The sequence below is a fragment of the Lynx rufus genome, unplaced genomic scaffold, assembly GCF_022079265.1.
Source record: "Lynx rufus isolate CCGP_SWC_20201006 ecotype Redwood Valley unplaced genomic scaffold, mLynRuf1.p SCAF_19, whole genome shotgun sequence".
NCBI classification, from domain to species: domain Eukaryota; kingdom Metazoa; phylum Chordata; class Mammalia; order Carnivora; family Felidae; genus Lynx; species Lynx rufus.
Window position 1 is genome coordinate 15,298,492 of NW_025814833.1, and position 69,527 is coordinate 15,368,018.

Genomic DNA, 69,527 nt, shown 5'->3' on the forward strand with positions numbered 1-69,527 from the left:
CCCTCTCTCTCTGCCCCTCCCCTGCTCATGCTCTGTATCTCAAAAATAAACATTAAAAAAAAACACACACAGCAGTTTCTTCTCGGCCTTCTTAGTAAGGCAAACTCAGCACTGATTTGTAGCCTAGAATGCAAAGGGGAAGCGGGGTGGGGGGGGGTGCGACGCTAGCATCCCTCCTTTAGAGACCCTAAGTGGCTGGTTGGTGATCATAGCGACTTCATTTGAGGGATGCCTCGGGTCGCTTTAACACCTCAGTAACTTCTGACATATCCTGCACGTGGGACACCACCCAGGAGTCAGGGAGATTCTCCTGGTAATGGACCTTCTCTACTTCTCTCTCTCTCTCTCTAGGAGAATGGGAGCTTCTCTTTGGTCCCCAAGGACTCTCCCCTGGGATGCCTTGTTAACCCACGAAACAATTTGGATTGCAAATTTAGGAAAGGACTGTTCTCCTGTAACACTGCACGGCCTTCAACAGGGCAAATGGACGGAGGTACCCTAGGTCCAGGCCTTCATGGCTCTAAATTGGGACCCGGACCAAAAGGCCTCTTCCAGAATGTGTTTGCCCAAAGGTGTTTGGCTAGTAAACTCCCTCCTCACATACTGGATGTTTTAATAGGCCTCCTCCTGATAAAACTCGGTCGCTGGAGGAAACACAGGCCATCCCTGACAAAGGGAACACTGACTCTTTCTCTATTCCTTCTTCTAATAGATGTGGGGGCCTCTCCCTCATTCATTTCCCAGGTTAATGCCTATGATAATTGGAGCCAACTCTGGTTAGTCTACCTCAGGACGGGGACTTTAAGGACTATTCCCAAGCAGCTGCCAAAACTCCATTTGTTTCCGGGAAATTCCCTGTCTACTCCGGCCTAACATGGACTCCGTATTTCCACGTTGGTGGGAAAAACATGGCGTCTGCTCCTCTGTCCGAGTGGACAAGGTTTAGAACCGGGAATTCTGTCTGCCTTCCGGGGGCATCTCATCTCTCCTGCCTTCCCCTCCCCCTCTTCCTGTTTCTGCACCACCTTGGGCGTGGCCTACATTACTGGTTCCTATACCATCCTCAGCCAGCACCACTGGCTCCTCCCCCCACCCTCAAGGTCAAGGAGTGAAGAGCATCCACTTGGACCACCCACCTCAGGTTCCCACACTGGTGTCCCAGGTAAAAACTGACAATGGGGAAAAATTGATTGACTTTTAAGTGGGTGCAGGTGAAACACATTTGGTGTTTAAGCTAATTTGTTTGTTGGTTTGAGATAGACCTGTTTATCAGTATTAAATAAACTTTTCTATTTAGGTTTGCTAAAGGTTAAATAAGCTCATTATCTCTGTTGCAATTTGTTAGCAAAAAGATGATTTAAAATAATGGTTAATTTTGTCTATCTCAAAGTTTTCGTGGGTAATTAAGATAGCTTTCAGTCTTTGGTAACCTGAAACTTAAAAGTTTTGCTTGCACGATAAATGGGATTGAATTCATTGGATATCTAATGATAAAATGCTAAAGCACTGATTACAAACTGTAGGTTTGTGCTTTTGATTTATTGCAGAAAAACTAAGGATATTTGGGTCTCGTGGAAAACATGCTTTGTGCTTAATAGATTCATAAATTTGCCACCAAAACTTCTGGTGTAACAGTTCACAATTGGTAACTACTTAGCTTTCACTGGAGACTAAGTCCTAAGAGTTAAAATTCTGCTAAATGTAATTAAGACTTATGGAAAGAAAAACAATTCTGTATGTAAAAAAGTAGGAGATATGTAAGAAAGACCTAAGGAATGAAAATGCATTTTTTGTTGGAGGTAAAAGAAAGTAATTTTGTCTTAAATGAGATCGGTTGTTTGAAGAGAAATGGCTTGGGACAAAATTTGAAGGCAAAGGAAAGTTGTAGAAGGTTCATGAAGGTAAATCTTTGCAAAGGAATGTTATGTGTGGTTAGGATGGAATAAATTTGCAATGAATGGATTTTAAAAGTACACTAGTATAAGGTAAAAATTCTGCTTTTCTCTGTTCAAAAGACAAAGTTTTCTTGGATTGTTCTGCTCCTGATTTAAAAAAATAATATGCAAAGGTTTTTTTCTCTTTTCTGCTGGGAAAATCAAAGCTTATGTTTTGCCTTTATCAGGTCTTTGATTACTTAGTTAAAACTTCTCAATGTTAAAGGAGCTAGGTCTTGCTTAACTACATAACCCTACATATCTGCCTTTGGAATCTCTTATTGCTATCTTGGTTAAATAAATAAGATTTGTAATGATCTGTAGCCCTATGAAGTCTTTTTGACTAATTAGTCCTTTTTATTTGGTATGTTAAGTTACTCTGGAAACACTGTCAAATAATGGTACACCTTAGGTTGTATTGCTTGGGTAAATGCTGTAACTGAGCAAATTGTGTGTGTGTGTGTGTGTGTGTGTGTGTGGCACATATATATATATATATATATATATATATATATATATATATTGCATACATGCAATTCCTAAAGTTTTAATGTTTTGGTAATAAGGTTATCACTTGATATTCTGATTGCTGAAGTGTTATGTGTCACAGAAATAACTAGTTTACCTTGCCAATTCCATCATAATGAACTCTCATCAGATTAACCATGTCTACTTTTGAGTCTTTTGTCATTTATAGTTATTGTACTTTTCCTCTTACAAAACATGTTTCATCTTCAACGAGATTTCTAAGGTCATTTAGGACAAATAGGTATTTGGCATCTTTAAGATTAATACTAAAATGGGGGATTTCCAGAACTAAAAAGCTGCATTCAAACTGAACAAAAATTAGTAACATGAGACTAAATAAACTGAAAAAGATGGTTATAGTTTTGTGACTCTTGTTTTGAAGTATTGCTAGTTCTCTGATGTTTCCTCTTCCAGATTAAGGAAACATTCTCTTAAGAATGTAATATTCATTTGTAAACAAACTGAAGCATTTAACTTTTCTACCTGAACCCTCTAAAATTCAAAGTCTCAGTAAGTATTCTTCCAGCAATCCTACTTATTTGCCTAAGTTCAGTAAGAGTCTACTTATAACAGGACACCACTGGAAATACTGGTTGCTTTCCCAAGGCTTTGACTGGAATGTCATATTTGTGAGGCATGCATAGACTCAGATATGACCCCACAGCTCTAAGGAACTAAGGTTGACTTTATGAAACCTGGAGCCATAAAACCCCTTGGAAATGTTGGCCTGATACCTTGCTTACAGCGTTCCCAGCAGCCTTACCAGGTAAAGAATGTCACTTCCTGGCAGTGCAGGAACCTAAGGACACTTTGGGGACCTCGTGAAGAGGAATTCAGCCAAACAGGTATTGCAGGCATGTCTGATGGCAAGTACTTGGCTTGGCTTCTGGCCTGGAGAGGCTATTAAAAGGTTCAAGCTAGAGATTCCTTATAAATCACTGTTCTTGCTGAACTTATGTAAATATTAGGCTAAGTTTGTTAAAACTGGACTTGTATTACAAGTGAATTAGTCTTCATTTGGCTGTCTCTGGAAATGAGGGTTTTTAGAGAGAAAAACTGTGTTTCAATAATGTACCTTTATGGATGTTAAGTTCTAGTTCTGGTTGTCTTTAAGTGTTGTTTGCCTAAACTAGACAACTTGAGGTAAACTTCAGAAAAATTGTCACAAGAGGACAGATATGGACAACCTTCATGCTTATTATTCTATGGGGATAGTAACAGGACCCCATGGGGATTATGTTTATTTTAACTAGAAAATGGGATGGAGTCCCCCAATAATTGTATATAAAGACTTTTCTTACTGTAGACCTATCAATAGATAAAGACTGTAGTGCTTTATTAAACTATTCACTTGAGGCTGGGTTTCTTCACAAATCTGTAAGTGAATATGCAAACCACATCCTCCCTAAATTTTACGTGGCAGTTACTAGAAACCCACCCCATATAAACCCAGGAGACCTGCTTTATTTAGAAGACTGAAAGTCTAATACACCAAGGGATCTAACTCCAAAATAAGAGGGCCCCCTACTGGGTCATATTATGTACTCCCACTGCAGTCAAGTTAGAGGAGCAGTCTTCATGGGCTCCTGTATCTGAATAAAACCTGTACCCCCTTTATAGGAAATCAAGGAGCAAACTAATGTGTCTTCTTATTCCTGTAAACCTGTTAAAGACCTCAAACTTCTCTTATGATTGTTGTAGCTTTTTCATTCTTTCTCCAGTCTATACTGACCACTCTTTTTACAATGGGCCATTCAAAAGAATCACCAGAGACATTTGAATTACAAACCAGAAAGACCATCTGATTCATGCAGCCTTTTCCCATTCTATCTGAGGCTTCAGGCCTGACATCTAAAAATCTTGAGGTGGCGTAGGGCAAGCTGATGGCAAAATACATGCTAACAGCACCCCCACCCCCCCAAAGTGGAATATGTATGATATTCCTTGGACACTCCTGGCTACCCAAGAACAAGGAAAGGGGTTTAAGTGTTTGCCATGGTAATGTGGAGAACTAAGGCAAGTCAAAAATTAAATTCCCTTACTGCCTGCAGCCCATTGACAAGTCCTTGAAACCAGCAGTGACTCCCTCAGGGAGCCTCCATGAGGACACTTTGCTAGGGGCAAAAGGGAATCTTAGCTTAACATTATCCCAACCTCAAGGATCCTTTAAATCTACTTTAACATATAAAAATTCCTTTGGAAACTTCTTTTATCTTCCTGTTAACTCCCCCAAGATATATGCTGGCAATCATACTCCAAGCTTATGGCCCCTGATATACATCTGAAGGGTCCCATGACTGAGGTTTTACTATACGGTAATAAATGGCATTTCCCTAGCAACAGCTAACCACTCAAGGTCCTGGAAACCTTGCTTCCAAAATACCTTAAAGACTTATTCTATCCCTGACCCCCTCCCAACCTGAGTGCATATAATCAGTTACCTGTGAAGACTCCAGTGCAGCTCTTCCTGCCCACGGGTCCTATCCCCATGCTTTAATAAAATCACCTTTTTCCAATGACATCTTCAAGAATTCTTTCTTGGCCGTCAGCTTCGGACCACCCCACCATCAGCCCAAAATTTCATCATTATCACTAGTAGACACTGGGTTTGTAATTTGCTCTTAACAATTAACGTATATTTTTCTTGTTTGTATAAAAGTACCCGGTAATTACCCGATTGCTTACTAAGCAAAACAGTCTATATGATGGCTAAGTACCACCTGCTAATAGTTAAGGCCTTAAGTGACTCTCAAAATAATACGCTATTAAATACTCAAATGCATAAAACAATTCTATAAAATAGAATGGCATTTTTCGCTGCTGTACAAGGTAGAACTTGAGCTCTTATAAAAACAAAATACTGTGTATACATTCCACATTACCACAAAAAAATCTTTGGATTTCTGCCATTTACTCAAATTGGTGCTTTTAAACAATCCCTCTCTTCCCTTTAGTGATTGGTTAAACTCATAGACTAGAGGATTTTTGTCAACTACCAAGGGACTTTTATTTGGGCTAATCTTTCTAGTTATTCTAATTATCTTTGGCTCTTTTCTCCCATGTCTCTGTCTCTGCCTGGTGCCAAGACTCCATCACTGCAGGAACTTCAAGCCAACAGACGATCCTTTCTACTCAAGAAGGTTCATCCACGTTGTCCGCCTTGGATTCTGCTGCCTCCACCTTAACTCCCCTGTATGTTCCCTGACTGATCACTATTGACCTATACAGGTAGAGACATCTCTACGCCCTTACTCAGCAGAAAGAAGCTACAGAATATGAGACCTTCCACCTTCAGCAACCTTAAAGGTTTAAGGGTCAAAATTGTTCAGGGAGGATATGATGAGGGAGCATAAGACAGGGTGAAGGCAAAGCACAAGTTAGCACACCCGCCCCCCAGGTGGGACATGTGTGATATTCCTTGGACACTGGGCTACCTCAAAACAGGAAAAGGACAAAAAACAAATGGTTAAACTGGTAAGAGTCTCTACCAGTTTGCAAGAAAAAGAAAATCCCATCAATAGCCTGAAGTCCAGGAGCTCCCTACTATATTGTTAATGCTTCGCTAAAGGGAAAAACCTTAGCTTGACAATACCCGGGCCTCCAGTAATCTAGGAGTCTTTAGCATATGAAAATCTCTTCGGAAACTTCCCTTTTGACTTTACCTACCCCAGCCACATACTATATAACCAGTCACTCTTCACAAACCCAGTGCAGCTCTTCCTGCCCATGGGGTTTTACACCAGAAAACAACAAAATGAAAGAAAAAGAATTGCATGCTCTACTAAGACAGCCAGGCACCCCAATAGTTTGATCCTTTAAATTGCTGAGTAGTTGTAGTATTCCACTGCATGTATGTACCAAATAATTGTTTTTTTCACCAGCTGAAGGGAAGTGTGGTTGTTTCAAGTTTTTGGCAATTATAAATAAAACTACTGCATTTACCTACAGGCATTTGTGTGAATGTAAGTTTTCATTCATCTTGGGTAGATTAGGAATGGGATTTCTAGGTATTCTTAATTTTAAGCATACTAAAGAGTCCAAGGTTAGTATCTTTATCCTTCTTCTGAACAGGGACCCAAATACACTTATATTCCAAACTCCTTCCATCTTCCATGTTAGCTTGTTTAGCAGTTTAGTGCCAATCTTATTTTTACCTTACCCAACAAAATTAGTTATTTTTACTTTTAGTCCATGCTTAAATATATGAACATTTCAACAATTAATTGGGTCACCATTCCTTCTTGCATCCCACTCATTTCTTCTAAAAAGAACATTTTAATGGTCTGCTTTGGAATGATAAATTGGAAACTAAGTGCACAGAATGTTCTAGTATGATAATAGAACCTGATATACCCAAAATACATATTCTTGGATGACAGAACCTGACGATCTATTTTATGTAGGATATTACACATTGGTTCGGAACTATCAACTTTTCTAGTTCACTTTAATTATAAGGAAATGACCCTCTACTTATTACTGCCTACATAAGAGTAGAGTGAGAAGGCTAACATGGGGCCCGTGGGGGCCTCATTTCAAGAGACTTGAAACTTTCATGCTATTCTGGTCTTTTGTTAAAATATCTGGCCCATGTAGATCTAATTTCCTTTTAATCAAATACATGTTAAACACAATACTTAATATTCCTAAACATATATTTTAAGTTTATGAAAGTCAGACAAAAGGGAAAAATGTTTGTATAATACCTATGTCATAATCAAAGCTCAACTCAAAGAGTAATTAGACCCAAATCTTTGAAAAATGCCCACTCCAGGACTGAATTCCAACTAGTGCTTTAGAATATCATGTAGATCTGATACTAGGAAAATTTGCTTTTGCTTTTTTGGTGTGTTATCTTTTTAAAATCTAGCAAATTCCATATTGCCCTTTTAGGTATGTTAACCACCGTGAAGAATTTCCAATTATCTTTTAAAAATGTTTTCACAAGGGGCACCTGGGTGGCTCAGCTGGTTAAACATCCAACTTTGGCTCAGGTAATTATCTCATGGTTCAAGAGTTTGAGCCCAGCATCGGTTCTGTGTGGACAGCTCAGAGCCTGGAGCCTGCTTCAGATTCTGTGTCTCCCTCTCTCTGACCCTCCCCCGTTCATGCTCTGTCTCTGTCTCAAAAAATGAATAAACGTTAAAAAAAAAAAAATTTTAGGGGCGCCTGGGTGGCTCGGTCGGTTAAGCGTCCGACTTCGGCTCAGGTCATGATCCCACGGTCCGTGAGTTCAAGCCCGGCGTCAGGCTCTGTGCTGGCCACTCAGAGCCTGGAGCCTGTTTCAGATTCTGTGTCTCCCTCTCTCTCTGCCCCTCCCCTGTTCATGCTCTGTCTCTCTGTGTCTCAAAAATAAATAAATGTTAAAAAAAATTAAAAAAATTTTTAAATGCTTTTAGTTAAAAAATAAAAATCTTTGGGGCACCTGGGTGGCTCAGTTGGTTAAGCGTCTGACTTTGGCTCAGGTCATGATCTCGCTGTGCCTGAGTTTGACCGCCACATTGGACTCTGAGCTCAGAGCCTGGACCCTGCTTTGGATTGTGTCTCCCTCTCTCACTGCTCCTCCCCCACTCGTGCTCTCTCTCAAAAAATAAACATTAAAAAAATAAAAAATAAAAATCCTTTCACAAGATGTTAATACACCAGTGATTTAAATAAATCAACAATGAGGAGGAATTAAGATGGCAGAGAAGTAGGGGGACCAGGATTTCCCTTGTCCCTCAAACACAGCTGTATTGAGGCCAGAACACTTGGAATACCCAGGAAATCAATCAGCAGGATGACAGAAAAGTCTCCACAGGTGGAGGGAGACAGCTTGGTGGGACAGAGGTGCATGTGTATGATTTGGGGGACATAAAACAGTGTGGCCATGGAGGTGATGGAACCCTTTCTGTGGAGAGACAAAAGGGAAAGAAAGAGAGGCTGTAGACTGCAGAACTGTATTAGTGACGAGGGAAACAAAGGCAAGAGAAATGTAGCTTAAATTAAATCTCCTTATAGCTTGCAGCCCAATGATAGACACCTGAAACACAGAGTGTGACCTTACTCAAGGAACTCATGGCTACCTCACTTCCTTGTTTTGTTTTTTTTTTTTTGTTTTATTAAAGACTAAAAGTAACCTTATCTTAGTGTTAGCTAGCCCCAAGATCCTGAAAACCTTACTTTCAAATTCCTTGGACTTACACTCTCCCTAACCTGCACTAACTTAAAAGTATATAGTTACTCCTCACAACTCCAGTGCAGCTCTTTTTGCCCATGGGTCCTGTCTCAGCGCTTTAGTAAAATCATTTTCTACCAAAGATGTCTCAAGAATGCTTTCTTAGCTGTTTGCTCACAAACCCCATCATTAAGAGAAAAACTTCTGGGGCGCCTGGGTGGCGCAGTCGGTTAAGCGTCCGACTTCAGCCAGGTCACGATCTCGCGGTCCGGGAGTTCGAGCCCCGCGTCGGGCTCTGGGCTGATGGCTCAGAGCCTGGAGCCTGTTTCCGATTCTGTGTCTCCCTCTCTCTGCCCCTCCCCCGTTCATGCTCTGTCTCTCTCTGTCCCAAAAATAAATAAATGTTGAAAAAAAAAAAAAAAAAGAGAAAAACTTCTCTGGACCACGGACTGAGGAATGAGAAATAGGAACTGTTCATTTCTTCTTTGTAAACAGCCTTAGGAGCCGAAGATCGGTTTTCAAAAGTGTACAACTTTCTCTTGATGGAAGCGGCCCCTGTGTGCATGTGCCTTGGGGGAGGGAAGCTGGCCCCAGGGCACTGTAGGCATCTCAGGGCTGCACTGAGAGAGAATAGTCCCCGCTCTTGAGTACTGTGTGAAGAGGGTAGAGCGTTTATCGCCCTCCACCCAAGGAAAAAGACCCTGCAGGCACCAGCCAGAGGCCCTCTGTCGCTGGGCGGAGTGACACCACCCCAGAACCAGGTGGGCGCGGGCAGGATCCTTAAGACGTCAGGTTTTGAATCCCAGCCGAGGAGCAGGAGACTGACTGTGGAGCAGGACAAGCTGACCGCCCGCGCTGCTCTGTGAGGGCTGCCTGAACAGCGTGGTTCGAGACACTTTTCTCCCCGACACCAACACGGTGGGGCTTCAGGGAGCAGCACAACGGCCCCCAGGGGAAGCGAGACCCGCTTACACCAAACCCCACCCCTCTGTGTCTGGTGACTGCTTATCTACTGGAGGAACACTGACACTGGGTGAACCAGAGCGCCTCTCTTCCAGGCCATCATAGCCACTGGTCCCAGGCACCAACAGACAACTGTCCTGTGGTTTTGTAGGTTAGTATGTTTTTTTTCTTTCTACCCTCTTCTTTTTTTCCTTTTAGAGTCAGGATAATTTCTGATTTTTTATATATAAAAAATTACACACACACACACTTTTTTCTTCTGTTTTGTTTGGTTAGCCATTTTTATTCTATTCTTTTTACACCTTTCCTGTATCTCCTTCTTTATTTCCATTCTCTCTGGAGTAAGCCTTATAGTTTCTTTGATTCTCTGCTTGGTCTTTTTTTTTTTTTTTTTTTTTGCCCCTTTCAACTTTCTCTTTGTATGGGATTAGCTTCCCTACCCTATCCCTTTTTCCAGGGTTACTTAAATCAAAGCACACCTGGTGGAAGGTCCAAACATTCCACCACTACAAGCAAGGAGGATTTTTGCAGAGGACTGACCAGTGGGACAGAGTAGCCAAATACACAACAACAGAGTGCATACAACACTTTCTGAAATGCCAGGCCCTGGACAGTGTATGAACCACCCCCCCTTTTTTTAATGTTTATTTATTTTTGAGACAGAGAGAGACACAGCATGTACAGGGAAGGGGCACAGAGTGAGGGAGACACAGAATCCGAAGCAGGCTCCAGGCTCTGAGCTGTCAGCAGAGAGCCTGATGCAGGGCTCGAACTTATCAACCACGAGATGATGACCTGAGCCGAAGTTGGATGCTCAACTGACTCAGCTACCCAGTGCCCCAGTATGACTCCTTTTTAATATAGTAGTTCTCGCAGGTGTAGTACACATAACAAGCTATTAAAACATGTAAAACACAGAAACCTAGCCAAAATGACAAAACAGAAGAATTCTCAAAAGAAATTCTAGGAAGAAATGACAGCCAGATAATTGCTCAAATAGATATAAACAATATATGTGAACAAAACAATATATCTGAAGAAGAATTTAGAATAACAGTCATGAGACTAATAGCTGGGCTTGAAAAAAGCATAGAAAACAGAGAATCTTTTGCTGCAGAGACCAGACCTAAGAAATAGTCACATTGAACTAAGAAATGCTATATATGAAATGTAAAATAAACCAGATACAGTGACAGCCAGGATGGAAGAAACAGAGGAGAGAATAGGTGAAATAGAAGATAAAATTATGGAAAATGACGAAGTTGGAAATAAGAGGGAAAGGAAATGAAATTACTGGACCACAAACGGAGAATTAGAAACCTAAGTGATTCAATGAACTCAAAATAATATCCATATGATAGGAGTTCCAGAAGAAGAGCAAGAGAAGGGGGCAGAAGGTCTACTGAACAAATTACAGCTGAGAACTTCCCTAATCTGGAGAGGGAAACAGGCATCCAAGTCCAAGAGGCACAGAGAACTCCCTTCAAAATCAACAAAAACAAGTCAACACCATGGCATCATAGTTAAACTGGCAATAAAAAGATAATTATGAAAGCAGCTAGAGACAAATGGGCCTTGACCTACAAGGGTAGATGCATTAAGGGTAGTAGCAGACCTATGCACTGAAACTTGGCAGGCCAGAAGGGAGTGTAGTAGGGTCCCCTCCCTATAAAGAAAGAAAAAAAAACCTTCAAGGCAACCTGGCTATACGTGTGTGACAACATCCCTCACGACCTTGTAACAGGAGACCACTTAGACTACATGTTTGTATGTTACCATATATGGGAGACAAAGAAGTAAAAAAATATATAAAAAACTACCCTAGTTGGTGTTCAGGGGTCAGTTCTTCAGGTACGAACCCAACTGAGCAGTGCCGGCATGAATAAAGTTGCTTCCTGGAAAGAAAAGCCTTGGTGTCAAAACTCTGTGCAAGAATCTTGCTACAAGAGTGGCAGGAGATATTAAATGTGCTGAACAGGAAAAATATGCAGCCAAGAATCCTTTATCCAGCAAGCCTCTCATTCAGAATAGAAGGAGAGACAAAGGCTTTCCCAGACAAAAACTAAAGGAGTTCATGACCACTAAACCAGCCCTGCAGGAGATTGTAAGGGGGACTCTGTGAGTGGAAAGCAGCAAAGACCACAGAGGACCACAGGCATCACCATAAGCATGAAACCTACAGATAACACAAAAGATAACAAATCCATCTTTTTTCTTTGAAAGTTTTTTTGTTAACGTTTATTGATTTTTGAGAGAGCGTGAGCAGGGGAGGGGCAGAAAGAGAGGGAGACAGAACCCAAAGCAAGCTCCAGGCTCAGCACAGAGCCTCACGTGGGGCTCAAACCCACAAAACTGTGAGATCATGACCTGGGCTGAAGTCAGATGCTTAACCAACTGAGCTACCCAGGTGCTCCTCTAGAGCCATCTTTCAATAATCACTCTGAATGTAAATGGACTATATGCCCCAATCAAAAGACCCAGGCTATCAGAATGCATAAAAAAACAAGATCCATCTAGATGCTGTTTATGAGGGAGGGATTCATTTTAGATCTGAGGATACCTGCAGATTCAAAGTGAGAGGCTAGAGAACCATCTATCATGCTATTGGACTTCTCAGAAAGCTGGAGTAGACATTCTTATATCAGACAAAGTAGATTTTAAAACAAAGACTGTTAACAAACAACAGATGAAGAAGGGCACTGTATCATAATGAAGGGGTCTATTCATCAAGAAGAGCTAACACTTGTAAATGTTTATGCCCCCAACGTGCAAGCACCCAAATATATAAATCAATCACAAATATAAATTAAATGTATAGATAATAATACTGTGATTGTAAGGTACTTTAACACTCCACTTACAACAACGGACAGATCATCTAGGCAGAAAACCAATAAGGAAACAATGGTTCTGAATGACACATTGGACCAGATGGACTTACCAAATATATTCAGAACTTTTCAAAGCAGAATACACATTCTTCTCGAGCGCACATGGAACATTCTCCAGGATAAATCACATACTGGGTCACAGAACAGCCCTCAATAAATATAAAAGAACTGAGATCATGCCATCACATTTTCATATCACAATGCTATGAAACTTGAAGTCGACCACAGAAAAAATATGGAAAGCCCCCAAATACGTGGAGGTTAAAGAACATCCTACTAAAGAATGAATGGGTCGACCAGGAAATTACAGAAGCTGTTAAAAAATATACTGAAGCAAATGAAACTGAAAACACAACAATCCAAACTCTCTGGGATGCAGCAATGGTGGTATCAAGAGGAAAATACATTGCAATTCAGGTCTATCTCAAGAAGCAAGAAAGGTCCCAAATTCATAACCTAACCTCACACCTAAAGGAACTAAAAGGCAACAGCAAAGAAATCCCAAAGCTAGCAGAAAAAGAAATAATAGAGTAGAAATAAGCAATATACAATAAAAAACCGGAACAGATCAAGGAGTCTAAGAGCTATTTTTTGAAAGAATAAACAAAATTGATCAACTCCCAGCCAGACTTCTCAAAAAGAGAGGACCCAAAAAGATAAGATCATGAATGAAAGAGGAGAGATCACAACCAACACCACAGAAATACAATTAGAGAATGCTATGAAAAATTATATGCCACAAACTGGACAATCTGGAAGAAATGGACAAATTCCTGGACACATACTACCAAAACTCAAACAGGAAGAAATAGAAAATTTGGACAGACCTATAAACTGTGAAGAAATTGAATCCGTTATCAAAAATCTCCCAACAAGTAAAAGTCATGAGCCAGATGGCTTCCCAGGGGAATTCTATCATATAAGCAGAGTTAATACCTACTCTGAAGCTGTTCCTAAAAACAGAAGGAAAGCTCCCAGACTCATTCTGTGAAGCCAGCATTACCTTGATTCCCAAACAACACAGAGACCCCATTAAAAGGAGAATTCAGGCCAATATCCCTGATGATTATGGATGCAAAAATCCTCAACAAGATACTAGCAAATCAAATTCAACAGTATATTAAAAGAATTTTTCACTATGCTCAATTGGGATTCATTCCTGGGCTGCAGGGCTAGTTCAACATTCTCAAATCAATCAATGTGATACATCACGTTAATAAAAAAAAAAAGGGTAAGAATCATATGATCTTGTCAACAGATACAGAAAAAGCATCTGACAAAATACAGCATCCTTTCTTAATACAAACCCTCAAGAAAGCCAGGATAGAAGGAACATACTTTAACATCATAAAAGCCATATATGAAAGGCCCATGGCTAATATCCTCCTGAATGGGGAAAAACTGAGAGCATTCCCCCCGAGATCAGGAACATGACAGGGATGTCTGCTCTCACCACTGTTGTTTAACATAGTGTTAGAAGTCCTGGCATCAGCAATCAGACAACAAAATGAAATAAAAGGCATCAAAATTGGCAAACAAGTAGTCAAACTTTCACTCTTCGCAGATGACGTGATACTCTACATGCAGAACCCAAAAGACTCCACCAAAAAACTGCCAGAGCTGATACATGAATTCAGCAATGTCGCAGGATATAAAATCAAAGTACAGAAATCGGCTGCATTTCTATATACCAATAATGAAGCAATACAAAGAGATAGAAAGGAATTGATCCCATTTACAATTTCCCCAAGAACCATAAAATACCTAAGAATATACCTTACCAAAAAGGTAAAACATCTGTATGCTGAAAACTATAGAAAGCTTAAGAACGTGAAGACAACCCAAAGAAATGGAGAAACATCCCATGCTCATGGATTGGAAGAACAAATATTGTTAAAATGTCAATACTACACAAAGCAATCTACATATTCAGTGCAACCCCAATCAACATAACACCAGCATTCTTCACAGAGCTAGAACAAACAATCCTAAAATTTTTATGGAACCACAGAAGACCATGAATAGCTGAAGTAACGTTGAAGAAAACCAAAGCGAGAGTCATCACAATCCCAGACTTTAGCCTCTACCAGGAAGCCGTAATCGTCAAGACAGTATGGTATTGGCACAAAAACAGACACATAGACCAATGGAATAGAATAGAGATTCCAGAAATGGACTCACAAATGTATGGCCAACTAATCTTCAACAAACCATGGAAGAGTATCCAATGAAAAAAGACAGTCTCTAGCAAATGGTGCTGGGAGAACTGGACAGCAACATGCAGAAGTATGAACTGGACCACTTTCTTACACCACACAAAAATAAATCCAAAATGGATTAAAGACCTCAATGTGAGATAGGAAACCATCAAATCCTACAGGAGAAAACAGGTAGCAACCTCTTTAACCTTGCTGCAGCAGCTTCTTACTTGACATGTCACCAAAGGCAAGGGAAATAAAAGCAAAAATGAACTATTGGGACCTCATCAAGATAAAAAGCTTCTGCACAATGAAGGAAACAGTCAACAAAATTAAAAGGCAATCAATGGAATGGGAGAAGATATTTGCAAATGACATATCACATAAAGGGTTAGTATCCAAAATCTATAAAGAACTTACTAAACTTCTTCTAAAAAAGGTATCCAGATGGCTAACAGACACATGAAAAAATGCCCAACATTGCTCATCATCAGGGAAATACAAATCAAAACCACATGGAGATACCACCTCACACCAGTCAGAGCAGCTAAAATTAACAACTCAGGAAACAACAGATGCTGGCGTGGATGTGGAGAAATGGGAACCCTCTTGCACTGTTGGTGGAATGCAAACTGGTGCAGTCATTCTGGAAAACAGTGTGGAGGTTCCTCAAAAAATTAGAAATAGAATAACCCTATGACCCAGCCATCGCACTACTAGGAATTTATCCAAAGCATAACAGGAGTGCTGATTCCAAGGGACACGTGCACCCCAATGTTTATAGCAGCGTTATCAACAATAGCCAAATTAGGAAGGGGCCAAATGTCCATCAACTGATGAATGGATAAAGATGTGCTACATATACACAATGGAAAACTTAGCGACAATAAAGAATGAAATCTTTATCTAACAATGTGGATAGAACTGGAGGGTTATTATGCTAAGCGAAATAAGTCAGGCGGAGAAAGACAGGTATCATATAATTTCACTCAATGTGGAATTTGAGAAACTTAACAGATGACCACAAGGGAAGCGAAGGAAAAATAAGATACAAAGAGGGAGGCAAACCATACTAGATTCTTAAATACAGAGAACTGAGGGTTGATGGGAGTGGGGGTTGGGGGGATGGGGAAAATGGGTGATGGGCATTGAGGAGGACACTTGTTGGGATGAGCACTGGGTAGCATACGTAAGGGATGAATCATGGTAATCTACTCCTGAAGCCAAGACTACACTCATTAGTTAGCTTGACAATAAATAAAAAATAAACAATGAAATAGATATACATAATATTAAAAATTGTCTGGAAAATGTCTTAAAAAATAACTTCTGATACATAGTAATTAACAGCAAGAAAATACTTTTATGTACAGCAGGGACTTTTAATTATCACAAAATACTTAAATACGTGAAACAACTCACTCCTTGATAATTATTTTCAACTTCATGCCTAACTGGCTACTTAAGACTGATTTAAGAAACATGAAAGGATTTTACCTCTATGTTAGTGGACGTACAACATATAAAGATATAATTTGTGACAATAACTACACAAAGGAGGAGGGCAGAGTTGTATACAAACAGTTTTTGTATACTATTGCAGCTAAGTTTGTATTAATTCACACTAGACTGTCGTAAATTTAAGATGTCGATTGCAAACCCCTAACCACCAAGAAAATAACTAGAATGACGGAGAAAAGGAATGAGAAGGGAATCGATCCAGTATACTACAAAAAAAAATCAAACACAAAAAACAGTAATAAAGGTGTTGACAGAAGTATAAGATATATAGCAAACAGCAAAATGGCAGTTTTATCAGTCATGTAAAAAAATTTAAAAAAAATTTTTTAATGTTTATTTTTGAGAGAGGGAGAGCGTGATCAGGAGAGAGGAAGAAGAGTAAGTGAGTGGAGAGAGAGAGAGAGAGAGAGAGAGAGAGAGAGAATCCAAAGCGGGCTCTGCGCTGACAGCAGAGACCCCTATGGGGGCTGGAACTCACAAACTGTGAGATTATGACCTGAGCTGAAGTTGGAAGCTTAACTGACCGAGCCACCCAGGCACCCCTAAAAAAATTTTTAATGTTTTATTTACTTTTGAAAGAAACAGACAAGAGTGTGAACATGGGAGTAGCAGAGAGAGACACACATAATCCAAATCAGGCTCCAGGCTGTCAGCAGAGCTTGGTGCAGGGCTCAAACTCAGGAACCATGAGATCATGACCTGAGCTGAGTCAGATGTTTAATGATTGAGCCACCCAGGTGTCCTATCAGTCATTATTTTAAGTATAAATGGCTTAAAGTCTCCAATTTAAAAAGGCAGAGACTGGAAGAATGGATTAAAAACACATTAACTACAGGCTGTCTACAAGAGACTCACTTTAGACCCCAAACACAAAAAAGGTTGTGAGAAAGAATGGAAAAGGATATTGTATGCAAACAGTAACCAAGAGAGAGCTAGAGTGGCTCTATTACTATCAGACAAAATGAACTCTTAAGTAAAAAACTGTACAAGAGACAAGGAACGATAATATATATTAAGGGTCGATATATCAAAAAGAATAATCAGGGGTGCCTGGGTGGCTCAGTGGGTTAAGCACCAACTTCGGCTCAGGTCACAATCTCACAGTATGTGAGTTCAAGCCCCGTGCTGGGCTCTGTGCTGACAGCTCAGAGCCTGGAAGCTGCTTCAGATTCATCTCCCTCTCTCTCTGCCCCTTCCCTGCTCACACTCTACCTCTCAAAAATAAATGAATGTTAAAAAAAAGTTTTTAAAAACCACTGTGAACAACTGTACACCAACAAATTGGATAACCAAAATGAAATCAACAAACTCCTAGAGACAAAACACTGTATCTGACTCAAGAAGAAACAGAAAACCTGAACAGATCTATGAGCAAAGAGACTGAATGAATTAAAAATTTCTCCACAGAGAAAAGCCCAGGACCAGATGTCTCCACTGGTGCAAATATTTAAAGAATTAACACCAACCCTTCTCAAAGTTGTCAAAAAACAGAAGAGGAAATAACACTGTGTAACTATTTCAACTGATAGCAAAGTCAAAGACACAAGATTACTACAGACCAATCAATATCCCTTATGAATATATAACGCAAAAATCCTCATCAAAATACTAGCAACCCAAAATGACAACATATTAAAAAGATTATACACCATGATGAAGTGGGATTTATGTCAGGCATGCAAAGGTGGTTCAACATATGAAAACCAATAGACGTAATACACCAATTTAATAGAACAAAGGAAAAAAGTCACAATTGTCTGAGTTGATGCAGAAAAAGCATTGGACAAATCTCAACAGTCTTTAATGATAGGAACTCAGAAACCTAAGAATAAAAGACGATAAAGAGCATTTGTGGAGCACCCACAGCTAACATCATACTTAACAGCAAAAGACTGAAAGCTTTCCCCCTAAGATGATGAACAAGACAAGGATGCCTGCTTTAGCCACTTCTATTCAACATCATATTGGGAGCTCCAGACAGAGATAGTAGGTAGGCAAGTAAAAGAAATAAAACACACCCACATTGGAAAGGAAAAAGCAAAAACTTAACTCTATTCACAGACAATAGAAAATCCTTAAAAATCCACAAAAATATATTAGACCCAATAATCAAATTCAGCAAAGTTATAGGGTGTAAGATAAACACACAAAAAAATTGTGTATGGGTCACCTGGCTGGCTCAGTCAGTAGAGCATGCAACTTTTGATCTCAGGGTTGTGAGTTTGAGTCCCATGTTGGGTGTAGAAATTACTTAAAAATAAGATTTAAAAAAATTGTATGTGCTAGCAATGAACAATCCGAAAAATAAAGAAAACAATTCAATTTGCAAGAGCATCAAAAAAAGAACAAAATACATAGAAATACGTTTTAATGTTCATTTATCCTGATAGAGAGCATGCTAGCGCAAGCGTGAGGGAAGGGCAGAGAGAAGTGGGGGGAGAGAATCCCAAGCAGGTTTCACGCTGCCACCATAGAGGCCAATAAGGGGTTTGACCTCACGAACCGTGAGATCATGACCTGAGCCAAAATCAAGAGTCAGACACAACCAAATGACCCACCCAGGCACCCCTGCTCTTTTCTTTTTAATGGGCAATTTACTTTGGCAATTTTATGTAGATGATGGAACAGAACACATTTATAACACGTCCTGCCATTCACAGCATAAATCAGAATGGTCACTAAAATAAAAAAAAAAAAACAGCTAATGTAAAAAAAGATGTATGGATACTAAGATTAAAAAACAAGCTTTTGAAAATCTTGAGACACAGTTGCCTAAACAGCATCAACTAGTTTCCTGAACTGTACACACATGTACAAAGATAAGAATTTTCAAGAGTATGGCAAGACCTCATGTTAAGACTGTTCAGCAGACTCACAAACTGGGTTCAAAAAAGCTTCCTGATTCCTGGCTTGGTAAGGTTCTTGAGGAGCATCTTAACAGTGAGAGTATATGACCTAGAATTCATATGAATAGAAAAGGAAGATCAAGTGCCGTTACTAAAAACGAAAGTATTTTATCTTTTATTCTTCCCTCAATGTAAATCTAGTTTCATGGTGACTTTATGAAACTATTAAACTTTTGAGAATTTGAATGAAACCGTGTTTATACTTGCACTTGATTTTTCTACAATACTGACACTTAAGAATAAATACTCACCTTGAGAATTCCTGAGAATTTGACTCACCCTCCTTCACATTCCTATAGCATTATCACCAAACCACCACAAACATAAAAAAGAGAAAATTTTAAATAACAAAATTGACAAATATGAATGCATGAAGTCATTAGGAAGATGCAAAGTTCTGTGGTTTCATAAATTTCTTACAATACTTCAGTTTTAAAGATCTTCTCCAGAAACTTTTTTTAAATAAAAGTTTTATTGGAGAAAAATAGAACCACCACGTACACAGGGAAAAGAGCACAAAAATTTAACTGATACAGAACAACTGAAAGTCACAATTACCCAATGTTTTTTGCAATTACTTGTCAATTTCTTAAACAGCTCCCTTCAACTTTTTTTTAATAGTCTTGCCAATTTTTCAGTTGAAACAGCATCAAGTTTTCAAAAAATTAAGAGCCTCAGGGAAGGGACCAGCTTTCAAGATAACAAAAGTGACACCAAGAGTCTCCTCCTAACAGGGACCAATTCTACCTAGAAATTCCCTAAGAGTAACTATTGAGTCTTGTGGGATAGTCTGTATATCTCAGAGACCACCTGGGATGAGTTAGAACACTGACAGAGATGGTCCAGTGTGGAGAGAGGACAAACAAAATAACTGCATTTCCTTGTCAGATGAGCTCATGCAAGGAAACCAGGGAGAAGCTGAGAAAATATAGACAATGGCCACACTCAAAAAAAACCAGGAAGGCATTCTAAATACCACATATTATTAACAGTGTGCAAGTTGATGCAATCAGAGAAACAGGCAACTTTTTAATAACAGCTGGTCACAGGTCTTGAGAACTCAAGAAAACAATAGTAGACACAAGAGCCAAACGTCTCCTCAGTTGATGGTTAGGATCTAGGTATTTTTTCTAATGGCTCCAAATAGTCAAGGAAATCTACTGTTGCCAAAAACATCAAAGCAATTCTGATTTTTAAAAATCCAAACAAATTTTCTGCTTCTCCTCCAAGATCAATTCTCAAGGAAAAACCAACAAGCAAAAAAACAAAAACAAAAAAAACCAACCGATGCTACAGAGAAGCCTTTTTACTCACATTACCAATTTGAATAACAATACTTTTGCTATTTTCTATGTATGAACAATCCTAGGACATTCCCCTGAAAAGTAGATGTCCAGTGGCTGGCTATGAGAACTCTTCAAGAAATTTTGAAAGGAGTAAGATGAACATAATACAGATTTTGGAATTCCTGACTAGGAGGTATATAGGGAAAACAAAGGAAGAGGACCTTTATATCTAGGTCTTTAGGAAGTCAGAAGAAGGATGAAAGGTTTATTTAGCAACAAAAAGGAGTTGGGGTGCTTCCCAAAAAAACTTTGGTAGAGAAAACAGGAATGCTAAATCCTAGGAAGCCTGTAACAATCTAACAATTGGTCCAAGTTAAAGATAAAACTGTCCAAGCAACATTAAAGTCTAAAGGAAGTTGAAAACTAGTTGATGATTTTTGCTTCTGTAAAAATTTACAAAACACATGGGTTTTGGTCTCTTTTGCAATGTTCATATTGTATTCACTTTTCATATGATGAGTTGGATTTTTTTTCTCTCTTACCATATCTTCCAGTACAGCTGATCAGCAATTTTCTATTTCAGCTATTTTTATAAGTACCTGTTAATCAGAACAGTAAACTCAGGGCTAAGCCATATACACACATCCCACAGTCATAGATGGAACACCTTAGGATGTGTATATACAAGAGATTACATAAGCAACTGTCCCTCTACTTGAAAACTTGTTTCCAAATAAGTTTTTTTTAAACATCCCTTTCAGTGTAACAGAACATTACTTAGTAAAATATCAATAGCTACGACAACTTATTTTTCTTTTCAAGGGAAATCACAAAACATGTGAACAACCAAGTCCAGGGTGGTTTTTCTATTTGATAAATACATCCAGAACTCTGTACAGTAAATAAAGTTTGCATGCAGTTTAAGTATCTTTAAATGACATTTTAAGCAAATAAACCTTTTGCTTCATAATTAATGGTGTATAAGAACCCCCCCTCTTTTTTTTTAATAGCCTTAGGGACCTCTTCCCCAGTTCCAAAGAGGAATCATGAAGACCAGGTACTTTCTTAAGAATTTTCTGCACATCATACTAAATAACATGCAAAGAGTTCAACAACATTCTTCTTAAAGGTTAAGTATTAACTCTTTAAATGGGCATGTTAACCACTGAAAAAGTCGACTCAACTATTTCCATTACACTGCTTCATTTGGTCATTGGTAGTATAAAAGAAGTCAAATAATATAGGATCAACAGGTTAGTTTATCCACTGCTACTGTATATGATACCAAATACTCAGAGGCCAATGTTTATGCAATATAATTGTATTGGTTTGGATTTTCTTTATCTCTTTCCATGTAATCCCGATCAATTAAGGATTCTATTCTCTTCTTAAGATCAGCAGGCTGTAAAAGAAGGCAAATTTTCAGTGCAAACCTCATCATCATTGGCTCAAGCCCATGTACCAACACCCCATTAAAAATTTTTTTTGGCTGACTAATTTAATGTATTTTATCTCCTTACTTTTTTAAAGAGAAAAAATATAATGAAAATAAAACCAGATTAAGAAATGTTTTTATACTATACATATACTGTCACATCTTGTCATATCATTATACAATACTGTTACTTTTCTATTTTAAAGATAGCTTTAAAATTTTTTTTAATGTTTATTTTTAATTTTTTGAGAAAGAGAGCTAGAACACGAGTGGGGGAGGGGCAGAGACAGAAAGGGAAACACAGAACCTGAAGCAGGATCCAGGCTCTGAACTGTTAGCACAGAGCCCGACACGGGGCCCAAAAACTATGAGATCATGACCTGAGCTGGAGTCAGACTGAGCTACCCAGGCAACCCAAAGGAAGTCTTTTAAGAACCAGCTATTTTCAGGGAGCCTGGGTGGCTCAATTGGTTAAGTGTCCAACTCTTGATTTTGGCTCAGGTCATGATTTCACGGTTCATGAGTTCAAGCCCTGCATCAGGCTCTGCACTGTCAGCACGGGTTTGGGATTCTCTCTCCCTTCTCTGCCCCTCCCCTGCTTGCATTCTCTCTAAATAAATAAAACATTTAAAAAAAAAAGAACCAGCTATTCTCTGCAAAAATACAAAAGACTAACTTATCGTAACTTCACAGGAGGAATACATTACAGTTTAGGAAACCAGAATGCTATTTAGTTTTGCTAAGAGAGTCTGAAAAGACTAAGTAGACCTTAAATTTGGGCAAAAGGTAGTTCTCAAAGTCAGGTTGTATTTTTATAAATTAAGATTTTAAAAATGTACTGCAGAAAACACTATTTACAAAAATACTACAACAAATGGTCTGATAAGTGAATTACCATTTCATTATTCAGGTCTCTGTATTTCAGGTTTAAGATTTACCTGTTATCTACTATAAACAATTTGGATATCTGAACTCTACCTATGGTTGAAAAATCAAGAAAGCTTATAACTTGTTCTCATGTTTGCATTCTTAGCTCTTGGATGACAAAATCTCATTGTCTTTTGTATCTAGCCTATTAAAAAAAATGTAATCTTGCTAATAGAGTTTTTCAGATTGTATAAAATGGCCACGTGAGAAGGCTGAAGAAGGAAAGTGGTCTGATGGGGAAGCCAAAAAACAGTATTACAGAAATCCTTTAATTGCCGTAGCACCAGTGATCTCTTTGGCTGGAGGTGAAATGGTTGTAAGGCAGAGCATATGGGTAAGAGTGTGGTAACGAGAAGGCAGTATTAGATTTGGAGAAGAGAGAAAGCCTGTCTTATTAGCATTAATTGCTAATGAGCACTTACTACATGCCAGGCCCAAAGCTAATAAGTTTTGTACATATATCATACCTCATTTAAGCCTCACAATAAACCTACGATTTATTTATTTTTTATTTTTTTTTTAACATTTACTTATTTGTGAGACAGAGACAGACAGAGCATGAATGGGGGAGGGTCAGACAGAGAGGGAGACACAGAACCCGAAACAGGCTCCAGGCTCTGAGTGGTCAGCACAGAGCCCGACACGGGGCTCGAACTCACGGACCGCGAGATCCTGACCTGAGCCGTAGTCGGACGCCCAACCAACTGAGCCACCCAGGCGCCCCTAAACCTACGATTTAAATAGATTATCCCCATTTTACAAAACAAGACGAAGTGATTTACCTAAGCCTAAAGGTCATGAGAACCTCAAGAGCCAAGAGTTTATCCAAACTCTATGAAGTCTTTATCATAACAAAGGTTTGGAAATCTTCTCAAAAAAAAAAAAAATTGAAAAATAGGCCAGTAAAACACCACATTGTCTAAGCCTCTTTAATATTGAACATCTACACTGGAACATGTCCATTTAATGACCAATTTCAGGTTGCCAGAACTGCTAAACTTTTCAAAAAGATGCCTAATGATGGCTAGTTATCTGCATAGAATTTTTTCTTTAAAGTTTATTAATTTTGAGGTGGGAAGGGGCAGACAAGAGGGAGAGATAATCCCAAGTATGCTCCCCACTGTTAGCACAGAGCCCAATGCGAGGCTTGAACTCATGAACAGTGAGATCATGACTTGAACTGAAGCCAGGCACTCAACTGACTGAGCCGCCCAGGAACCCCTGTCTCAATAGTTTTTAATGGACACTTACATAAGCTAAATAAAACAAGATATAACTGAAAATAACCCAATCTGTCAAAATATCAAAGTAGTTCAAAAAGAAAATATAAACAAAAATAAAACAAGATCAAAAGAAATAATGTGAATGAACCTGAAAATTTTGCATTTAGCAGCTAAACTTTCAGGTATAAGAAGAGCTCTTATAAATAGTTTTCCCTGTTGTCACAGCTATCCACATATGATAACAAAGGGTTTTTTTGTGGGGGGAAATCACAGATATATGAGCAGGAGAAATCAATCTATGTTTTTAAGATTCATGTCTGGGGACGCCTAGGTGGCTCAGTTGGTTAAGTGTCCAACTCTTGGGTTTCAGCTCAGGTCACGATCTGTTAGTGTGAGCCCCACGCTGGGCTCCACACTGACAGCGTGGAGTCTGCTTGGGATTCTCTCTCCCTCTCTCAAAATAAATAAACTTAAAAGAAAAGATTCGTGTGTGAAAATCTAACATGTTCTTTTTATGTAACAAGCTCAATACAAAAATATACAAGTACCTACCTTTACTGGAAATTTCAACTGGTTGTACACTTCTGAAACAAGAAGATTGTGGCTAAGCGTCTTTCTCATCTTCATGATTCGAACAATTGCAGCATCAATTTGGTACTGTCTGTCCTGAAATACTCTTTCTGTAGTGCTTGCTTGTTCTTCAACCTAACAACAAAATTTTTTCAAACTTAGGAACTACACCTGAAGTGAAATCTGCTTACACAAACTGAAAATTTTAGGGCCATGACATACTGTTAATTAATGATTTAAATATATTTAATTATTTACAGAATGCTTATAAATACAGACGATGACAGTAAAAACAATACCTTTCTGTCCTAATTATATTGTCCTGTACCAATGAAGTAATGCCAATATTGGTTAATGTGTCATAAGGGGTTATTGACCAGATTTCTGTATGACATTAGCTTTTCCGTAGAAGTGATGGACTCTGATCTCTGACTTAAAGTATAGTACTAACTGGAGTCAAACTTTTTAAAAATTATTTTATAATACATAAATCAGAAATGCAGTGTTATTATAGTGTTCAAAACCACCAGAAATTTAGGCTGTTTATGAGTCAGTTTATCAATTTTAATGCTAAGGCAAAAATGTTCATCTTTAGCACCTAAGAGTTTGGGCTTTTTGCAGCCCATTTCTTTCTGATACAGCATAAATGCTGTAAAAGGACACAGTAATCTTCTAAGGGAATATGACACCTTTGATGTGAATGTGTATAAAACAGGAACTTGTCTGAGATACTGCCCTCTGTCTCACATTAAAATTTTTCGTCATGTACTGCATTAAACCTTTGGAACTGAAACCAAATGATGGCAGGAAATGCCGCAGTTGTTTGTTTCCACAATACAAGTCCCTTACAAATTCAAATAGCAGAAACAAAAACTTCACTGTTAATCAAAGAAATACTAACTAAATCATCCAGAGTTTTCACCCAGCAAATTGGTGCAGATTTAAAAAGTAAAACAATCTTTAGTGCTGCTGGTGAGGGCACCAGTAAGACAGGCATTCTTGTTGCTAGACAGAGTATAAATTAGTCCAGTCTTTCTAGAACACAATACAACATCAGTTTTAATATTCTTAAACTGTTCATACTCTTTAACCCAAAAAATACGTACCTCCATGAATTTATCATAAAGGAAGTCTCAGAGAGATTAAAGTACAAAGATATTTCTGGCAGTTTTGTTTACAGCACTAAGAAATTAAGAATTTAATCGTCCAGCAGGCATTGGTTGAATAAATTATAATGGCCATGTAAAAGAACACTGTGTAGCCACTTGACATTTTATGAAGATATTTAAGGGCATAGAATATTCTAAAGACTTAATGTTAAGCAAAAAAAGCAGAATACAGAACTATCTTGAGTATCAGGCCCAGTTGTGTGTACTTCCCCCCCACCCCAAAAAACTGCAAGATCAAGTACTGAAATATACTGAGCTAAATATAAGCACAGAAAACGTTAGTGCCAATAGTACAGGTATGAAACCTTCTTTATACATTTTTATTATGAATACATGTAATTCCAGTGCATCAGGACAAGGAGAATGCAAAAGAGATACCGTTTCTTTCATCTGGATTTGATTGATCTTTATCCTGAAAAGTTTGTGTTTGAAATCATCATTACAAATGAACTTGTCACCATCTTCAATATCTTTGCCCTTTGGATTTTTTGCCAGAACTCTAGCTTTGCCACAGGCCAATGACTGCAGTGTTCTCCTTAATTCTCCATCCTCTGAAGAAGAAATAGTGGATTATTTGTTACTAGCTCATCAACATAAACAGCTACGTTCATCTCAATCTAGCTTCTACCCCATCCCTCGATTAAAACTGTTTCCTTTTTTCCCCAAGGTCAAGGTCTTCCTCTTTGCCCTATCCAATGGCCTTTTTCCTGTGGTTCTCTAAAGGCTCCAATTATTCCACATGAATAACTACCAAATCTTCAGAAATGACATCTCACTTCCTTCTAGTCCCACATTCAAAAGCCTCCACTTGGCTGTTTAACTATCATCAACTCCAATATGTCTAAAATTTTATTCATAATCTTCCCCATAAAACTGTATATTCTTTCTAATTGTTAGTCCTGAAACTACCAATCCACTCTGGTGAGAAACCCTGGCATCATCTTTTAACTGTCCTTCCCCTTTTTCCTTCATGTACCTAGTAGCTGTTTCCTTAGAGATAGATGCCTCTTCTCCATTCTCGTTGGCCTCATTCAAATCGAAGCCCCTTATCAGTTTAAGCCTGAATTACCCTGACTAGTTTCTGGACTGGCATCTCTTCATCCTCCAAGCTGCCCTATTGTCTATTGATTCCAGGTAAGTTGTGTAAATAAGCCACTTTCATGATGTCTCATACTTGAGACCCTACAATGCAGGTTTCATTTGCTAGATCTTCAAGGCTCTCCATGATCAGGCTCTATTCATCTTACCTACCCTTATCTCACTATTCGATGCTGCAGTTACATTCTTCATGAATCCTGCCCACACTGTGCTCATTCTTACCAAGACTTTTCTCACACTATCTCCCCTGGCAGCATATGCCACCTCCCTAACTAAAACTTGAAGGCCACCTCAAATATCACCTCCTTCATGAAGGATTTCCCAATTATGCCAGCCCACAGACGTTTCTTGCTTCACTAAACTCTTAACACAGTCCTAGTCAGCCCCACAGATTGATACTTATTGGCTGTGAAATTATTACAAATGTCATTTTTCCCTTTCCCCATGATTATGAGTGCTAAGAGGGATTATTCCTTTGTATCCCCCCAGAGCTCTTAACCTTAGTGGAATGCACACAGCAGACACTGAATAATGCTTGCTAATTGATTGACTCAACACAAACCTATTCCAGTAGCCTGCTTGATCTCTTCTAAACTGAACTCCTCTCCCTCATTAAACATTAGCAGCACCAGGGTTTGAAAGAGAGAGACCTGGAGTTCTTTTTTACCCTGTTGGAGAAACAGCAGAGTTTAGCCATCATTTTTTAAAAAACACATGAAAATTAATCAAATCATCAATAATCTTTAACAGGAAAAGCATTTTTCCTTCAGTGGATTTAGAAACGTGGATTAACATTATACAGAAAAGCCAGTACGTTCAGTGTAGGGTTTAGGTGTGATCCTACCTGAAATAGAAAAGAAGGATTGGGTGACCTTTCTATGGGTCTTTTTTAAAATGTCTTGTAATTAAAACAGAACAACAACGTAATGAAAATTAATAACTTGGCCTTATTGCCTGGGTGGCTCAGTCAGTTAAGCATCCAACTTCGGTCTAGGTCACGGTCTCACCATTCCCGAGTTTGAGCCCCACGTCAGGCTGTGTACTGACAGCTCAGAGCCTGAAGCCTGTTTCACATTCTGTGTCTCCCTCTCTCTCCCTTCCCCTGCTCGCACTCTGTCCCTATCTCTCAAAAAAAACCAAACATTAATAACTTGGCTTTATTGCATCACTACAGATTTTTTTCACAAGCAGCAAGAAATCACTATTTCAAATGCATTTTCAACTTGTTAGATTCAAATTAGTCATGAAAAGCTGCAGGAATTTTTTGAAATTAGATACGGGAACTATACTCCTTTACATCCACTCTATTCCCTAGCTCCCAGCAACAAGAAGGTTCCTGTCAAGAAGTGGAAATGGGAATCCTGTATCCACAGGTGGGGAAAGGATGGCAACAAAAGCGTTACTGTTTGTGGTTTTGCAGCAGAGCCAATTCAACCATGAAGACCACATTCTTAATAATATACACAAAGCAGTCACTGTTATATATTTAGGATAAACTTGTAAAACAAATCGTCAAGTTAAAAGGAATGACCTCTGTGGTGAGCATAGTATAATGTATAGAGAAGTTAAATCATTATGTTGTACACCTGAAACTAATGTAACATCGTGTGTCAACTATACTTAAATAAAAAGTGTTTAAAGGAGAAAAAAGGATGACCTCAACAACAAAAATGAAGATGAACACTAAGTTATGGGAACATCTACTTACCTCTTTAAATTCTGCCTTTAGCACACAGTGTCCTAGGGTTGACTGCCACTGAAGTTTCCTGCCGCTATGTTTGCCTAGGTAAAATGTCTTGAAAATCTCCTGAAGTTTTACCATCTACAGTAAATAAAATACAGCTTTATTTAAGCTCTGTATCCAGTATCGCTTTCACCATTCTTTCTATTCACCTCATGTATAATAATTTCTGGAAGCTTTTAGTATCAGTTTTTATACCTGGTAGGTCCACTGATCACTTTGATGTAATGATCTGCCAACTACCAAATCTAATAGCATTCATCAGCCTTTATACGCTTCGATCTCTCTGCAACATTTAAACACTCCCTCTTTTGCAACATTCCCCTCCAGTGGCTTTGTGCCTCCATATCATGCTGCTTCCTTTACCTCATGACTGCTTTTTTGTTGGTTTCCTTCCTCTTCCTACCACCTGCCAGATGTGAACCTTTTCCAATGTTCTGTCTCAGCCCTATTTTTTTCTATTTCTACATTCTTTTCCTCTTAATGAGGGAGATCTCGACCCCCTTGGCTTCCATGATCATCTCCATGAAGGATTCTCAATACCTATCTCTAGCTTTAACCCCGCTTCTAAGCTTCAGTCCTGAGTTAAGACATTTCCCCAGAATTTAGGATGGATTTACTCAAGCCCATTGACTCAGCAATCCAACCCCCAGGTGATATATGGGCAAGAATTTTTGAGAGCTGGGCAGAAAGATGGGTGCAATCTGGAAAACTGAAAAAAGAGTCATGAAAATTGGCTCTGGACCCAGAAACTTGACATCATTAACTATGCTCTAACGATGTAAGTACAAGAATAATAAAAGGAAGAGCAAAATATTAAAACAGTTGGCATTTGGTGTTGGCATGCTGACACAAACCTTTAAAAATTATCTATTTTTCAATGACAAACAAAATAGAAGTGTTATGTATTTCTGTGCTTATAACACAAGTCCTGAACAGCAACTCTTACCTCTGGTGGTAAGTGGACTTCCATAGGCACATATGTTGGCCAATAACCCATTGTCAGGATATTCACAGTTAATTCAATATTCCCAGGTACATTCTGGTTTTGCATATACTACAATAAGATCAACACACACAATGAGGTCTTTAAAAAAGTGCATACATTTCATGTCATAGTAATAGCCCATTCAAGAAGTTCCCCATTATAAAATTACATGCCAACACTGACCATCTTTAAAAGGGAACTGTTATAAAAGGACTATAAACGAAGCCTCTATCAAATGCATTAGCTAACATTTTATTACAAAGGCACACAAGGATCATGTGACCTCATTAGAGGCATTATCGACTTCAATAATCTCTCACTTATGGCTAGGCTGTTATAGGTAGAATCTCATGTCCATTCTTTTCCCCCTACCACCTGCAGTCCCCACCTTTGGAGACGCCTAATGTGACCTGAACAACTTGTAGCAACCCCCATTCCTCACCCCACCAGCCAGCCCAAGTATCCACTTTTTCACGTGCTCCACTGCCTGCTTGCAGGGGGTAACCTGAAGTGCTGAAGGAAGAGGAAGGGGAAAGAGCAAAGCAAATAAACCCTATTCTGCCACTACTATGGGAATGTGATTCTGCTGCTCTTTCTCTTGCGTTGTCCACTATCATTTCCCACCATAGCAATAGAGTGGTACATTACAAAAACCCTGAGAGGAAAATTTAATTTGCTATCACTATTACCTATGCTCTTAAATGTTTTAAAATCATCTTAACCAACATCTTCAAAACCGTGGATCTAAGCTTTTCATTCCCAATGGCTCCAAAGGCCTTTTACAACCATTTTATTGAATCTCCTCTCTCCCCATAGCGAGCTTTGAACATATAAATCACTAACAGTGACTGGATGTTAGAGAAAGCCCCATTCTCACGATCTAGCTACAGTTTTTCTTGTCCCGACTTCAGTTCGATGCATTTTATTTGCTTTTGTGTTACCCTGGGTGTATACTGGGAATAAATTCTGAAGTAGGTCAAATATATTCCATTGGTGATTTCTCTAATGTGAACATCATCTAAGCTGCTATGATGTATTTACAACAAATGTAGGTTCCTATTTATCCTCTTCAGTGCAAACCACAGAAAGGAAATAACTAAATACACTTAAGTTTGAGAAATTAAGTAAGAGTTTAACTCACTTTTACCTGTTTGAACTGAATCATGATGTCTTTAGAAAGTTCCATGTCTTTAAACATTCCTTCAAGTTTGCTGGTGAAAGCAGCTCCACATTCTATTAAAGATGTTTATACATTTATAATATTTTAAAGTGGTGAAAACAAACAATTGAAAATTGAAAACATGAAGTGTAAAATGTATTTTAGCATGAAATATGATCTGTAACTGTTCATAAGAATGAAAAAATCCTTACCCCAAAGTGTATGCCCCACTAATTCAGAGCCAAACTCTTTAATCCTGTAGTAACCTTATCTACTATTTAGGCATAAGATAAATGGAAAATATTTATACAAATAATAAAAACAAGAACAATGCTTTATTTTCTAAAAAACTGCAACTGCTTTGGATATGTACAATAGGATGGAAACCTCATAAACTTAACTCAATTTACATTTTCATCATCTGAATAATGATTAACGAAAGAGGCAAGTAATTAAATAAAAATTAAGGTAGCATTGTCCCTCAGAAATCAAAGAAAAGGAATAGAAAGAATGACAATCATACCATGTTTAAGTTTGGACAACATTGATTTTTCAGCATCTACAGATGCACTTTTCCCAACTAACAGGCGCTTGGCTAAATCTTTCTTATAGAAGGCCTCAAAAACATCCTTACCTATGTTAAAAAAATAAAATACAGCTAAGTTTCCAATAAAAAGTTCTGACACAATTGCTCCCAAGTGCTTAATAAATCATACCATTACTCCAGGTTATTTAAATTTATACATTTTACCCAAGTTCGTTAAATGCAACAGACATTAGAGGTAGATATTTATGCTGGACATTTCAAATGTTCTTTGCTGTAAAGAAGACTACATTACCTTTTCTTTAAAAAAGTTTTAGTCGACTGGTGGCTTTGGCATTAACAGATTAAAAAAAGTAGCAAAAATCAAGGCTCTTAATAAGTGGAGAAGTCAAAGCACAAGGCAATTAAGTAATATTCCACAAGTACCCCAATGAATTAAATGCAACAAATCTAATACAAATTTAAATATCTAACTCCCAAATAAATACTCCCTCCAGGTTGAGTGCTCTGTTCTAAAAGATAAATTTTAAGGCAAAAACACTTACCATAGATAAATCTAAATATGATCATAATTTTATCCAACATTTTTTCAAGTTCTTCATCTGTAGCTTCTTTGTTGCCTGCGCGAAGCTTTGAATCTACATACTTAGCTAAAATGGGGGGAAAGTTTGTTTAGTGATCATTAGTATCCGTAAGATACTAGGTACTATATACACCCAAATAGGAGTATGATACACTGAATTTTTCAATGCTTCAGAGATATACATGCATTTCTAAAGTCTCCAAAGTCAGGGACATCAGGTGACTTATTCAACATCACAGAGCTAATAAATACCAGAGCCTGAACTCAAACCCAAGTTTTCTGGCTCCATATCTCATGTACTTTCCACTATTCTGATGGTTAGTAAAATGGGGTATATGTATCCTGGGGGAGGTAGTGTATACAGTACCATGCTGGAGTCATCAAAACCATTGACGATGGGGGGGGGGGTCCAAGATGGCAGCATAACAGCCTAAACTCACTTCCTCCCATGAACAGACCCCAGCTACAGCTCCATGGAGCATTTTGTTTTGAAAAACATCTGAAAACTGGATGAACTGCTCTCTACAACAAAGGATAAAAGGATCACAGCAAGATGGGTAGGAGAGGCAGAGACACGATATTGTAACACACAATAGGGAAAGATATCACCAGTCAGGTGCTTCTCTTGGAGGAACAAGGGATTGGTGCCTTACTTCGGGCACCCTGGCCTCAGTGATTTGCAGCAGAGAGATGAGCCCCGGGAACATCTGACTTAAAAAACCAACAGATTTTGTGGCACCTGGGTGGCTCAGTTGGGTTAAGCGACTGACTTCGGCTCAGGTCATGATCTCACGGTTTGTGGCTTCGAGCCACATGTTGGGATCTGTGCTGACGGCTCAGAGCCTAGAGCCTGCTTCAGATCCTGTCTCTCTCTCCCTCTACCCCTCCCCCGCTTGTGCTCTGTCTCTCTTTCAAAAATAAACATTTTAGGGGCGCCTGGGTGGCGCAGTCGGTTAAGCGTCCAACTTCAGCCAGGTCACGATCTCGCGGTCCGTGAGTTCGAGCCCCGCGTCGGGCTCTGGGCTGATGACTCAGAGCCTGGAGCCTGTTTCCGACTCTGTGTCTCCCTCTCTCTCTGCCCCTCCCCCGTTCATGCTCTGTCTCTCTCTGTCCCAAAAATAAATAAACGTTGAAAAAAAAAAAAATTAAAAAAAAATAAATAAATAAAAATAAACATTTTAGGGGCGCCTGGGTGGCGCAGTCGGTTAAGCGTCCGACTTCAGCCAGGTCACGATCTCGCGGTCCGGGAGTTCGAGCCCCGCGTCGGGCTCTGGGCTGATGGCTCAGAGCCTGGAGCCTGTTTCCGATTCTGTGTCTCCCTCTCTCTCTCTGCCCCTCCCCCGTTCATGCTCTGTCTCTCTCTGTCCCAAAAATAAATAAACGTTGAAAAAAAAAATTTAAAAAAAAAATAAATAAATAAACATTTTAAAAAATTATAAATAACCAACAGACGTGATTTCCAGGGATCCCAAAGTACTCTAGGAAATGGGGATTCCCCTCTTGGAGGGCTCCCTTGTAGCCTGGCTCACCTCAAGACCCAATGAAAAAACAGCCTTTTGAAAAGCACCTAGACTATAAGTGGAAGATATGTTTGCTGATCTGGGGGCAAAGAGATACAGGTAATATACTCCCTGAAGATCAAGGTGCTAGAATCATCACTGCACTTTCCACATAGCTCACTAGTACAGGTAGATGAGCTTGCATGTGTTAACTGAATTCAACAATACACTCAAGGGTGCCTGGGTGGCTCAGTCAGTTAAGAGTCTCGACTTTGGCTCGGGTCATGATCTCACGGTTTGTGAGTTTGAGCCCCATGTCGGGCTCTGTGCTGACAGCTCAAAGCCTGAAGCCCGCTTCAGATTCTGCCTCTCTCTCTCTCCGTCCCTCCCCCACTTGCGCTCTCTCAAAAAATAAACATTAAAAAAATAAAAACTGTTAAAATAAAAAAAAAACCCAATACACTGAAAGGATCATACACAGTGATCAAGTGGGATTTATTTCAGGGATGAAAGGACGGTTCAACATCCACAAACCAATCAACATGATACACCCACATTAACAAAATGAAAGGAGAAATAATATGATCATCATTAGATGTAGAAAAAGCATTTGACAAAATTCAATAGCCATTTACAATAGAAACTCTCAACTAAGTGGGTGTAGGGGGATGTACTTCAACAAAATAAAGGCCATATAGGACATACCCACAGCTAGTATCATACCCAACAGTGAAATGCTGAAAGCTTTTCCTCTGAGATCAGGAACAAGACAAAGATGCCCACTATTCCCAGTCTCATTCAACATCATATTGGAAGTCTGGTCACAGCAATTAGGCAAGGAAAATAAATAAAAGGCATACAAGTGGAAAGGAAGAAGTAAAATGGTCACTGTCTGTACATGACACTGTATATAGAAAACCCTGAAGACTCCACCACAAAGCTATTAAAACAAATGAATTCAGTAAAGTTGCAGGACACAAAATATAGGAAAGTCTCGTGTTTCCATACACTAATACTAAACTATCAGAAAGAGAACTCAAGAAAACAATCCCATTTACAAGTGTAACAAAAAGAATAAAATACCTAAAAATAAATTTAACCAAAGAGGTGAAAGACCTGTATGTGGAAAACTGTAAGATACTGATGAAAGAAACTGAAGACGATACAAATAAATGGAAAAATATATTGTGCTCATGGATTGGAAGAATTACTATTGTTAAAACATCCATACTACCCAAAGTAATCTACAGACTCAATGTAATCCCTACCAAAATTCCAATGGCATTTTTCACAGAACTAGAACAAATAATTTAAAAATTTGTATGGAACCACTAAAGATCTCAAATAGCTAATCTAGAGAAAGAACAACAAAGCCACGGGTATCATCATGCTTCCTGATTTTAAACTATACTGCAAAACCATTAATCAGGGGCGCCTGGGTGGCTCAGTTAAGCAACCAACTTCAGCTCAGGTCATGATCTCACGGCTCATGAGTTCGAGCCCTACATCCAGCTGTCAGTGCACAACCTGCTTTGGATTCTGTCTCTCTCTGCCCCTCCACCACACGCATATGCCCGTACATTCTCTCTTTTAAAAAATAAACATTAAAAAAAACTACAGTAATCAATGCTCACTTCAGCAGCACATATACTAAAATCAGAAGGATACAGAGATCAGCATGGCCCAAGTATGGCACGCAAATTCGTGAAGCGTTCCATATTTAAAAAAACAAACCAAAAGAATTCCTAATCAAAACAGTATCGTGTGGACATAAAAACAAACACACGTATCAATGGGATAGAATAAATAGCCCAGAAATGAACCCATGCTTATGTGGTCAATTAATCCATGCCGAAGGCGGCAAGGACATACAATGGGAAAAAAGGACAGTCTCTTTAATAAATGGTATTAGGAAAACTGGACAGCCACATGCAAAAGAATGAAACTGGACCATGATTTACACCATACAGAAAAACCAATTTCCAACAAGGGGTTAATATCCAAAATAGATAAAGAACTCCTACAACCCAGTTAACAAAAAAAAATCCAATTAAAAAATTGGCAGAGGACCTAAATAGATATTTTTCCAAAGACATACAGATGGCCAAAAAGCACATGAAAAGATGCTCAATATCACTAATCATCAGGGAAATGCAAATCAAAATCATAATGGGATATCACCTTATATCTGTCAGAATAGCTAGTATCAAAAAGACAAAAAAATGTGTTGGTGAGGATTTGGAGAAAAGGTAACCCTCGGGCATTATTGGTGGGAATGTAAACCGGTGCAGCCACCATGGAAAATATTATGGAGGTTCCTCAAAAAATTAATAGAGCTACCATATGATCCAGCAATTCCACCATGAAGAAAATGAACACACTAATTCAAAAACATTCATGTACCCCTATGTTCATTGCAGCATATTTACAACAGCCAAGATAGGGAAACAATCTAAATATCCTATCAATGGATAAATGGATACAGAAGGTTGAGAGAGAGAGAGAGAGAGCGAGAGCGAGAGTGTGTGTGTGTGTGTGTGTGTGTGTGTGTGTGTGTGTGTGTGTGTGATGGAATACTATTCAGCCATAAAAATGAATGAACTCTTGCCATTTGCATAACAGATCTTGAGGGTTGTACACTAAGTGAAATTAAGACACAGAAATAAGACACATACCATGGGATTTCACTTATATGTGGAATCTAAAAAACAAAACAAAATTCAGACTTTTTTTTATTTTTTTTTTTTTATTTTTGGGACAGAGAGAGATAGAGCATGAACAGGGGAGGGGCAGAGAGACAGGGAGACACAGAATTGGAAACAGGCTCCAGGCTCTGAGCCATCAGCCCAGAGCCTGACGCGGGGCTCGAACTCACGGACCGCGAGATCGTGACCTGGCTGAAGTCGGACGCTTAACCGACTGCGCCACTCAGGCGCCCCCAAAATTCAGACTCAAATACGAGAACAGGTTGGTGGTTGCCAGAGGAAGGGCGGTTGGGGGTGTCAAAATGAGTAAAGGGGATAAAGAAACACAAATTCAGTTATAAAATAAGTCATGGGAATATAAATAATGTCCATAAATATTGTATTGACTTCACAAGGGGACAGATGGTAACTAGGCTTATCGTGGTGACCATTTCACAATGCATACAAATGTTGAATCACTATGCTGTACATCTGAAACTAATAGAACATATGGCAATTACATCTCCAAAAAAAAGCCACTGAAAGACCTGGCACATCTTCTGAGTGTCCATTTTATACTGATGTCAAGCAATCTTAAACGCTACTTATGAAAACAAACCAGACACAGAGTAAAAGGCAAAATCTGCCAAAAAATTTAAAGGTAAGTAGTAGATCAACGAAATTTCATCCCTTTGGCAGAGGACCCTAAACCTTCAGAGAGTACCTCTCCTGACACTGAAGGGTAGTTTGGTAGGAAAACGTGAGAAACACTGCCATATATCATATCCTTACACTAAATGGACCCAGATGACCAGATTATTTTTGTCCTGGGTGTTTTTTCTAAGTTTGAGAGAGAGTGCCCGCATGAATGGGGTAGGGGCAGAGAGAGAGGGATAGAGAGCATCTCAAGCAAGCTCCACACTGTCAGCACAGATCCTGATACAGGGCTCAATTTCAGGAAGCATGAGATCATGACCTGAACCAAAATCAAGAGCTGGATGTTAACCAACTGAGCCGCCCAGGTGCCCCTGTCCTGGACATTTTCCTTTCTCACTAGCAACTATAATTTCTTGCTAGACTTTATTGTAGCCCTAAGTGTGGGCCTCTAGAAGTAGCACCCTGTCCCACCTCTAAATTGCTACAGGCTTAAAAAACAGATATCAAGCTTAGTGTAAATAAAAGTAAATAGGGTCCAATGTACGATCTTACCAAGACAGAACATCATGTTTGACATGTGACTTATGTTCTTTACCTCGAAGGACTTATTCCTTAGAATAAGGTTCTTAGAAACTGCCACCTAATCAACCCCAAATAAATGAGGTGTTGAATCAACTACAACCTTGTCAAAGTTTCAAATTAATTGAAATTTTATGAATAAAAGAACATTAAACAGCCAGAAAAAAAATACTGGAAAATACCTATAAGTTCAGCAGGTTTGTTTGGTCTTTTGTTAATGAATGTCTCAAATGCTTCTTTCATGGCATTGATGAATTTTTCATTTTTCAGAAAACAAATATCAATTATATGGTCAACCTTATCTTTAAAATCCAGTAATTCTTGAACCATGGTTTTATCTTTTTCAGGATTAATTACAATAGTGCTGCCAAATGCCTAAAAATAAAAATGACCACTTTTTAGCAGAATTATCTGATGAAAACAATCCACAAATCATATTTTAAGTAGGTACACACATTTTTAAATATCAAAATATTAAAGTAAAGCTGTTTTTGAGGTCAGGAAAAGAAAAAACTAAAGTGATAAAACATGCAGACTGATACAATTCATCTACAGTCACAAAATAAGAAATGACTTACTGGGTATATGGTATCATAATGGAGTATTATTGTAAGTCTCTGGGCTTTTGTTCCTACTTTTAAAGTCAGGTTTGAATTTTTTTAAAAAATAGCAATCTAGCTTCAGTGTAAAACTGAAGAAAGGAAAGAAATTTTGGATCCAAACAAAAATCCTCTTGCCTGCCCCCACTCCCCACATTCACTATTCTAAGTACTGAAGCTAGAAATCATATCAGACATCAGGAAGATAACTTTTATTGCTGATCTGTTACACAGCTATCATTCTCAGGTTTACCGCCTTCAAAATTCCCATTACTTAAAAAAATTGGATCTAAGAAGAAATACTTGCTGATATGCATTCTGCATAGATTATAATAGCTGAAAAAAAACACAGGTTAATTGTTAATACCTTAATGTATTCAATCCACTGTTGCAAGAGAACCTGAACTCCACCTCGAACTCTACTAAAGAGCTGATACAGGAGAGATAAATCTTGAATTCGGTTTTCATCAAGGAGGTTATTTAAACCTGGAATTTCAAATATTTTGGCATTAAAAATAGTTACCAAAAATGTCAGACATTTTAATGAAAATTAAGTTAAATTATTAATGTAATAGTGGTCTAAACTATTACTAGTCTATGAATTTTAACGGACACTTATTTTCTAGTCAATCCAAATAGATAAATCACCTTTCCAAATGAAAACTAAATACAGGGAGCTTTAGTCTATATAAAAACAAAAATAATTATGCAACAGTTTGTTCCATTTAGCATAGATCAGAGGTATAAACCAATTTGTAATAAGTGATTTACTTAAATATACGTTATAAATAACTCGCACATGTGTGTGGAAGCCATATTATATCTGGCACTAATTAGTATACATATTTTTCAGAGTACTGGATACAGTCTGTGGTGTTTTATTTATTTATTTATTTATTTAATGTTTATTTTTGAGACAGAGAGAGACAGAGCATGAACGGGGGAGGGTCAGACAGAGGGAGACACAGAATCTGAAACAAGCTCCAGGCTCCGAGCTGTCAGCACAGAGCCCGACATGGGGCTCGAACTCACGGACCGCAAGATCATGACCTGAGCCGAAGTCAGCCACTTAACCGACTGAGCCACCCAGGCGCCCCAGTCTGTGGTGTTTTAAAAACCATGCATTAATTGGCCAAGCTTAAGTGTTTTTTTAATGTTTGTTTATTTTTGAAAGAGAGACAGAATGCGAGCAGGGGAGGGCAGAGAGAGAAAGGGAGACACAGAATCTGAAGCCAGCTCCAGGCTCTAAGCTGTCAGCACAGAGCCCGACACGGGGCTCGAACTCCCAGACCATGGTATCTTGACCTGAGCCAAAGTTGGATGCTTAACCAACTAAGCTACCCAGGCGCCCCTAATAGGCCAAGTTTAAATGAGGTTCTGTATTTGATTTTCAGAATGAAATAATATGTAACTGCTTTGAAGTTCTAAAATATATCCATTTTATACAAAAGGTGGTTGGAGAGAAAGGTAAGACTTTTGTGTATTTCTGGCACTGTCAAAATAAAATTCAGGGTATACCCTCAAGATCACCTGGGATTAGAAGTGCTTGGTTTTATATGCTATGAATAAAAACACCTGAGTGTAAAAAGGAATCTTACCATAGTCTTACAAATTAAGTCAAGAATTCCCACTGCCTTTTTTTTTTTTTGCTGGTGTTAGTGGACCCCTCTCATTCTCAATTCCTGTATCTTTTTTTAATGTTTATTTATTTTTGAGAGAGACAGAGAGAGCAAGCGTGAGTTGGGGAGTGGTGGAGAGCACAGAATCCAAAGCAGGCTCCAGGCCCTGAGCTGCAGCACAGAGCCCAACATAGGGCTGGAACCCATGAGCTCGTGAGTCGTGAGATCATAACCTGAGCCGAGGTCAGCTGCTTAACTGACTAAGCTACCCAGGCACCTCCTCAGTTCCTGTATCTTTAAATTAAGGCAAGAAGCACCTCCTGAAAGTTTACAATGATGAATAGGGAAAAGGGGTTTTGTCCATCCTCAGAAAAGCAGCCACACAGCATCAAGCTTTTAAAAGGGTAATCCGTGGGGCGCCTGGGTGGCGCAGTCGGTTAAGCGTCCAACTTCAGCCAGGTCACGATCTCACGGTCCGTGAGTTCGAGCCCCGCGTCAGGCTCTGGGCTGATGGCTCAGAGCCTGGAGCCTGTTTCCGATTCTGTGTCTCCCTCTCTCTGCCCCTCCCCCGTTCATGCTCTGTCTCTCTCTGTCCCAAAAATAAATAAACGTTGAAAAAAAAATTAAAAAAAAAAAAAAGGTAATCCTTAAAATTTTTTTACTTGTCTGCTTCTACCATTTAAAATGTAATCTCTTTATTTATAAATTGTCAATTACCTTTCTGAAGAATTGCTGTTAAGTGTTCACCTAGAAGTTGTTTTTCTACAGTAGCAATTAATGACTTCCTACAAGAAAGAAAAAGTTTAGAATTACCGCCAATGGACTTTCCTGAAAATTTAAAACCTTTCTTTGGGTGGAAAAATCACATATAGCTTATTTTATGATAATTTTAATATTCCTATCCTACATTTAAATTTATTGGTGCTCAGAGGCACTCTACTTATACAAGAAGAAAAAGTGCATTATTTCAGAATTTGATTTACATCACTAAATAAGTATTTCCATGGTCTTGCCGTGGCTGGCTTTTTCCAAGTTTCTCTGCTTTTATTAGGAAGGTAGTCATCTATGCTGTTTACAGGAACTCCTTGGTGGTTAATATTTAGGAAAGCACAGAAACAGTTTCTCCTCCAAACACCTACTGATTTTTTTAAAGTTTATGTTTGACAGAAAGAGAGCGAGACAGAGCATGCGCACGTGAGCGGCAGAGAGGGGTAGGGACAGAGGATCCCAAGCGGGCTCTGCGCTGACAGCAGAGAGCCCACTGACAGCAGAGAGTCCGACGCGGGGCTTGAATTCACCAACCATGAAATCATGACCTAAGCTTAAGTTGGAAGCCTAACCAATGGAGCCACCCATATGCCCCATACCTACTGAATTTTAATCAGCCTAGTATTTTTTTCATTAAAAAAAAAAAATAAGTTCTACGTCCAATGTGGGGCTTGAAACTTACGACCCTGAGATCAAGAGTTGAATGCTCTACCAACTGAGCCAGCCAGGCACCTCTCTAATACTATTTTTAAATTACATCCTTAACACATGCAGACAACCCTTGATTAAATCTAATTAACTAGAGAAAAATAACTTGAAGTTTACATTAAGAAAACAATTGTTAAAAATCTCAAATCACACCTGAAAATGGGTACTAACAGGTTTGGGGATGCTTAGTGCCTTAAGTGATTCAACAACACTGGTTAAAGTCTATTAGACTGAGCATATAATACTTACTGGGTGGTCTGATCTAAGTAAGTAATAAGTCTGTCTGCTTCTTCTTCTAGACGTTTGTTAACATGATGAAGATATTCAGGAACCTACAAAGACAGTTTTTCATATTATTGTTTTCCTCCCCATAAATCATTCAGAAAATGTCAAATCCAAAATACCCTGGGGACAGCCCTGAATGACAGGACTGAAACATGTAAAATTATAGGTAGTTTACGATCCAGAATTCTGGCCTTTAAGGAGAGAGAAAAGAAAGGAGAACCTAAGTGAGAGAAAAGCGTCACAACGTTCAGAAGATAAATGCAAAAGGCAGCTTATGCTCTATAAAGTAAGGTCTATTATGAGACACAGTGGATTTATTAATCATGATTTTTAAGTACCTCTCTTTCCTGCATTAATTTTTGGCCTTCAGCTGCATAGAGCCGGTTAGTTTCTTCCAAAAACCGTTGTTCAAAAGAATCCTGATAAATCTGGGGGTGGGGGGGAATCAAAACAAACGAGTTCATTTATTCAATACTTATTAAATGTCCTCTATGTGAATAGCACCATGAATCTGGTTTTCAAACATCAAACTAGGAATAGCAATTAGCTCTGTAAGTGAAGTAAGTTAACTTACTTGCAAGTCAGACAGCATGCTCAAAAGGCTTCGGAGTAAACTTCTATCAATTGCTTCACCATTCCTTTCCCTCTCAATCAAGAGAAGAATGCCATCAATTGTCTTATTCTGGACTTTCTGATCACTTATAATATGAGCCCTAAATAACTCTAGTCCCATGTCCCTAAAATAAAAAACATATATAATTAATTGACAACAATACCACTTCTAGAAAAACCTGCTTAACTTCTCACCACATGTTAATGAGGGCCCCAGATTTGAAGCAGCAATTGTGAAAAGATAAAATCCACACATTTAATTTTACGTAACATTATTAGAATTAAAGTATACAGGAAAATCATTGCCTTTAATGAGAATTGAAGCTAAATTCCTGTCTTCCTCCGTAACTAAGTTTGGTTGTATTATTTCCTTTGGTGGATTTCTTCCTTGGTCAAATCAAGAGACAAAATTAGTTCAAAGATATAAAATGGTTTTCACTGTACTGGTAATGAAGGCTAATTGGTCATTTGTAATCTGGCTTCAGTACTCAAAAATCAGTAAACTCTCCAGATAATTACTGCAGGCAGATACTAGGCACATGGTGGGGGAAAGAGCTCGTTATACTATTCTATTTTCATATATGGAATTTTCCATAACAATGTTAAAAGATAATGAGCAAACTCTTGATAAGCAACAAAATAATGCACACTCATAAGATAGTCCAGAGCAAACTTTAATCCCTTGGCTAACAAAAAAACTTTATAAAGTATCATATGCTCAAGGAATGCGAGCTATCTCCAACATAGGCAAAACTAATTAAGAAGGTAAAACTGCTATAAATACAAGTCTAGAAGCCAAATGTGAATTTTTAGAATGTTCACAGAATCACTTACTCTCTTTCCATTAGTGTAATTAAGATTTAACTATCATTTGTAACAAATCTTTTCGTAATTTTTTCTGGCATTCTTACCAAATCGAGGGTAGCATTGAATTCTGAAGAACGTAAGTTCTATCCAGAAACAAAAAAATGCTTCTAATCATGATCTGCCAATGAAAAAGAAAACCAATTTTTATATTTTGTTAAGCTGAAATATTTGCTCTTGATAAAATAAGAATTGCAGGGTTCACTTTTATACATAAACTACTAGAATCAAACACACAGATAAAGAAATCTACCTGAGAATATGCCCATGCCATTTTTGTTAAACTATTCTATTGTCTTAATCCTTGTTGTAATTTCTAGAAAAGGGACACTTAGAATGGTCCTATGACTTCTCTGCAACTTGAGAAGTAACCAAAAATAAAAACAGAATCAAGGAGACACACATGCAATTCTTCTTCAGTAACAGTGCCCATTCAGAGTGAAATTGCCTTAAATTGCACGTGTGGGTTTTGGGTACGGGGATTTTAAGATTTTTAATTTGCGATTAAAAGGTATAAAATAAATACGATTAGGGAAAAGGAAAAAGTTCTGATCTGAATAAACTAAAATGCATCAGGCACCTTCACAGGTAATCAAGTAGGTGGGTGAGATATCCATCAAGACTAACAGACAAAAATGTTACTTTTTTTTAGTCATATAAATACTTTTAGTTTACGCATGACAAAAATAAAAATGATCCTAAGGTGCAAATCATTCTAAACTTGTGGTCTTCCTATAACTAGCAGTTTTAAAGTAGAAAACTCAAAATCTGTTTTCAATTCAGAACAAGAGCAGATACTGAGGCTATCCCCCAAACATTGCAAAGCTTTTAAAACATCCATGTATTTGAAAAAATGTATTTAACTACAATATTTTTCCAGCTTACCATTTGTCTGCAGTGGTTTTGCCAGCATCTATCAATCTTCTTTAGAAAAAGAACACTATCCAATGAATCCATGAAATATGTCAAGGATATTTTTAAGTGCTTAGTACAAGTAATAAGCAATAGAAGAGCACATTTGTCTTATTATAGAACAAAATGCTATTAAACTGTAAAAAAAGTTTTAGATCCCACTAAAAAAATACCTTTTAGAACAAGTCTTACATATAAGTGAGCATTGTGTTGTTTATGATTTCCCTCAGATTATTTTTTCTTAAAATGGAAATTTGTTAGGACAAGAGTAAACTTATACTACAATGTAAATTTGGAACCTAATTAAAGCTGAAAAGTCAAAAACTTGTTTCTTCTTTCTCTAGAAATGAAATTAACAACAAATCTATAAAACACAGGCATTCCACTTCAAGTTGGGTTAAATAGTGAGGGACAGGAAAAGAGGTCAAAGATAAAAAAAACAGTATTTTTGGTTTTTAAAAGGATATTCTCTGAACTGATGAATTTGTGCTTTGATGTGATCTTCACAAATCTGTCTCAGCTGTTTGTACAAGTTTGCAGAAATCTTGTAGGAACAGAGATTTTCCACAGCCTGCAAGATTAAACACATAATTGTTTAAGGAGAAAAATGGGGTAGGGATTTCTCGATTACTTACATCAAATTCTGAATTTTTTTAAGTTTTTTTTATTTTTTTTCATTTTGAAAAAGAGCATGTGTGAATGGGTGAGGGGTGGGAGGGGAGAGAGAATCCCAAGCAGGCTCCTACAGCCAGCACGAGCCCCATGTGAGGCTTGAACTCATGAACCATGAATTCATGACCTGAGCTGAAGTCAAGAGTCAGTTAATTGATTGAGCCACCCAGGAAACCCTCAAATTCTTACTATTTTAATATTTTTACATCAATTTATTTAAAAAAGTTTATTCATCCATTAAAAAAATTTAATGTTTATTTACTTTTTGAGAAAGAGAGATAAACAGAGCATGAGCAAGGGAGGGGCAGAGAGACAGAGGGAGACACAGAATCTGAAGCAGGCTCTAGGCTCTGCACTGTCAGCACAGAGCACAAAGCGGGGCTCGGGCCCACGAACCATGAAATCATGACCTGAGCTGAAGTCTGAGCTTAACCGACTGAGCTACCCAGGCACCCCATATTCATCCATTTAAAACACAAAGGAAGAGGCCTGGGTGGCTCAGTGGGTTAAGTGTCTGACTTCAGCTCAGGTCATGAACTCTCAGTTCATGAGTTGGGTTCGTGAGTTCCAGCCCCATGTTGGGCTCTATGCTGACAGCTCAAAGCCCGGTGGCTGCTTCGGATTTTGTGTCTCCCTCTCTCTCTCTGTTCATCCCCCGCTTACACTGTCTCTCCTTCTCTCTCAAAAATAAATAAAGATTAAAAAAATAAAGTAAAATAAAATATGAATGCAGGTGAACTTTTTCATAACCAACGTACCACCCTCCCCCCCCCAAAAAAAATCCCCACCAGTATATTTATTATATTATATACTGTTCAGGTTAAGGACACAGGGAATCAAGTCAAGTTCTCCCCCTACGGAGACATCCAATTTGTAACAACTACTATATATAAATGCTTTCTTGTTTAAAATGTTCATTGTTTTCATAAGCAGCATCCCATCTTGAGATTTTAAAAAAATTTTTTAATTTATTTTTGAGCGAGAGAGACAGAGTACAAGTGACGGATGGACAGAGAGAGAGGGAGACACAGAATCTGAAGCAGGCTCCAGGCTCTGAGCTGTCAGCACGGAGCCTGATGCAGGGCTCAAACTCACGAACCTTGAGATCATGACCTGAGCCGAAGTTGGACACTTAAATGCCTGAGCCACCAAGGTGCCCTCCATTTTGAGTTTTAAAAACAATTTCACCAGTTGTTTATCAGATGAGTTGGGCACTTTGACCACCAATGAATTAAAACTTAATTGTACTTTCTTTGAAAGTCATCCTAAGCAGAACAATAGAAACATTACTGCTAGCAGTATTATAAGAGTATGAGGTAAATACCAAATACTTTTCTCCAATATTTAAGTCTAAGAATATTTAAATACAGAATTTTTTTTAATTTGCACAAGTGAATAAACATTAATTATAACCAAAATGACTGTATTTTTTCTTCATTCTAATAGTTGAATTGGTCTTCCTTTTTTACTCAGATCCCAAAAGGACAAACTTCAGATTTCAATGAGTTTCTTGTTATGTGTATCAAAGGCTTTCAAATTTAAAACAACAGGCATGGTAAAAACTCTCAGGATGAACTCTGATATAATCTACAATTCCAACTAGTAATAACTTAAACATAACACCAAGATTCCTTCCTCACCACAACAAAAGGCAGAAAATCCATTAAAATTGACTCCAAGTTCTGTTGGTTGGAGTGGAATTTTATAAATACGTAGTTTTAAGTCACATTCCCAGCATGCAGGTCCAGTAAATAAGTTAGTAAATGAAAAGAAACCTTAAAGAAAACCACTTATATCATTGGAGGAAAGTCACTGCACCTCACCAGGAAACAGCAGGCCAATTAGATACAGTAGCTATGGCTGAATAAGAAGCCTCAGTCTCCCCTGGCCACTTTCCAAGTGGCCTTGGGGTAGGCCACAAATACCTAAAGGGTGTATTTATGCTTATTTCATGAGCCTTTCTGTTCACATTGGTTCTCTATGGATTCTCCCCCTTCCTCCTTTAGTAATCTCATTGTATCTGGTATTCCTCTTGAATGACTCATTTTGTCAGCATTTATTTCCCTGCTTAGATTCTTTGTACTTCATCTTATGCACATTTCCCATTTCCAGTACTTCTCCGACTCCTCCTTTTCCCATTCCCTCCTGCTGTATTTCTCACACAAGATATCATATTCCCTTATGACTTACTAGGTCCCACCTCTTCCAATAAGCTTTCCCTAACTGCCTCACCTGGCACTGTCACCAATCATAACACAGTGATCTGTCACTGAGTCAATACTTTACCTTTTCAAGTATATCTATCCCCTAATTCTCCCTAATGAGAAAAAGAGATCATGTGCTTATGTATCCACATATTCTATTAATGTTTTGGGGGCTCTGAACCAGGCAATACAGTAAATATTCAAAAACCAACATACTTACAACTAGCAATGTGTCTTGCACATAGAAGGGGCTTATAGTATAAGGAGAAAACTGACCAGAAAACATATAATTACAAAACACTGTTAGGTGCTATGGTAAGGATAAGCACAGAGGCAAGGCCCTAACCCAGTCTCCTTAGGATAGGGGCAAGTCAGAAAAACCTTCCTAAGAGATAAAGAGGTGGAATCCCAAAGACCAAAAGAAAATGAAGAGCTAGTGGGAATAGCGAGAAATAGAGAATTTAGCCGGGCTTTACCATCTCCCCCATGTTTAGTTGAAAAGTGACTTAAAATGTTAAGAGGCAAAAAAAAAAAAAAAAGGCAGGAAAGGGAGCATCTAAGGATCTAAGGTGAGTCCTGAAGGTCAAATTGAAGAGAACACTCTGCTTCTCTAATTTAGTTAACTTTGACTGTTCAACATATATAGACCAGATCTAGTCATTTCCCTTCCCTGACAACCTTTCATCAAGCTCTAGTACTGTTCTGGAGAAATCCCATAATAGGTATAAAAAAATACAAAGGGCTGGGGTGCTTGGTTGGTTCAGTCAGTGGAGTATGTGACTCTTGATCTCAGGGTTGTGAGTTCAAGTCCCATGTTGGGTGCAGAGATTACTTAAAAATAAATTCTTAAATAAAAAAAAAACTTTAGGGGCACCTGGCTGGCTCAGTTGGAAGACGACTGCGATTCTTGATCTCGGGGTCATGAGTTCAAGCCCCACATTGGGCATGGAGCCTACTTTAAAAAATCTTTGGTGCAGGGCACCTGGGTGGCTCAGTCGGTTGAGCGTCTGACTTAGTTCAGGTCAAGATCTCAGTCTTTGGATTCGAGCCCCGTGTCAGGCTCTTTGCTGACAACTCGGAGCCTGGAGGCTACTTCAGATTCTGTGTCTCCCTCTCTCTCTGCCCCTCCCCCGCTCATGCGCGCGCACGCGCACGCTCTCTCTCTCTCCCCAAAATAAACAAACATTGAAATAATAAATAAATAAACAAACAAACAATCTATCTATCTTTGGGGCACCGGGGTGGCTCAGTCGGTTGATTTCAGCTCAGGTCATGATCCCAGAGTCACAGGATAGAGTTCTGTGTTGGACTCTGCACTAAGCATGAAGCCTGCTTAAGATTCTCCCCCCTCTCTCCCTCTGACTCTCTCCCCCCTTGCACGCTCTCTCTCTAAACTAAAAAAATTTTTTTAATCTTTAAAAAAATATACAAAGGATTAAACCATGTGGTTCATGGTCTACCATTTACGTAAAAAAGACAAAACAAATAAAACACACACACAGTTGTTTTTACATACATGAGACACTGCTGGAAAGATACTCCCCAAACTAATAGTGTTTGTGGAGAGAGGAACTAACTGAGTTGTGGGGGGGGGGGTGGGTAGAGGATAGGGTGGAAGTGAAACTTTTCACTATATGTTCTGTATTATTTTTTGGATTCTGAACTAGATGAATACATTAAGTCCTCAAAAAATTTAAAATATTTGCCTTACCCAATAAACCCTATCTTCCCCACCACCACTTTTCAGCATGGCATTCAAGGCTCAATTTTACCATTTTAGTCTCATGTCTGTTTATGATCTTCCACACATACTATCATCTAAACACTCTGCTTTCCTTACTTTTTAAAGCAAGGTTTGTTTGGAGCAATCACGTGTGCCTAAAATAGGGACTTCCAAAAATTTTTGACAAGCCACAGTTAAGAAACACATTGTATGTCACAATCCATTATACATAAATTTATGTAACTTAAACAAAACTTTCATGAAACTACACTTATTGTTACTATGTGTGATGTTCTTTGATTATTTTCTATTTCATGTCTTTTAAAAAATGCTGGTCATGGCCGGGGGGGGGGGGGGGGGGGCGCTGGATGGCTCAGTCGGTTAAGCATCCAACTTCAGGTCAGGTCATGATCTCACCATCCGGTCCATGAGTTCCAGCCCCATGTCGGGCTCTGTGTAGACAAGCTCAGTGCCTGGAACCTGTTTCAGATTCTGTGTCTCCCTCTCTCTGCCCCTTCCCTGCTCATGCTGTATCTATCTCTTAAAAATAAACATTAAAAAAAATTTTTTAAATGCTGGTCACAAACTACTCATTTCATGAAGCTACTTAAATATAAGCACCTTAGGAAAAAGGCCTAAGTGATCTTTTTATGTCCATGGCATCTGTCCAGCTTTGCACACAGTAAGCAGTAACTAATTCAACAAGAACTATTTAACTAAGTGTTCTGTACCCTATTAAGTACTGGGATAGAAACATGAATAGGAAAATGTTAAATAACTACTTAAAGTTTGGGATAAGCTCTATTTTATTCCAGATCTTTGAAATGAACTATTAGAAATGTATTTAGTATTATTTTATGTCTCATTTCACATGCAACTATTTATATCAAGCAGATTCTAGATCATTTTAAAAGTCTCTTAAATAAAATTATCTTTTTACTTAAGCTCCTAATCATTACTGGTAAATATGCTGCCTTAAAAATTCTTTTTCAGGGGCGTCTGGGTGGCTCAGTCGGTTGGGCGTCCGACTTCGGCTCAGGTCACGATCTCGCCGTCCGTGAGTTCGAGCCCCGCGTTGGGGCTCTGTGCTGACAGCTCAGAGCCTGGAGCCTGTTTCAGATTCTGTGTCTCCCTCTCTCTCTGACCCTCCCCCGTTCATGCTCTGTCTCTCTCTGTCTCAAAAATAAATAAACGTTAAAGAAAATTTTTCTTTAAAATTCTTTTTCAATGCAGTCAGATATAAAATAGAACATTCTAACAAGTTTCTAACCTTTATTCCCCAAAACCTCAGCCCCTCCCCTCCAAAATCCATACATATCACATCAAAAACATGTTTGTCTGAAAAAAAAGTGTTTGTCTGAAACAAACAAAACCACACACTCCAAAGAAATGTAAACATGTAGCAAACAAAATGTAAAACTACAGTTCCTGAAATTTGATGCTTTGGGGAATACAGGATTTAAGACAGCAAAGGCACATAAGATTGCACAAGGGGCAAGAGAAGGAACAGAAATGAGGGTAAGTAGTAAGACTAGAATAAAAAAATGAAGAGGACTAAAATAAGAATAAAAAATACAAAAACTACAAAAATAAACATAGTAAGGGAGGAAATCTAGAAATTTTTCTCATTTAACAACGATAGACACCAAGAAAGATATTAAATTCCCACAGGGTGCTGAACTCTGGTCGTTGGCCTAATGGGTTGGGTGTTATTTTTCAAACCATATATTTAAAGAAAGGAAAACACACCACCAAGTTTTCAACAAACGATACAGCAATAAAATCTAATTTATCTTTTTACATTTAGGAAAAATGGCTACAATAAGATACTCAAAATACATCAAAAACTAAGAACTTACAGAAAGGAAACCAGACATGAAACCTAAATTATTTTTCTTTTTACAGCTAGTAAAAAAGGATTTAAATAAGACTAAAATTATCAAGGACTAAGAATTTGTAGTCACACTTTAAAAAAAAAATGTTTGTTTATTTTTGAGAGAGAGCATGAGGAGGGGAGGGGCACAGAGAGATGGAGACAGAGGATGTGAATCTGAAGCAGGCACCTCACTGTCCGCAGCGGGCCAGACATGGGGCTTGAATCCACAAACCTTGAGATCATGACCTGAGCCAAAATCAAGAGTGGTACTCTTAACCAACTGAGCTATCCAGGCGTCCCCCCCACCCCCGCACTATTATTAATAATACATAAAATTATTTCCATCAGAATTGAAGTATGGACTAGACTTGCCTTCAAATAAAATAAACATTTATATTAAGAATAAATGTTATATTTTCATATATAAACTACCAGCCAGCTCCAAAAAAGGTAGCTGATTTTAAAAGACTATACAGCTACTTATACAAGGCTGAGTACGTAAGAAAAATAATCCCATTATTTAAAACACCCAAAATTCCAACTATTATAAGATACCACATGTAAAAAACAAGACATATTCTTGAGAAGTAAAAAATACTTGTTCCTAGAGAGTTCCTCTCTTTATTATTCTTTCAATTTGGCTAATGATGTCTACTGACACGTATCTGGAATGTAATCTATTTATCAGCCAGCTGTTCTGAGTCAGTGTGGATTTAGAATTTTATAACATGTGGCTTTAGAGCTGTACAGTAAAGGGTAATCTAAAAATAAAGATATCTTTTTAAAAAACTCATTTATTATCATCATTATCAATGATGACACCAACAAACAGTAGACATTGTAACGAGCAGTTTTTCTGCAGTATTATGTTTACAACTAAACAACCCTAACACAAAGATAATGTTACTCTTCCATTTTGCAAATGAGGAAAACAAGGCTTAGAGAAGTAACTTGCCCAAAGTTATCATGAGTGGCAGATCTCTAATCTAAATCAGGCTGATCAACTCAAAAGTCAGTGCACTTAACCATACTCCTATCTGTAGTCAATCAAAAATAAGCAAACAACAAAAAAAAATCCCCCAAACTAAAATAACATTAACCAACCACTGCCTCACACTTACCAGGATTTCAAGGTTGTCGAGGAAAGTTATTTTTAAACTCAAGTACAATTCTCATTTAAAATCACCCTTAAAAGACATTTGTTTCTTGCAAATGCACTCAGAACCACATATTCTGTTCTAGAAACTAAAAACTCAGGGAGGCAGTACATGCCATCCATACTAGGGACTTCTATGATTAAGCTTTAAAACCGTTTGCGTGCAGAGAAAAAAGTTCTGCATAGATATATGCCAAATAAGCGTTTACTTCAGATACAAAGGATAGCATGGGGGAATGAGAGGTTTGGTGAACTTTTGCTTGGTGTAATACTACATTACTTCTACGGTTTCAATTTTAGGAGAGTACTTTTTTTTTTTTTTAGGAGAGTACTTTTAATTTACATTTCAACCAGTCAAAATTAAACAAGCACCTGAAATCCAGATGGTATGAACTTTATTCCCTTTATCTTTTTGTGAAGTTGAACATCTCAAAATAAACTTTCTGAGAATGATCCAAACGAGCATTTATAAAATTAAAGTCAAAAACAAAAACAGTTATAAACAAATGCTTTTCAATTTATTAAAGCAGAAATAGTAAAGAACTATGAAAAATGCAAAGAGTTAAAAAGCTGTATCACTGATTTTAGGCTAAAGAAATGCAATTGAATAGCATGTAATAATTCTGAAATACAGGAAAGGAAAAACAGAAAAAATGTAAGCTATGAGCTCCTGAAACAAAGACATTTAACAGAATCAATTTATCAGGAAACATTTTTTAATGTTTCTTTAATTTTGAGAGAGAGAGAGAGAGAGAGAGGGAGAACACGCCTGTGCTAGCGGGGGAGGGGCAGAGAGAGAGAGGGAGACAGAACCCAAAGCAGGCTCAGCACAGAGCCCAACACAGAGCTCGAACCCACCAACCTTGAGATCGTGACCTGAGCCAAAGTCAGACGCTTAACTGAGCCACCCAGACGCCCCAGGAGAAATATTTTTGAACCCCAAAACTCTAGAAAAATATTCAAGGTAAAGTAAATAGGCTTCATTAGCAATCACAATCTGCCATAAATACAAAATATATAAAATAACATTATTGAAACTAAAGATGCTGTACACCAGCATATCCAAATAAACACCATATACGTACACGAATGAAAAAATTACCTTCTTTGATGACAAAGTTTTTTCCCTAAAGTGAAGTATTTATTTGCCTCAAACACTGCACTACAGAGGTATTCAAAGAGCTGTGGTGTATTAGTGAAGCAGCATAGTAGTAAAAATGCACTGGACTTGAAACTTAGGCATCTCATTAACTTCCCTGAGACTCAGTTTCCTCATCAACAGAGGAATAATAAGCACTCCCTTATCCACTTGACAAAAGGTTTCTTCTATAATGCTTAAATGAAATAATAAAAGATGCACCTGCTTTGTAGACTGTCACCTGCACTATATGAAAAAAGCTATTGGACTACATGATCTGATCTCTTAAAGCCCTTCCAACTCCAATTCCGTAATTCTACTTTTAATATTGTACAACTCAGGAGCCACATGTGCAATATACCAACAAAGCCAAGTAAGGTGGGCTCATTCTTAAGTAATAACTTACTACTACTACCACCACTATCTGATACTTCCATAGCTTTATAAGGATTAGAATACTGTACAACATTATTACTATGGTTCGGACGTTGTTCTGAGTGTTTTGCATGCACTGACTCATTCAATTTTCAAAGCAACAGAAACTGATGATCTTAATTGGCTTATTACAAGTGAAAAAGGCACACTGTGACTTATGAAAAAGCTGTACTAGTGATATCATCTTATATTTCTAGATCATAGTGCTTCGAGGTGTTTCTCACATCTTACTGGATTCTTACAAGTAGCTCCATGAGGTAGATAGGACAGTTCTTCTTTCCCTTATTTTACAGAGAAGCAAACTGAAGTCGAGAGAGGTCTAATTTCTTGCTCAAGATCACAAAGGTGATAGCAGCCAAAACCAGATCCCAAATCTGTCTCCTGACTCCTAACCCAGTGTTTGTCCATTACTACACAGCCTCTGCAACTAAAGTCAATAGATGAAAACTACAAATTCTGATGAGTTGAACCAACTTAACTTCTTACAAGGTATTTATCAATATAAAAGACTCTAAGAGTGCTTGGGTGGCTCATTTGGATAAGCTCCTGACTCTTGGTTTCAGCTCAGGTCATGATCTCATGGTTTGTGAGTTTGAGCCCCAAGTTAGGCTAAACGCTGACAGCAGAGAAACTGCTTGGGATTCTCTTTCTCCCTGTCTCTCACCACATCCCTGTGTGTGCGTGCTCTCTCAAAATAAATAAACTTAAAAAAATTAAAAATAAAAAAAACAATTCAAGCTACTAGATTCTGAAGTATTTTTTTATATGCAACTGCTGACGCTATAATGGAAAGTAACTTCTTGAAGTGGTTGTGTCAAAAATACAGTAGGGAAAAATATCTTAGTAGTAAGAAGTCTAAATCAGTAATTGCCCTTAATCGTATATTTAAACCAAACACTTCAAATATAGACCCATCTGTTAAGCAAAAGAAACAAACCTGAACCTCAGAGGAAGTCACTGGACTACAATCAGCTGCTCATTTTTTTGGCTAAGGATGGTCTTGCAGTCCAGAAGATAAGACAAACGTAAAGAGCAAGAAAAAGAAATGGCGGGGCGCCTGGGTGGCTCAGTCAGTTGAGCATCTGACTTCGGCTCAGGTCATGATCTCACGGCTCTGGAGTTCAAGCCCCATATCAGGCTCTGTGCTGACACCTCAGAGCCTGAAGCCCCCTTCTGATTCTGTGTCTCCCTCTCTCTCTGCCCTCCCCCTCTCGCATTCTGTCTCTCTCTCTCTCTCTCTCAAAAGAAAAAGAAATGGCAAAAGTCTACTACTACAAAGGAAGAAGGATAAAATACAGAGTATCTGCATTTCTTGAGGCCCTTCCTATAGGCAAATAACACCACTTAGCAAGAAGTGCCACAACAGAATGATGTTACCAGATATCATCTTTGGGATCTAGGCTATAGGATTCCATTACAGGTAAAAACTTGATTATACCAAGGTACTCCTTACTGTAAATCCTAATCGGAAAGGTCCAAAATAAACCCGAAATATACCAATATGACTGTACTCATAGTTTATGTCAGAATGTCAGAGTATGTCAGAGTATGTGGTTTGATTATAAAAGAATGCATAAGTTAATCAAGAAATTGTAATTAGAAGAGAACCAAAAGTCTACAGAAGGACTCATTTCAAAGTAAAATCCATATACATCCCACCTCAATATATGCTAGCCAAATCTGGCTATCCACATTAACACGTACCTGATAGAGTTCTTCTAAATTGTACTTAATCGAAGTACTATTCTGGATAGCTTCCACCGCTTCTTTCAGTTTCTGCCATGTTTCATCTGTGTAGTTCTCCGGTAATTTAGGCTTATCTAGATAATATGTAGAAAGTTGATGTCAGAATATATAGTATATGGTAACGAAAGGATCCATTAAAAGTGCAATAATAGTATTACTGCTTTTTAAGAGTAAATTTTGATTTTTATAATTATTACATCTAAATATTAAAGTAACTACTGGAGGCGCCTGGGTGGCTCAGAAGGTTAAACATCCGACTTCGGCTCAGGTCATATCTTGTAGTTCATGAGTTCGAGCCCCGTGTTGGGCTCTGTGCTGACAGCTCAGAGCCTGGATCCTGCTTCGGATTCTGTGTCTCCCTCTCTCTCTGCCCTTCCCCCAGTCACGCTCTGTCTCTCAAAAATAAATAAACATAAAAAAATAAAAAATAAAGTAACTACTGTATTTAAGCTTAGCACAAAGAATAAATTTGAAATGCCAGAATATTGTTCGTCATTTTGACTCACCTATTAGAATTCACCTTTAGGTGAAGTTTTTTTTTTCTATTGACTGTATTGCTTCAAAAAATAAAAATTCAAGAATCACAGATAAAAAAATAACAATCCTGATCTTATTTGAGGACATGTAAAACCTAGCAAGTCAGTTGACATGCATTTTGTACCTGAGATTTGAAATACTGAATGTCTACTATGTACAAGTACTTTATAAATCTCTTAATCTTCCTAACAACGCTCAAAGGAAGGTATTATCACCCCTATTTTGCAACAGAGGAAACTGAGGCCAGAAGACTCGATTTAGTAAGGCTTGCCCAAGGTCATCATAGCTAATCAATGGCAAAACTGGAATTCTAATCCAAGTCTGTTTGACTCTCACATAAATTTATGCAGCATCTACAAATGAAAAGAAACATCTTAACTCAGGTTTTAATTTAAATTCCATCTATGAGCAGAGTAAAATTTTTAAAAATTAAAACATCCAAATGACTCCAGAACCTATGTAGCATTTTCAGAGTGGAAAGGAATATCTTAACCCGGGCCTTAATTTAAACTTCATTGACCAACAAGGAATATTTTTTTAATTAAAACATTCAAATGTCTTAATGTGTTTTTAGTTTAAGAGGGAGAGAAAAAACCCAAACAAAATCTCTGAAACCAGTATGCAAATGAAATTAGGGATAAAGCTCATCTCTTTAAAAATCCTTGGCTATTACATCCATATACTTGGAGTGGAACAGTGAACACATTAGTCAATTACAATTCACATTCACTTCAGAAAAGTATACTATTAAACCAGAAAGATTACAACACTCTTGAGAACCTGGGGATGGGAGAGGAATGACAGAAAAAAAAGAGAAGGTTAAAAATAAACACTATAACCCTCTGCTTTAGACAAAATAGAGCATATTCTTGATTTTCACACTAATGTTGAAAACACAAGCACCAAGAAGCTAATTTTCTGAATACTAATATTTACCCACAAGGCACTTATCTGGTAAATATTACTTAAGTTCATTCATTTACTTCTCCATTTAATAAACCTCTTAGCAGCTATTACCTGCCAGTTAAGGGTGTTGAAAAACTAAGTCAGAAAACTAGAAACACAGTTAACAGAAAAAAGTAATTCAGCTCAAAATCTGTTGATTTTATATACATCAGTGCATTCATAATACTCTCAATCACATATCTCAAATGTAAAATGAACAAATTTTCCTAAATTTGAACTGCAGGTCAGTACTTTAAAACCCATTTTAGTGAAAAAAAAGATGTAGTAATTGTTCCCATCTTTAAACTAGTGGTACAGAGTTACTACTTATCTGTATACACAGTGTTTTTGACTTCCAAACCCTACCTTTGGAAAGAAATGCAGAGATCATAAATATTTTTCTCCAAATACTGCTTCCACAAGGGGTTTCAAGAATATAATGTTCAACATTACAAATCTAACTATAAATCTTCACTGAGCATGAAAAGATCACCATTGCTACCTGCATTTCTAGGGACTAGAAAATGTGGCCTACTGAAGCATAAAAATAAAAATCACCAGTACGAAAGCTCACTATGCACCTGAAATAAATAAACCTCTTTAGAATACAAATTTCTCACCTGTAAAATCCGGATCAATCATACCGATTCTCAGTATTGTAATGAGTAACAGTAGATAGAAGAAGCTGAGCCAGACCTCAAAATACTGCCCAGAAACACTCGGTGTATGCTTCAGCACAAGGATACTAACCACCCCCGGAAAATGAACCCTCCACCCAAAAAAGGACCTCCCTCCACCTCATTGATTATGCATAAAACATTAGGCCACCTCTATACTGTTTAATATATTAACATAAACAGAGCACGTGACCGCTCAAGTGTCAAATCCTTAGTAGGTGATTATGGATTTTGGCCTTGGTTACCTTTAAAGTTCTTGATCACTAACTTCTTAGCAGAGCCAGGCTTGCTGTTAGCAAAGCTAGAAGTGGTGGTAGAAGATTTGGCTAGGCCGTTTGCATGATGCACCGAAGCCACAGAAGAGATTAATATACTCTTATTTTTAAGTTGCTGCTGCTGAGATGTTGCAGCAGTTGGTGAAGATGAGGAGGAAGAAGAGGAGGATTCCTCAGCCATCTTCGCATCAAACCCTACAAACTCCAGGGTGTCTTCAAAACGCAGCTTCTTCTGTATCGGTACGTGGCTGGAAGTAGCCACTGAAACCCCCAGGCAGAAGGACGAGGTTGAAGGGGATGCCGAATCCCTGGGTTGTAAAGGAGGAGTGGAAGAGGAAGAGGTGGAATCAAAGTCTTCTCTCTCGTTACTACTATTACTGCCGCTACTGCTGCTGCTGTTTAACTTTCTCTTCTTGGCAGAGGTGGGCGGAGTGGTGCTGGTATTACCATCAGTGGCAGATCTGACCTCCTGAGCAGCAGCAGCAGCTGAGGGATTGGGGGAAGAAAAACCTGTTGGAAACATGAAAATAGCGGGGTCAACAGGCAGAGGAGCATCAAAAACCTACGTTTATATGCCTGCGTGCGTGTAGGAGAGAAGGTGGCAATGCTAGAGGGGGAAGGGAAGAAAGAGAGGAGAAACACAGAGGACGAGAAGGAAAGTGAAGGGGGGGCTACACCGGGGGAATGGGAGGGTTTGGGAAGGCGGATAGGCTGACACCAGGAGTGAGCAGAACGAGGGGGGAGAGCGAATGAGGAGGCAGACAGGTAAACGGCGGTGCCGTCCCCCTCCCCTGCTTTTCGGTCTCTCTCCCCCCTTTCTGCTGGAGCGACTCAGTGAGTCTGTGAGGCTGCAGCTCCTCCTCCTGTTCTCCCTCTCTCTGGGAGGGGAGATGCCGTGGTTGGGGGGAGGGGGGAGGGGGAGAGAACCAAGGCTTGTTATTGTCAATAGCACAAGAGGCTAAAGATGGCGCCACTTCCGGTCACGCGGCGGCGAGGGAGGGGCGGCGTCTGTGCTCGGGAGTGGGGGGTGGAGAGAAGCACTGCAAGGCGCCCGAGGGGCGGGGGTGCTGGCTCCTGGGGAGGCGGCGGGAAAGCGGCAGCTAAGGCGCCCAAGACGCTCGTGCTCCTTCCCTAGCTCTCGCTGTTCCTCCCCCTCCCTCTCCCGCTCCCCTTCCTTGGCAGCACTCTCCTCCCCCGGTCCGCCGGTAACTCCCACCCCCTCCTTAACGGTCCCGCGGGAAGCTTCGCGCTGCAGCGCCCTTACCGGAAGTGACTGGGCAGACACTTTTCATAGCGCCCAGATCCCGAAGCCCCCAGGTCCGCAGGACTTGAGTGGGGGGGGTGGGGGAGGGAGAAAAGGGGGGTAAGAGAAGTGGAAAGGGAGGAGGGGGCGGGCTTTCTAGACACCTCCCGAGCTCCTGATTGGAGCTTTCTGAACGCGAGGCGGGAGGGGTAGGGGGAAGGTGGCGGGAGAAGCAGCGGGAAGGAGCCTGAAGGGGAGGGAAGGTGGTGACGGTGAGGGGCGGGGTGAGCTAGCTGGGAAAAAAAGAGGAGGAGGAAGACAGGAAGGGAGGGAGTAAAAAGTAAGGGAACCGAGAATGGAAACTTTGAAAGAGATAAAGGAATAAGGAGGGGTTGTAAGGCATGGGGAGTAACCCGAAATGAAGGAAAATATGATCATGGCATTATGCCTGCTGCTAAGAAGGAATGTCCTGACGTTAAAATAGGAAAGGAAAAAGATGTTAGATACAAAGAAAATGAGTTTTTGCTTCGATTGAGCTATAAATTGTTTCTCTTATGTCAAGGACACTGCTGACCCAACACTGAATAGGGCCTGAATTTTGATACCTTTTTCAGTAACGTAGCTGTAAAATCTTTTTACCTTCCTACCAGGAGCATTTTCTAAGATGGCTGGCCAGAGTTAGGGTGCATTCTAAGGTCCAAGAAATAAGCAGGTAACTAACACCCCCCCACACACACACACAATACACAACGACCTCCTCAGTCATTAATCCAATAATTTACAGACCAAACAAAGCGACTTTTACCAAATCTCAATTCAGAACTGTTTCAAAGAACACATTTTGGAAGAATGATATTGGCAAAAATCAATGTTTTCTATCAATATATTCCACAAGCCCCAATTCCAAAATAGATTACTCTTAAGAACAAACCTCTAAATGTGGTTAAATTAGCAGCACTAACCTTGTAAATTTCCTGCTGGGAGTTTTTGTTTAACCTGAGGGCATGGGGGGGGTGGGGCACAATGTCAAATAAAACTAAATCTGCCAACCTGTTGATCATTCTAATTGCAGAAACATCCAACTGAAAGACTTTATGCCACACATGTTATCAGGTCCCTACCATTGAGAAGCCAGTAGGGGAAAAGGGTTACAAAACTAATTTCCCTAACAGTTGTATAACATATGTACAAAGTGCTCCGGAAACATGTGAATCAAGAAATTCGGAAGAATTTTGGAATAATCGGTTTCACATAGGAATTGTTTATGCTGGGTGTCAGAGTAGGAACTGCCAAAAAGACGAGAGAGGGGGGAGGTCAAAGGCATTCTGGGCAGAGCAAATGGGCAAAGCAGGGAGTTGTGAAAGGGCCTGGCCTGTTTATGGAAATACGGAAAGTGCAATGAAGCTACCAAGTAAGATGTCGTTAGAAGTAAGGAAAATGAGGCTCAAGAGTGCCTGGGTAGAGGCCAAGAGCAGTCCACCCAAAATGTAACACAATGGCATATTGATTATTTTGAATTGAAGCTACTTGGGAAACCACTGGCACAAGAACACGCAGACCCTGTTCTGTCCCCCTGAAAGCAAGAAACAAATCTCCCATAAGGCAAATATGCTCCCTGTACTAAGAAAAAGACATCCTTATCACCAGTAAAGCTGAGAAAGCTGCAGAAACCAACGTTTTTCTAATCTACCTCAACCTAAATTCCGCTTAGAATTCCGTAATTTAATTAAAGCTCTCAAACACCTGTTTTCTTTATCCCTTCAATTCCTCACAAATTTACTGTCTCATTGTCTAAAATGTATTAAGAACTGCCTGCCTTGGTCATTTCTCGAGATCTCTGTGCCCACATAATAAAACTTTGGGGTTTTTTTCCTCCTATTAATCTGTCTCCTGTGAATTTAATTCTTAATCCAGCTGGAAGACCTTGAAGGGTAGAGGAAGAATGTTTCCTTCCCTCCTCTGGCACACAAAGCCAAAAATCTGGTCTACTCTGTGGGCTAGGTTAGACAGCAAGGAAAGGAGGGAGCAGCTAGGCTTTTAAAAGCAGGGGAGTAACAGGACTGTGGGTGGAGTAAAAGCAGTTTGTATTGAATAGTTTTAGAGAGACAAATCAGAACTCTAAGAATGAATCAATTTTCTAGCTGTCATACAAGCCCACTTTATTTATTTATTTATTTAATAAATTTAGATCTTCATAAGTCTGTAGTTAAAATGCAAATCCTCCTAGAAGAGGTACCACCTGGAACCACTATCAGCTTTATGCTGTTTGATGACAATTGGCTGAGAGCAAGGCTCTAATGGAACTTAGGCCCTAGGACCATAGAGAACAGAGATGGAGGCCAAAAAGAGGGGGAATGGATTCCTATCTGTTTTGAATGTACCATTTTGTTCTGACTGCCTAAAATGACTGTCAACTCTTAAAGCCAGGAAAGGTATCCTAAAGCATTAACCTTCCTTTAGTGTGTCTCATATTTCACATGATGCTGAACAACTGTAAATGCAAAGTAAATACTGAAAATTTCATTGAATGAGAAAATAATGCCGTGTCTTTACATCTTTACAAGGGAAGATTAGCTAATTTTCCGGATTTAATGAACAAGGTTGTTCCAATCTGTGTAGTTATAATTTCTTAGAAGGGTGTGTGGATGGGCCAGCTGATAATGGCCCAAATTGATATTTTCTAGAAGGATTTGCATTTTAACCAAGTACTTTTCAAGACCAAAAAAAATGGGCCTTGTTTTAATTCATGTAATTATATTTCTTAAAGGGTATATGGAAGTGCTGGCTATTTTTAAAATTACAAATATTAGTACAACAGAAAGGGAATGGACATAAAGGTAGAAAACGGCTTTTGCCATACAAAGATAAACTTTTATACTAACATAAAGCATAGCTGAGTCTTGTTAATATTCAACTACACTCTGGTAATAATAGCTCCCAATCTGACAAGATTATCTAAGCCCTTCGGTTTTCCAAGTTACATGTTAGCTCTAAAAGCACAGATCCTTGGCTCTTGAGCACTAGCTCACTTTGAATGACCCAGCAGTCCTACCTACTATTTAAGTTTTCCATGAAATATCCTTAAATGAGTTTTGTGGAAAAATATTTTTCTTTTTTATCTTGGTGATTAACACGAATCTTCCTTTTGATATCTTAACAACCTTATTTTGTGCCAGCTCAATCCTCACATATTTAGCATATCTTAATATGGAGATGTAATTTTAATAATGATTTTTTTTTATTTAGCATTTAGATTTTGTGGCACAAACCAACTTAGATATTACTATATGATGTGTGAGGACCAGAATTTTGTCTTTTCTTGGACCCTTGAACCAATTTAAAAAGAAAAACCTTCCATATTTCTTTGTAAAACATCTTTTACATCAAGAATCAAGTACACCCAAACATTTGCCAACCGTTGTTAAACACATTCTCAACATTAAAATACATTTCTCAAGGTTGAACTCACTGAAACCACAATAATCAAGACTGCAATGTAGAACACCATACAATTATGGCCATTATCAGACTAAACCAGATTGGGCACTTAACACACATTCCATATATAGAATCTTTCATCTTGTGAGTTCAACTCATACCTTAGAAACATTAATTAAACTTTACAGTGCTGCCAGATGAAGTATAGTTACTACTGGTATTCTTTTAATCAAGCAAATAAACCTGTAGCTTCTTATAAAGGTAAACATTTATAAAGAAAGATATACAAAAACAGAGGACAAGTTTTTCTAATGTCCATTCCCCTATTTTGGCAGGCATGTCTCTAAAAGAGAGGGGTGCTGTGGTGGCTCAGTCGTCAGTTAATCGTCCGACTCTTGGTTTTGGCTCTGGTCATGATCTCACAGTTCGTGAGTTCTAGCCCCACATCAGGCTCTGCAATGATAGTGCAGAGTCTGCTTGGGATTCTTTCTCTCTCTCTCTCCCCCTCTCTCTGCCCCTCTCCTGCTCATGCTGTCTCTGTGTCTCAAAATAACTAAAATTCTAAAAAACTTTAAAAAAGAGTGTAACCTGATTCCCTTTTTTGATCACGGGAATTTCCCAAGTTACTTTGTTTTGTGTCTTCTCCAGACATCTCAGAGCAGTGATTTGTCGGTGATAGACACCCCTGGAAGCCTTGTTGTCCACAGGTGGAATCTTCCTTAAATAGGAGATAGTGATTGCTCCGGAGAATACTAAAGATATTTCTGCAGCAAGCATTGTTTAAGAATGTGTCTAGAAAAGACAACTGGTGGGTAAAACGTAGTCCATGCTGCCTATCGGCCTTTCTGAAGGACCATCTTTGAAGCAGGGAAGTACAGAAAAGTTAAACCAGGCAGTGGTGAGGTAGTCAACATGATGTCATAATAAGGGCTCTGTGATGTTCTCAACAGCAAGGGGCTGCTAGGAGACGACTGGGGAGGTCAAAGCTTAAGCAAAGATGATCCAACTACACCCTTTGCCCATCCTAGAGTTGCTTTTTTTTTTAATGTTTATTTTTGAGAGACAGAGAGAGCGTGAGCAGGGGAGGAGCAGAGAGAGAGGGAGACAAAGAATCAGAAGCAGGCTCTAGGCTCTGAGCTGGCAGCAGAACCTGACGTGGGGCTCAAACCCACGAACCATGGGATCAGGACCTGAGCCAAAGTCAGACGCTTGGGGCGCCTGGGTGGCTCAGTCGGTTAAGCGGCCGACTTCGGCTCAGGTCATGATCTCGTGGTCCGTGAGTTCGAGCCCCGCGTCGGGCTCTGTGCTGACAGCTCAGAGCCTGGAGCCTGTTTCAGATTCTGTGTCTCCCTCTCTCTGACCCTCCCCCGTTCATGCTCTGTCTCTCTCTGTCTCAAAAATAAACGTTAGGGGCGCCTGGGTGGCGCAGTCGGTTAAGCGTCCGGCTTCAGCCAGGTCACGATCTCGCGGTCCGTGAGTTCGAGCCCCGCGTCGGGCTCTGGGCTGATGGCTCAGAGCCTGGAGCCTGTTTCCGATTCTGTGTCTCCCTCTCTCTCTGCCCCTCCCCCGTTCATGCTCTGTCTCTCTCTGTCCCAAAAATAAATAAAAAACGTTGAAAAAAAATAAATAAAATAAATAAATAAACGTTAAAAAAATTAAAAAATAAAGTCAGACGCTTAATCGACTGAGCCACTCAGGCACCCCTCCTAGAGTTGCTTTATAAAGCAAGAAACTTGATAAAAAATGCTAAACCTGTGGTGCTCAGTGCAATGTAAATAAATATAACACAGATCTCATATTTTTAACAAAATCATTTATCTTCTACGTAAAATTATCTCATCAACTTAAGACTTACTGACTTGGGTACATCAAACATTTGAGGACTTAGCCCCTTAGCACAGAGATTTTACCTATAGTCTTACCGTGAACCATCTGGAAAGCAGATTTCAGGACTGAAAGTTAGGGCCAGGCCATTTTCCCTGTGGGTTTGGGGTAGGGGACTGGATCAACCACAGATGACTTTTTTCTTTGGTGCTGCCATGCACTTGCTTATTGTGGAGTTGCTGGGCCTATTTTTAACTTTCCCTTCACTTTATCAATGACTATCATAGTCCCCGCCCCCCCACCACCCCGTCCCGCTTCAAGGTTTGATATTCCAATAGCATTTGGCTTTTCTTTTTCTCCAGAGCAAGGCCAATTTAGGTTTAAACCAGTGGTTCCCAACTCCAAGTAAACAACAGAATTGCCTGGGGACTTAAAAAAAAAACAACACACCTTTGCCCAGGTTTGAAACCAGTCCAACTGAATTAGAATCTCTGTGAGTAGGGCCTCAACTATCATTATTTCTAAGAAGTTCTCAGGGTGAATCTACATACCTCCAAGATTGAGACCACAGCTGTAGATGAACTAAGTACCATCATGATTTGAATGAAGCTGATAAGCCTTTGTACTCTTTAATGCCCGAAATTTCACAATTATTTATTCATTCCTTTTGATAAAAATAGTCTCCTTCTCTAAGAATCCTTTTTTCAAATGCAAATTAGCCAGGGAGACTCAGTTCCTGACCCTTTAAGGTGAATGGTTCTGGGGAACAAAGGATAATACAAAAGTCCTAAATGCCTGGAGGTAAACAGAACAAGAACGAGGCATTGCAATGGGGGATGTGGGGGGGGGGGGGTAAAGTTACCAGCAGGGGAGGAAAGATTTCTGAGAGTACATTTTGCTGACCTCACAGTATTGCCTGGGGCCAATCCTGCTTTGTGATGACTGCATATTTAAGATCTAGTCAAGTTTATCTCAGCTGCCAAAAGCTTATTCAAAGAAATTTAAATATTTTTTATAAACAAAACAAAGACCAGACATTGAGAATGTAGATTTGGGACTATCTATAAATGCCCAACTCTGAATTATTCACCATATGGATGTTTCTATTGCCAAGTGATCTGTTTTTCCTGATTCCATTAAATGTCCTTTATTCCCACCAATAGCATTATTTTTCTTGCCAATTCATTTGGTCATTCAACAAAAATGTATTGAGCAACTACTCTGGGCAAGGCATGGTGCTAGATGTCATAAGGGAATACAGAACTAATACGAAATTCCATTTGTGGTTGATTTTACAGTTTTTCAAAGCACTTTCACACACAATCTTATTTTATCCTCATAACCACACTGTGAGGTCAGGTGCCATCCCCATTTTACAGATGAGAAACAGACTCAGAGAAGGAGGTTTAAATGACTTGCCAAGGACACGAAGCACACAGACATAAACCAAACACACTTTTTCTCCAAACCCAAATAAGGTACTTCCTGTAATTTCTAGTTTAGTAAGGAGACATGCCATAAAATTGTCTCAAGTAATAGACAAGTTAGGAAAAGACGTTCAGGGTCCCACTCACCAGAAGAAAAAAAAGTGAGGAATAAAAAATAACTCCTTTATTGAGATGAGCCAAATCACAGAGCCCAATAGGAGACCAAGCTTGGATTCAGTTCAGGCAGGATCCAGCAGCAAGCAATACACATTTAAGGAGACAGTAGCAATTTGGTTCTAGAGAATCAGTCCATTCTTTGGCTGGACCCTCAGCCCAATGGCTGATCTTCGCTAGAGGTAGAAACCAGTTCCTTCTCCTAGCCAAATCTAGACAAACACTGAACAAGCCTTGCCTAAGGACCTGTCACTGAGTATACAAAGACAACCCTTGCCCTCAAACAGTTCTCAATTGGCCTAGTGGGTGAGGCAGACAATTAGAGAACAGAGTGATAAAAGCTGCTTTAGGAGCACAGAAGAGAGACACCTGCACAGCCTAGGAAGGTGGGGTGGGGTGGGGTAGAGAAAAGGTGGGCGTGAGGAGTTACAAATAGCTTCCAAAGAAAGTAATTTAATTAAAATTTTTTAACATTTTATTTCATTTTTTGAGTGAGACCATGAGCAGGGGAAGGGCAGAGAGAGACACACAGAATCTGAAGTAGGCTCCAGGCTCTGAACTGTCAGCACAGAGCCTGACGCAGAACTGGAACTCATGAATTGCAAGATCATGGCCTGAGCCAAAGTCGGAAGCTCAACCGACTGAGCCACCCAGGTGCCCCGAAAATAATTCAATTTAAATCCATGAGGGTAAGTGGGAATTAACCCGGCAAGGAGAATGGGAGGAGGCAAGGGGCACAAAGAAGGAAACTAGGGTGCATGTTTAAATCCTAAAGGTGAGAAAGACTCAAGACATATTCAGGATCAGCAAGTAAACTAGTTGTCAGTGAATAGTTTAGTTTGTCCTAACTGATCCCCCTGGAGTGCTATGGAGGGGAATTAAGGCAGCATCCCAGTCTCATTTATGGTACAGTAATTCCTAGGCTTCTTAGCACCAGGCCTTACTCGTATCCCCTACTTGGAGCTGTGGCTGTTACAGCATATACTTGGCGCCCAGGAAGAGACAAGCCACAGGCACTTGAGGAATCAGAAAAGACAGTTTACTGAGCACCGGTGCCGGCCCAGTGGAGTCACCTCCAAAGCCTGAGCCCCAAACCTTGGCATCAGCCTCCTTTATGGCTGGGATGGTAGGGGGTTGAGAGACAAAAGAAAAAGGGGAAGGGGCCTTATCAGTGGTGCTAACTGGGCAGTTGGTGGACACAGGAGGCAAACAAGATTACAGAAGCCAAAAGTATGCAAGGGGAGAATCCAGCCTCGGGCATCTGGCTGGACCCTTTTATCTTGTTTTTACTAGCAAGCTTTTCTTCTCATTCCCCCCTCTTGATTCTCCAGCTGCGGTAGCACTTAGAGAAAATCAGTTTGTGGGGCCCAGGGAATGAAAGGAGGGGCGAAGACCATTCTGGCTTCCTCCTGTTGGACAGGGACGTCAAAGGAAGGGGTGAGGCAGCTAGGGTTCTTCATCATACAAAGGAGAGTAGCAACAGCTAGAATAGTCCAACTGGAGCATCCATATGGTGCTCCAAGAGTTCCATGAATCTGCTAGTTCCTGTCTTCCTTTGTTGATTCACTCCTTTAACTGCTGGACTGTACCTCAGACTTTCCCTGATTGGATGACACAGAAGCAACAACCTTCATTTCGGAAGAGACACAGTCCTCTCCTTTGGGCAGTTAGCAGGTCCAGCCCTACAGCAAAGAGTATAGCAACGAGTATGGAAACAGAAATAGGTGGGGATGACAATGAAATCTGAGAGAGAACGATTTGGTATAGTTCATTTAAGTTGCGTGGTGATTTCTTCAAGCTTCTGGTTACAGAGAGAGTTCTCAGGTGTTGGCTGCCAGCCACGTATAGTCTGTTGTCTCCTTAAGGGTGGTTTGCAGAGGATCATTCTGTTAGCAGTTACTTTTCATTCCAAGTGGTTGTCAGATGACAGGTGGGCTGCCTTTACTCCAGAATGGTGGATCCAGGTTAGTCCTGCACCTTGAGAGCTGTGGGTGTGGTTAGCACAAGAAGGTCCCTTCCAGGTAGGTTTAAGCAGTTCCTTTTTCCAATCTTTTATCCAAACCTGATCCCCAGGTTTGTGGGGGTGTACAGTTATTCCTAGGGAAATAGACATCCTGTCTGTCACCCATCTATGTATCTCAAATACAGTTTTCCCTAGTCCGTTTAGTCGTTTTTGTATTTCTCAATTCCCTAGCTTTCAGGTCCCCCTTGAATTTGACTAGTGGAGGGGGTCTTCCATGTAGGATCTCGAATGGGGAGAATCCTGTTTTTTCCCCAGGGTGTGCAGTGTATTCACAGAAGAACTAGGGGTAGTGTATCTGGCCAGGGCAAGTTCGTTTCCTGACATAGTTTTGCCATGGCTGATTTAAGGGTCCGGTTCATACGTTCCACTTTCCCTGAACTCTGGGGCTGGTAGGCTGTAAGTTCCATTGGATACCTAGGGTTTTGGCTATTTGTTGTGCCACCTCAGCCATGAAAGCTGGGCCATTGTCTGAGCCTCTGGTTAACTGAGAATGATACCCCTTGGCAAGGCCTTGGTTACTTCTCTTGCCTTTTTGGTGTGTGTGGGATAGGCTTCAACCCAGCCCGAAAACGTGCAGATAAATACCAAAAGATATTTGTATCATCCGCTGGGTCTTATTTTGGTAAAGTCTACCTCTAAATCTTCGAAGGGTGCCTGACCACAGCGTTGGATTCCCATGGGCCCACTGGGGCCTTGTTTGGCATTATTCTGAGCACAGAGGAGGCAGTGTTGAGAGACTGAGGCACAGAGTTATGGGAGTCGAGCAATTACATAGTAACGGCTCAGTAAGGTTTCAAGGGCGGTTTTTCCTAGGTGGGCAAGCTCAGGCTGCTGGAGAACCACCTAGTGGGCTCGCTGCTCTGGTGATATAGACTCTTTGGTCTGGAAGTACCCACCACCCTTCTTTTGTCTGGCCTCCTTTTTCCTGCTGTGCCCATTTTGTTTCTTGGATTGTGTGCCTTGGGGAACCGGGCAGTTCCAGGGCCAGCATGATTTTTGAGGGTGTTGTTTTCCTGCTGCTTGGTTAGCTGCAGCATCAGCTTGTCTGTTACGTTCCGACACTGAGTCCTTTCCTCTTTGGTGTCCCTTGCAGTGGATGACTTGGTTTCCAGACTGCCCTTAATAGTTTTACGATTTCTTCCCGATTTTTTATTTCTCTTCCTCCTGCACTCAAAAGTCTTCTCTCCTTGTATAGAGCCCCACGTACATGTAGAGTGGCAAAGGCATAGCTCAAGTCCGCATATACGTTGGCCTGTTTGTCTTTGCAGAGTTCTGGTGCTCTTATTAGGGCCTACAGTTCTGCTCTTTGGGCTGACCATCCTTGTGGAAGGGCCTTTGCTTCTATGACCTCAAAATCAGAGACTACTGCATAACCAGCATATCTTTTGTCTTCGTTCATGAAGCTGCTGCCGTCGGTGTACAGGATGAGGTCAGGGTTTGTAAGAGCCTGTCTAATAGGTCGGGTCAGCTAGAATAGACTTCATCAAGTACCTCTAGAAGATCATGCTCTGGGGTCCCTGCTGCTGTGAGCAAGGAAGTGGCACGGTTTATAGTTGTTATGGCTCCCAATCTTTTTTTTTTTTTTTTTAGATTTACATCCAAATTACTTAGCATATAGTGCAACAATGATATCAGGAGTAGATTCCTTAGTGTCCCCTTACCCATTTAGCCCATCCCCTTCCCTCAATCCCTCCAGTAACCCTCATTTTGTTCTCCATATTTCTGAGTCTCTTATGTTTTGTCCCCCTCCCTGTTTTTATATTATTTTTGTTTCCCTTCCCTTATATTCATCTGTTTAGTCTCTTAAAGTCCTCATATGAGTGAAGTCATATGATTTTTGTCTTTCTCTAATTTCACTTAGCATTATACCCTCCAGTTCCATCCACATAGTTGCAAATGGCAAGATTTCGTTCTTTTTTGATGGCCAAGTAATACTCCATTGTATATATATACCACATCTTCTTTATCCATTCATCCATCGATGGACATTTGGGCTCTTTCCATACTTTGGCTATTGTTGATAGTGCTGCTATAAACATGGGGGTGCATGTGTCCCTTTGAAACAGCACACCTATATCCCTTGGATAAATGTTATGGCTCCCAATCTTATTCATGGGTCCTCACATAGCAGTCCCTGATATTGTGTCATCTGAGCATGCATTAGCCAGTGTCGCCCTCTGGCATCCATCAAGGTAATAACAGAATGGGGAACCTTAACATTTAGGTTTGCCCAAACATGAGTTTGTCTGCTTCCTTGATTAAAAGTGTGGTGGCTACCAGGGCCCTCAGACAGGGAGGCCACCCTGCCGCAACTGAGTCAATCTGCTTTGAAAGGTATGCCACTGGTCTTTGCCAAGGTCCAAATTCCCCAGTGAGAACCTCCAGGGCCACCCCATTATTCTCATGT

General features: G+C 39.3%; 1 protein-coding gene and 1 pseudogene across 3 annotated transcripts; one reads left to right on the top strand and one right to left on the bottom strand.

The window, feature by feature from the left end:
* Positions 1-20,853: 20,853 nt before the first annotated feature.
* Positions 20,854-58,437, bottom strand: CUL4B (cullin 4B). 3 transcript variants are annotated; one of them, XM_047081899.1, is made up of 21 exons: positions 58,256-58,437; positions 56,962-57,501; positions 54,516-54,631; positions 44,075-44,178; positions 43,581-43,650; positions 42,743-42,816; positions 41,794-41,956; positions 41,558-41,647; positions 41,184-41,266; positions 40,176-40,243; positions 38,207-38,325; positions 37,423-37,615; positions 31,784-31,888; positions 31,218-31,328; positions 30,683-30,768; positions 29,497-29,604; positions 28,515-28,628; positions 27,369-27,474; positions 26,087-26,259; positions 24,522-24,674; positions 20,854-21,786 (listed from the first exon to the last, which is right to left on the bottom strand). In XM_047081899.1, exons 1-21 carry the CDS (start codon positions 58,281-58,283, stop codon positions 21,691-21,693), a joined length of 2,700 nt encoding a protein of 899 aa, XP_046937855.1. In that variant the 5' UTR covers positions 58,284-58,437; the 3' UTR covers positions 20,854-21,690. The 3 variants fall into 3 exon arrangements, with proteins under 3 accessions (XP_046937855.1, XP_046937854.1, XP_046937856.1); XM_047081898.1 differs by having other exon boundaries at positions 30,677-30,768; XM_047081900.1 differs by lacking the exons at positions 56,962-57,501; positions 58,256-58,437 and adding an exon at positions 56,660-56,935.
* On the top strand, positions 34,947-35,044 carry LOC124514087 (uncharacterized; annotated as a pseudogene).
* Positions 58,438-69,527: the final 11,090 nt, after the last annotated feature.

Coding starts and splice junctions, on each gene's coding strand:
- CUL4B (XM_047081898.1), bottom strand. CDS start 58,283: ATGAAAAGTGTCTGCCCAGTCACTTCCG. Junction 44,179..54,515: donor ATTTAGAAGAACTCTATCAG/GTACGTGTTAAT, acceptor TTAATCTTGCAG/GCTGTGGAAAATCTCTGTTC. Junction 30,769..31,217: donor GTTGTCCAAACTTAAACATG/GTATGATTGTCA, acceptor CATCTTTAATAG/AATGTGGAGCTGCTTTCACC.